The 68672-nt window shown below is 36.6% G+C and overlaps 11 protein-coding genes across 12 annotated transcripts in view; 5 read left to right on the top strand and 6 right to left on the bottom strand.

Moving 5' to 3' along the window:
* The window catches only part of LOC111006229 (uncharacterized), a 13364-nt gene extending 6349 nt beyond the window's left edge, over nt 1–7015 (top strand). The window contains exons 6-14 of the mRNA XM_022278019.2: nt 36–130; nt 1810–1872; nt 2039–2127; nt 3469–4134; nt 4234–4308; nt 4475–4545; nt 4655–4712; nt 5528–5720; nt 6047–7015. Coding sequence (XP_022133711.1) covers nt 36–130; nt 1810–1872; nt 2039–2127; nt 3469–4134; nt 4234–4308; nt 4475–4545; nt 4655–4712; nt 5528–5720; nt 6047–6747 — 2011 coding nt within the window. The 3' untranslated portion in view covers nt 6748–7015. The remainder of the gene's footprint in view (nt 1–35; nt 131–1809; nt 1873–2038; nt 2128–3468; nt 4135–4233; nt 4309–4474; nt 4546–4654; nt 4713–5527; nt 5721–6046) is intronic.
* Nucleotides 7016–7191: 176 nt separating this feature from the next.
* On the top strand, nt 7192–9662 carry LOC148212059 (uncharacterized). The gene is made up of 4 exons (XM_088122707.1): nt 7192–7829; nt 7947–8057; nt 8828–8977; nt 9259–9662. Exons 2-4 carry the CDS (start codon nt 8052–8054, stop codon nt 9496–9498), a joined length of 396 nt encoding a protein of 131 aa, XP_087978833.1. The 5' UTR covers nt 7192–7829; nt 7947–8051; the 3' UTR covers nt 9499–9662.
* A 750-nt stretch (nt 9663–10412) lies between these two features.
* Nucleotides 10413–13507, top strand: LOC111006659 (uncharacterized). The gene is made up of 2 exons (XM_022278695.2): nt 10413–11182; nt 12978–13507. Exons 1-2 carry the CDS (start codon nt 10639–10641, stop codon nt 13196–13198), a joined length of 765 nt encoding a protein of 254 aa, XP_022134387.1. The 5' UTR covers nt 10413–10638; the 3' UTR covers nt 13199–13507.
* A 1145-nt stretch (nt 13508–14652) lies between these two features.
* On the top strand, nt 14653–16461 carry LOC111006691 (ferredoxin, root R-B2). Its single transcript, XM_022278755.2, has 2 exons — nt 14653–14814; nt 15789–16461. Exon 2 carries the CDS (start codon nt 15811–15813, stop codon nt 16258–16260), a length of 450 nt encoding a protein of 149 aa, XP_022134447.1. The 5' UTR covers nt 14653–14814; nt 15789–15810; the 3' UTR covers nt 16261–16461.
* A 757-nt stretch (nt 16462–17218) lies between these two features.
* On the bottom strand, nt 17219–18858 carry LOC111006746 (small ribosomal subunit protein eS25y). The gene is made up of 4 exons (XM_022278833.2): nt 18707–18858; nt 18494–18568; nt 17809–17943; nt 17219–17521 (listed from the first exon to the last, which is right to left on the bottom strand). Exons 1-4 carry the CDS (start codon nt 18707–18709, stop codon nt 17408–17410), a joined length of 327 nt encoding a protein of 108 aa, XP_022134525.1. The 5' UTR covers nt 18710–18858; the 3' UTR covers nt 17219–17407.
* A 1015-nt stretch (nt 18859–19873) lies between these two features.
* On the bottom strand, nt 19874–23858 carry LOC111006103 (hemerythrin HHE cation-binding domain protein). The gene is made up of 3 exons (XM_022277852.2): nt 22855–23858; nt 21461–21615; nt 19874–20390 (listed from the first exon to the last, which is right to left on the bottom strand). Exons 1-3 carry the CDS (start codon nt 23450–23452, stop codon nt 20130–20132), a joined length of 1014 nt encoding a protein of 337 aa, XP_022133544.2. The 5' UTR covers nt 23453–23858; the 3' UTR covers nt 19874–20129.
* A 1681-nt stretch (nt 23859–25539) lies between these two features.
* VAMP727 (vesicle-associated membrane protein 727) lies at nt 25540–29293 on the bottom strand. Its single transcript, XM_022278581.2, has 6 exons — nt 29135–29293; nt 28075–28321; nt 27793–27991; nt 27585–27705; nt 25931–25993; nt 25540–25838 (listed from the first exon to the last, which is right to left on the bottom strand). The coding sequence occupies exons 2-6, from the start codon at nt 28262–28264 to the stop codon at nt 25695–25697; spliced, it is 717 nt and encodes a 238-aa protein (XP_022134273.1). The 5' UTR covers nt 28265–28321; nt 29135–29293; the 3' UTR covers nt 25540–25694.
* An 11830-nt stretch (nt 29294–41123) lies between these two features.
* Nucleotides 41124–45639, bottom strand: LOC111006378 (AMMECR1 family). The gene is made up of 5 exons (XM_022278279.2): nt 45270–45639; nt 43801–43920; nt 42465–42579; nt 41834–41927; nt 41124–41714 (listed from the first exon to the last, which is right to left on the bottom strand). Exons 1-5 carry the CDS (start codon nt 45371–45373, stop codon nt 41518–41520), a joined length of 630 nt encoding a protein of 209 aa, XP_022133971.1. The 5' UTR covers nt 45374–45639; the 3' UTR covers nt 41124–41517.
* A 1284-nt stretch (nt 45640–46923) lies between these two features.
* On the bottom strand, nt 46924–50072 carry LOC111006747 (leukocyte immunoglobulin-like receptor family A protein). The gene is made up of 4 exons (XM_022278834.2): nt 49914–50072; nt 48739–48828; nt 47856–48123; nt 46924–47379 (listed from the first exon to the last, which is right to left on the bottom strand). Exons 1-4 carry the CDS (start codon nt 49954–49956, stop codon nt 47046–47048), a joined length of 735 nt encoding a protein of 244 aa, XP_022134526.1. The 5' UTR covers nt 49957–50072; the 3' UTR covers nt 46924–47045.
* A 1624-nt stretch (nt 50073–51696) lies between these two features.
* LOC111006346 (F1F0-ATPase inhibitor protein) lies at nt 51697–55329 on the top strand. Of its 2 annotated transcripts, XR_015790297.1 has the most exons (4): nt 51697–51911; nt 52258–52341; nt 53609–53692; nt 55029–55329. XR_015790297.1 is itself a non-coding variant. In XM_022278226.2 (3 exons), the coding sequence occupies exons 1-3, from the start codon at nt 51765–51767 to the stop codon at nt 53627–53629; spliced, it is 252 nt and encodes an 83-aa protein (XP_022133918.1). In that variant the 5' UTR covers nt 51697–51764; the 3' UTR covers nt 53630–53845. The 2 variants fall into 2 exon arrangements, 1 of the variants encoding a protein (XP_022133918.1); XM_022278226.2 differs by lacking the exon at nt 55029–55329 and having other exon boundaries at nt 53609–53845.
* LOC111006345 (Duplicated homeodomain-like superfamily protein) lies at nt 55175–57495 on the bottom strand. Its single transcript, XM_022278224.2, has 2 exons — nt 56948–57495; nt 55175–55933 (listed from the first exon to the last, which is right to left on the bottom strand). Exons 1-2 carry the CDS (start codon nt 57436–57438, stop codon nt 55612–55614), a joined length of 813 nt encoding a protein of 270 aa, XP_022133916.1. The 5' UTR covers nt 57439–57495; the 3' UTR covers nt 55175–55611.
* Between the last annotated feature and the right edge of the window lie 11177 nt (nt 57496–68672).

Genomic DNA, 68672 nt, shown 5'->3' with positions numbered 1-68672 from the left:
ACCTGGCTTTATCTTATGATATATAATTTATTCAGCAAGTCAGGACGTCCCCCACTAAAAAAGTTATCTGATCGAAAGGCCTTCAGCCGAGTTTCACAAACATCAGCTGGTGGTTCTCCTGATTGTACAGGTATGTTATGTTTGATTCATATCGTCTTAAATGAGGCGTTTCTCCTAGAAACAGCACATAAAGATTGGGACACATTTCTTATATATGTATATAAAATTGTGACAAATGGTTATGTCACATAAAAAAGCTATCATGGGGAAATAGTTTATGCTGCTGAGTTGATACTGCATTTTTGTATCTTTTCTTTTCTCATTGATATAAAGTAAAGATACAAAAATGTTCAAAGGAAACAAACCCTGGATAAGTGAAAAAAAAACAATAATAAAAATAAATAACAGCAAGCTAGTGGTGCTGAATAAAGGTCTTCCAATTCAAACAAATATGACTAGGAGAATAAGGAGAAAACAAATTGGACAGAGAACACCATTATGAAGCTTTAAAGATGGCTAAATCATAACGTTCCACCCAAAATCTGCTCATCCCAAAAAATTCTCTGGTTCCTTTGAAACTAGACCTCTTCTGTTATGGATTTAATAGCATCGATCCATAAAAAGTTGGCACAAGGAGAAAAGATCGAACCTGCTAACAACTGAGTAATATTCTTACTTGCTTCTCTGTAAAATACCCACTAAAAATTTAAAATCTTGCATAGGGAGAGCCAAACAATTAAATGAATATTGGCATGAGAAGAAAAGATGATTTTGACATTCGCATCCCCAACGCATAATAGACAAACTGAAGGCAGCAATGTTGAATATGATAGCTTTCTTTGGAGAATATTTACTGTATTTAAACTTGAATGAAGCAAAATCCAGATTAGAATATTAACATTTTTAGGACTGTTCCAGATGGCTGAAAGTATTTCCTTTGATAAAGGAGTTGAGGCCGATATGTGATATGTGCTTAGAGGAGCCAACAGAAAATTCCTCAGAAGAGTAAAAAATCCAGTATTTGGAATAATATTTTTCCCAAAAACAAACTGTATTTAGCCTTGCAGGCACTAAACTCTTCAATTGCAAAAAAACAGCACTGCTCTTCATCATGCTGTTTTATTTTCTTTAAAAAATGGATTAAAGTTAATTTAGAGAATTGAAATAACTTGTTTTCTAGTAATAGTTTTAACAATATAGAGATGAAAATGGTAGTAGTTTTATCAAATAAAGTTCTTACTGTTAGCCTTAACGCTAGTGAGTGATTGAAAGTTATGAGTTTAGTGTTTTATATGTCATGTCTTACTCCAATCCACTTTTTTCAGCTATCAAATTGATAGTTTAAAGCTTTTTACATGGCTCAACATTTGTTTTGCTAGAAAAAAAGGAATATATTTCTGAGTAAGGAAAAAGTGTAACGGTGGTGGTAGGACTAGTATTCCTTCTTAATAACTTTATGAAAACATTCTTTCAAAGCGACATTTTGTTAAATGATTCAGTAGTTGTTTGGGGTTTTGATGTATGCTTTAGTTATTGAGTGGACTTTTGTTTCCTGTTAAAAGAAAATATCTTGAGTTGAAATAATAATTTTCAAAATGTACCATTCTACTCTTTCTGAAAAGGAAGATTTTAGTTTAACCCACACATGAATACGAGCTTTATGAGTGGGAACAGAAAATCATTGTAAGAAAGTAGTCGATTCTTGTTCAGTTTCCCAATTTCCAATGAGATGACAAATGGATGTATAACTGAATTGGTTCACTTCCTAGATGTTACATTTGCCTCAGTATTCTTATACATGGTTTATAGGTGAATCGGATGATGACCGGGAAGAACTCTTGGAAGCTGCAAATTATGCTTGTAATCCGAGCTGTATGTATCCCACTTCAAATTTCAAATTTCTTCTTTGGACAGGATGTCTAGTGTTAGCGTGTGTATCTGTATGTATGCATGTATAGTTGCTTATTTCTTCTTTTGATCAGAAGTATAGTTGCTTATTTTTTTAAACATGAATCATGATCATGTAATGCTTTTGCAGATGTTTGCTGTTCTAGTACATTCTGGTGGAAAATGGAATTTTTGTTTGCTTCTGTCAGCCAAGAGCATGAATGCTTTTTGAAGCAGCAGGTAAGAACTACAGTATACTATTGTACTGCTAACATCAATAATTCTCAGTGGTACTAAAAGATATTGTTAAATTATAATTTTTCTTTATGGGAAGATATCTCTAGAAAAGAATGATGAAGGCTTCTCTGAAAGATTAGACCATAAGAGCACTATTTCGGTATGTTCTGGATTATCATTTGTCTAGCAGAATAAATTAATTACTTGAGGCTGAAGATTTTGCTATATTGCCCAAAAATTTAGGTGAAGATATTTGGTTTCTCAAAAAATTTAGAGAAAAATTCAGCTAAATCCAAACTTTGGGAAGTATGGAGGGAGATGTGAATAACTTTATTTCTTTGATGCAGTCACAAAATCTTGAAGGATTTACCTGACATAATCGGAGTTTCTGCTTAGGGCTAGTAAATTGTAGGATTTGTGATAGTTTGAGGAAGTGTTTTTTTTTTAAAATTTTTTTTATAAGAAACTGAACTTTTCATTGAGAAAAATGAAAACAAAACAGAAAGACAAGGGCATACAAAAACAACAGTACAGAAGGAAGCTAGCCTAGAGAAAGGGCTTTAAATCCAAAATAATATGACATAACTGATAATTACAAAATAAATTTGAAACAGACCCCATAAGGAGACATTAAACCTTTTGAGGTCCCAAATAGACTCCCGCTCTCTTTCCACCCCCTAAGGATTCTATTGCTTCTTTCCCAGAAAATCCCCCAGAAAATCCCAAAGAACCCAGCCTCCAAAAGGAACCTCCCTTTCTCGTGGAAAGGGGAATACAAAAGCACTTCCTCCACCATCGACCTCCTCTCACTATCACAAGTCCAAGAAATTTCAAACATCTCAAATATTCGGCTCCAAATGTTTTGGGAAAACTTGTTATGTCAGCCCTACTGTTTTAGTGTCAAGTGTGGGAAGTTATTATTTGTTCCATCTTAGCGGCCTCATTTTTTTCCCTCTCTTTTTGGATAAGAGACGATGTAATGAAGAACAAGACAAAGGACAATAACAGCTTTCCAATCATTAATAATCATATTGAGGCCATAATTATAAAATCAGCTTTAAAATCACTTGGTTTTCGTAGAGGTTTCTGTTCACTTTCGGATGAACAATATCATCTAGTTGTATTGATGCTTCAACCTCTCTGAGGTGCTTGTCTAAGTATAGTAAACATCTAGCCTTTCAAAATAGTTATTTTAATCTTTTTTTTTAGTCTTTTTGGGAATCTCAGTACTTTCTTTTGGGGAAGAATTCCAAATGTGGAGTGAAATAGGAACACATGAAAAGAGTCTGTCTATATGATTGTTTTCTGTCCATGTGTACTTCTGAAGAAGTGGTATTTTCTCAGGGTGCTTTTGTGGCAGAGGAGGACGCATCACCTCAAGCATTTGGTTCTGGACGGAAAAGCAAATGCCTACTTAATCAAAGCGAGTCACAAAATATGCCTAGAATTATTGATCAGGTTGATGAAGCTGAGGATTTTGTTACTTCAAGTGGAAAATTAGAATCAGAAAAGAGAAAAATAGTTCCTCCACTGTACCAAAGGGTATTATCAGCTTTAATAGTTGAAGATGAAACGGAGGAATTTCAAGAAAGTAGAGGGGCAAATATGTTTTCACAGTATGGGGGAAATGGCTTTGCTGGTGTTATGCATCCTTCTGTTGATATGGAGCCTGGAAACTCTGTTGAGACTGCATTTGAATCTGAGTTGGATCCTAAAACTCAGCAATTTGCTGGTCGTAGATTTTCTTGCAATGGAAGCACTACCTTCAATATGGGATCAAGGCGTGGCAGGCAGTCATTCAATGATGATGTGCTTCAAGCAGATCATGGATACCAACTGTCAAACAATGGATACTTCCCAGAGCTTCATGAAAATGGTCTTGATGGACCACTAGGCATGCATATGAAAGAGTCTAATGTCTCTGTCTTTAATTGTCAGTATGAGCAGATGTCTGTAGAGGATAGACTCATGCTGGAGCTCCAGAGTATTGGATTGTACCCAGAGACAGTGGTATGCATTTCAGGATTTAGTTTGTACATTTTATATATACTTCTATGTGTGGGTTGCCTTATTCTAATTTCTATTAACTCTCCATGGTATCTTTTTTAGCCTGACCTAGCAGATGGGGAAGACGATACTATAAATCAAGAAATTCTTGAATTAGAGAAGAAACTCAACCAACAGGTTGCAATGCTCTCTGCATAACGCCTTTTATGTTATTTAAATTAGGTTTTCTTAAGATTTGGTTGTGCGATCTTCTTTGACATTTCTAAGCTTTATATTTGGGGCCGATGTAGTAACTTATACTATTTTGCATGGAATGCTTATACACTTTTTGTCTTCTGCTTAGGTTGTTAAAACAAAAATTCAGGGGAACAAAATAATCAAGGCAATTGAGGAAGGCAGAAAAACAGAAGAACGGTGTGGTCTTCAGCACTTTAACTCTTTGCGTCAATCTTTTAACTCATATATAGCAACATTATTATTAACTGTGGAGAATTTTTTATTATTTTTAAATATAACCTTGTAGGTCCCGCGAACAGCTTGCAATGGACCGACTTGTTCAGTTGGCTTGTTTAAAGCAGTTGGTACGTAAAGATATAAAATATATTTATGTTGGGTTTCTTTTGTTATCTCTTTCATTGGTCTATATACATGCAAGTCTATTTACTTTGTCCTTTTCCAGCGTTTCTTCTTGGTCAAGATTGATATAAAATGGTCTCTCTAGTGTTCTAGGATTTTTTTTTCTTACCAATGAAAATGTGTGACATCATGTTGTATGTTTTTGTCATTCATTTTAAAATAATAGCAGTTGTAAACTTACCATATACATGAATGAAACTTACCCAACCCATTAGCGTAAGCTTTTGGGTTGAATGGTGGTTTATTCTGTCTTAACACACACAAATAATCTCTAGATGATCATCCGTTTCATGAGATAATACCATTTAGAAGGTTACCTTGATTGTTTGTACATTTGTGTGTCATGACATTATTAGGGCTTCCTTTAATGGTTACAATTGATTAAGATGTCATATTATTATTTATTATCATCATCATAATGATTTGTAAGATAAGAAACCACTGTAAGGGATGATGAGCTGTACCCCTAAACTCTAAAGCTTTTCTTTGCAAGAGGAACACCTATCCTTTCACGAGATTTCCAATTATTAAAAGTTAGTTTATTATCGTGTATGCTTGGCATGGATTTACTTCTGCATATTCATTTGCCGTGAAGATGCATTTGTAATGTGATGCTTTGAACCAAAACAAAATGCTAGTTTCTTTGATCTGATTGAGCACTCTCTTTGAAGTATTAAATTGAAGTTCCAGTTTATTTTAAATTAGAAATAGCTCACATTCACTTATTAAATCACCATTTATCATATGGTTGATATGATAGGCCACTCGAGGCAGTAGCGCTGCAAAATTGGGGATCCCAAAGGTATCAAAACAAGTTGCTTCAGCTTTTATGAAAAGAACTCTGGCTAGGTGTCGAAGATTTGAAGATACACAAAAAAGTTGCTTCACTGAACCTGCACTTCGAGACATTTTAACTCGATCTTCCAATCGAATGGATGGAGATGTTATGAATGGTAATGGTTCAATCGTTTCCCATTAGTTGACCCATAAAGTTTAAGCTTGATACATTAGGCTTCCTTATTTTGTCTGATATGGCGTTGAACTGAAATATTATATTTTTTCTCTCAAAAAAAAAAAAAGAAAAAAACAGCAGAGAAGTGAACCAAATGGTTATATAAGGTGCTTGAGTAACAAGTAGGGTTCATGATTTGCGCCCAAGCCATTTAATGGTTTTTATTTGCGTCATGTGGAACTCTACTGTAATCTCAAAGTTATTCAATGTTTTCATCTTGTATATACTTGCTCATTTTTTACTTAAACATATTTTCTATCATTGCAGGTTCCTTGCCTGGTGAAGCTTACCACAATGGTCTGCAGAATCGTAAAGGTGGAAGGGGATTACTTCATTCTTCTGACCAGGATTTCATCCGAACTGGACCTATAGCAAATAGAGGGAAGAAGAAAGAAGTATTGCTTGATGATGTAGGAAGTGCTTGCATGAGAGTTGTATCAACCATGGGAAACAATTCATTGGGTGGAGTCAAAGGAAAAAGAAGCGAGAGAGAAAGGGACAAAGATATGTCAGCTAGACTATGTGTTACCAAAGCTGGCCGTTCATCTGCAGGGGACTTTAGGGCTGAGCGTAAAACGAAAACAAAACCCAAGCAGAAGACAGGTCAGCTAACTCCTGCAGGAAATAGATTTGTTGGCAAGTTGACGGATGTAAATTATTCTGACAACCCTGCAACTAGGGTTTCCAGTGAAGTTGCTAATGGTAGCACAAAAAAGGAATTTACCGTAGTATTGCCCCTTAATAATGCTACTGAAGACTCGTCAAAGGAAATTAGTGAATGTACAGATTTCACAAATCTTCAGTTACATGATTTAGATTCAATAGAGTTAGGTGTGGCCAATGAACTTGGTGGCCATCAAGATCTCGATTCTTGGTTGAACATTGATGAGGATGGATTACAAGACCATGATGCAGTGGGCCTTGACATACCCATGGACGACCTCTCTGAGTTGAATATGCTTTTATAGTGATTGTATAGTGTACTTTTTTCCTTTTTCCTTTTTTTTTTTCATTTATTGGGGTTTTAGAATTTATACTTTAGTCAGGGGGAAAGCTGCATGTACAAGTTAAGCTTCTGACAGATTGGCAATCGGTATCATTGTCATTTAATTCTTACACTTCTGTGGTGGGTGGGTTTGGGGGAGTGGAACGGAGAGAGGGTGGGGGTGGTGAGGTCATAATTGTTTATGTAACCAGAAACTTATTTCATATGCAATCAAAACAATTTTCTTGGAAGACTCTGTCGTCTATGATATTTTTACAACTCTGTCTTTAGTTTCTCCTACATGCCTGCAAATTTGTTCAGTGATGGTATTCAGCACTTATCCTGTTACTCTTGATTATTTGCTAGTGATTGCTCTTACTTTGTTGGATTGTTAGCTCTGCAGATTCTTATTTCCCTCACTCTAGGAGTTCAGCGACTTGTCAGGGATCGTCTCTGGCAGAGTTTAATGCAATCAATGATACAATTCTGCTCTTGCTATGAAAGCCTGGAGATTGCCCCTATTGTGATTATTTAGTATCCTTTTTTTTATTTGATAACCGAGTCCCCTCTTTTTTCCTTGGTAGTCTCTTCTTTCTTTCTCTCTTTCTTCCTTTCATTTTTTTTTTAATTTATGAATTGATGCATTTATGTACCTTTCAGCTACTATAGTTTAAATGGTCTTTTGTGCTAATTGGGAGAGGTTCTTGTTATCATCTTGACATGGGGCTTGGCTTGTAGTTTCATATTATCGATAAATATTCTGGTTTCTTATAGGAAAAAGAATTGGAACGGAACTTCCATTGCTACAATAGTGGATTTCAGTCTAACCATGTTACCTTGTTTAGTATTTATGTATCAAGAGTGGATATTCTTGCCATTGTTGCAGTCAGAGAAAAATGATTATCTCATCACCGTACTAGAGTTGATTTGCTTCCTGTTATTTAAAGTTAAAACTTTGAGATCTTCAGGATGCCTATTTTGACAGCCTCTTGCCAGTTGGTAAGAGAAGATGCCTGCCGTTTACCTCTACTGCTTATCATAGTGCAAAGTCCCTTCATATTTGTGGTAAGATGCCTATTATTTTGTTAATGCAATGCATTGTATATAAAATAGATGTATGGTATGATTGTTACACTTGATTCGTATCATTCATTACTTTTGTCTGCCTTCGTGTTTATACAGGATCTTTGATTTTCCGTAAATCTCGAGGTAAGCATTTTCTCTTGCATGGAGTGAAGGAAAAAGGTCATACCGTCGTCCCAACCATAGTTATACGGACAGCTGTTAATGGCTGTACGACCCTACTAACCCTTGCTCATAAGGTTTAGTTTCATTTGCTTCTCTGTTTTCTAACTCTCCTTTGTTATAAAAAGGATCATTGGATTGGTACCTTAACCATAGATCTTTTACGTTTTACCCTATTTTGTTTAGCCTTACCAGTTCTTAGTTTCATATGCACCCCTTTCCTCCTTTCCTCTGGTCTTTTAGCTGTCTTACATATGCTTAAAGGAGCAGGCTGCAGTCCTAGGTTTAGGACAGAAGGGCTTGTGGCTTGCATCGGTTGGACAGGAGACTTCAGGGAAGGGGTTTTTTGACCGGTTTGGTTTTTAGTCGTTGTTTGCTGTACATGGCTTGAGAAATAGTGTTTCTCAACTTCCGAGTACACGATATGGAGTACATTGCTTGAATATTTGATTTCTTAATTCCTTTCTACTAAGTTCATGATGTGCTGCATCTTGAGGTATATTCTTTGTGGAGGGTAAAGTTCATGTTCATGAGCTATTTCTTTTTTCAAATCCATTTTAGTAATGCACCTGCCCAAGCTGTTGAATAATTGGAATTGGAAACATGGGGATAACTTCTGATAGGGGCACCCTTTTCTGTTGTTTTCCATTATTTATTTACTTTGGTAATATCTGGTAAACTGAATGGTGAATAGAACATCCTTGTTTCAGTTATCCTTTAGCCGTAGAATTCTTTGTTTCAATCTCGCAATTTTTCGAATTTTCCTGATGACTCATCTGTGTATTATTGCATAAATTGATATGAACTTCTATTTGTAGGTAATTTTACTTCTGACAAGTTACTTGAGATGTCAATATGCAGCCAATTGGGTTGTGTCACGCCCCACTTCCAAGAGTGAAACAAAGGAAAAGTCTTACTTGACCTTATTATTAGGTTATCCTACTTCGGTGTCTGGTCAGATTTATAGGGTATGTGCCAGAAAATTCGGGGGTCTACTTTTTTCAAGAATTATATGATCATTGGTAAAATAGCGTATAGGTCTGGGTGGGATGATAGGAAATAGATTCACTTATCGGGGTAAGACTGAAACAAAACTAAATGAGTCCTAATCTTCAGTGTTATTCATTCTGAGCTGAAATTATGACACTCTTGTGTCCAAGTTTCTTGTTCTAACTTCAGTTTATTAATCTCTAACATGCATGTCTACTACTTGCTAGAAATACATTCATTTCTTCGAATTCTACCGCAGGGCAAACAAAGTTGCTTTCGAACTGGTGTACACAAAGCTTCACGAGGTCATGTTTCAGCAAGACGGGATTTGGATCCCAGAAACCGCGTCGTGGGAGAAACGCTTGCTGACGTAAAGGCCATAAATGAAGCTTCAGAAAACTATAAGCTTGTGCTGATGTCTTTCAATAAACATCTCCAACAACTGCAGCAGGACATATTTGGTGATGCTGAGAAGGATTATGGAAGCAGAAAACAATGAGACCTTATAATTTCTCAAAATTCTATTTGTTTGTTATTATTATTATTATTATTTTTAAGAAGCACATAAATGATGATGAACTTTGTATTACTCATCTCAGACCAAAAGAAATTGGATAACTGGAGCCTAATTTTAATTATAGCATGGCATAAGATTTATGGATATTCCGAAAATTGTTAGAAAAATATAATAGTGTAAATATTTTCTTAAGCGATATGCTCAAATTAGACATAATATCTACAATGGACAAAAATCTATATGCTTGTCACAATATTTTCTTTAATAGATAGTACCATATTCAATAAAATTTAAAATATCTATATTTAAAAATAAATTTCAAGATAATAATTTTTTACGAAAATATCAGATGTAAACTTAAACGGATCACAAGGCTCAAATTTGATCTTTTATTAAGTTAAATTATAAATTAAGCCTAATTTTTAAGGTTGTGTCCTCCTTGAATAATATGCATTAGTGAAGGTCAAAAACAACATGAGAAAGATGTGGTGGAGTTGAAAGCGTTAGAACGGAGGGTCCCGTCGAGGATTGTCTCGCTCACATTTTGATTTTTCCAATCAATTTTTGGATCAGGCTCACATTTTGATTTTTCCAATCAATTTTTGGATCAGGTCACTAGCCAATATGCACAATCGTCTGAATTTTTAAAATATCAAATGTTTGTTTTGAACTTTCAATTTTATATCTAATATAGACCTCTTGTTTATTAGACATTTAAAGAAATATCGATACAAGATTTAATGGAAAGTTGAGGAGATAAGAATAATAAGTTTGAAATAGTAATATTTTATAAAAAAAACTCGGAAATTTCATCCATTCCTTGCTAGTTTTTTTTTTTTTTCTTTTTTGAAAACAGTGTATTGTTGAGATTTAGAACAAACAAATAATAAAAATATATAATTTTTTCCGTTTAACTTCAGCCGGAGAAATTTCTCAAAGGGGATTGGCGGGTGATTCTCTCGAGACTGCTTCGTCTCTCCTCCTTGGCTTCCATTTCATATGGTCATCATAGAAAGCTCGAATTCCACATCGAGTAGATTCCGAATTGTAAGCACCCATTTGATGGTCTGATCTGATATTCTTCTGGGTTTCGAATTATCCAATTTTTCAGGCTTCAAATCGATGAAACCCGGAATTTCATTTTTGATAGGGTTGAAGGCAGCAGCCTTGTTCTCTCTATTTCTATTTCTCAGATTCTATGGCTTCCGATTGTTATCGTTTCAATTCTTGTACGCGTCTCTAGTTTCTCTCTTGGTTTCAGTCGCTTCTCTCCCATCCATCAATCTTCCGCTGCTTTTGGGGAAGAGAACAGATGGGAGTTTTCCGATTTGGTCGATCGTCATCTTCAGCCCATTTTTGTTTTTCGTCCGATTTCTTCCTTCATTGAGGGGATTGTACCGTAGGGACGATCCTTACTCTGAAATTTGTGAGGGTATATTCGTTGGGGGGTGGCCTAGTTCTCCTGATAGATTGCCTCCTTGCAACCCTGCCATTTTAGATTGTACTTGTGAGTTGCCTCGATGTTTGGAGGTCTCTGGGCCAAGTTATTTGTGTATCCCAACTTGGGACACTCGCTCTCCTCAGCCAGAAAATATTGAATCGGCTGTTCGATGGGTTTGTAGAAAGAGAGAGCAGAAGAGGCCAGTGTTCATCCATTGTGCTTATGGTAAGCTCTCTTGGTTTACAGATTTGTTGAATCACTCTGATTTTCTAATGTTGGTTACAGAAAGAGGGTGCAATTGTCTCCTTAGTTTGTTTTCAATGAAAATAGATTTATAAAAGAGTTTTAAGATTTTAAAGTTCTCATCTAGTTCTCCACCCAAATTTTAGAATTGAAAGATTATATGTATCAAAAGTTGGAATGCAATATACTGTCCCTCATTAGAAAAAATTCTGGCTCCTGTCTCTTGTTGTTTACTGGATCTGAGTGGACAACTATGTTTTTGTGATGATTGTTATTTGATGGTATTGTTTGATTTCTTGTATTCCTTTTCTGTTCAATCTGAACTGATTAGGATTACTTTTCACCTGGTTCTTAGTTTGCATACTCTTCCACGCATTAATTCAGAGTGTGCTGGAATGATGATGCATTGGGCTGACCATTTGATGTCCTATAATCTTGGATTTCGACCTCCTATTCCGCTAATTGTTTCGATGCCCACTGTAGATAGAGATCATGTTGCTTTATTTCTTGATTGTTCGTATTTCCAGTTTTTGTTCTTCCACTAGAGTTGATTGCATTGTTTCTATTTCAGAAATGTCTCGTCCTGCCAATTATAGTAACCCAATCTGACATTTTTAATTGCTATTGAATATTAGTGGAAGTTCTTGGGCTAAGTAGAAAAATGGAAATTCTTTGACCTTCTTTTTATGAAAAAACTCGAGCTTTTTATTGAGAAAGATGAAAAAAGAAAGCATATATGGGGACATACAAAAAAATAGCCCTACGACAGGAAGCCCGCCTAAAGAAAGGGGGCTCCAATCTAACGGGATAACACCTCTAATAATTACAAAAGAACTTTGAAATCGATTCCCAACCAAATCTAACAAGCTCCCAAACATACTCTAATATCCTCAAAAATAACAAAGAAACAAGTCCGCCACATAATTTGGTTAATGTGTTACGTTGGAAAGCTGTGAAATTGGTTTATTTATCTTAGGTTATGAGCTTGCTAGCCCCACAGGGGCTACATAAAGTGACTTGAGCCTTTGAAAACCACCTCTCAAACTACATATTTACTTTTGCAAAGTAAAACTTCATAAACCAAACATATTTATGTAAACCCAAGTCTCTTTGACTTGGTGCTTTATAAATATTTGTACATAGGCTACACAGATCCAACTTCCCAACCCCAAGCCACAAACTTACACCTAGTGAGACTATGACCCAAATATCTTCTAAGTAGTGCAAAGATTAACAAGAATAGCAAGTAATATCTATACATAATTAACTTCAAATTTAGAATATTACGGCCCGAAGCTTTCTTTTCTTCTGGAAACTATTACATCATAAATACATGATGGAGCCTTTTGCCGGTTGACAAGGGCTTGGGGTCCTTGGTCATACTGGCTTAGAGGTCATTAAGTTGAACCTTTTGGTGAGCTTAATACCAAAAACACTTGATATCTCTCGGGTTTGAGCCTTGGGATGGATGCAGATGTTCCTAGGTATAGGAGATCAAAACTCTAACTCCCAATTATAAAAAGAAAATTAATAATACAAAAATTAATAAATACGGGGTAGGAATTCAAACTTATGGGGGACAAAGATGCTTTAATGAAATACTGTAGGACCTTACTGAATATGTGTTCCAATTATGTTTGCACCCTCTGCTCTGTATGTGTCCTCTTTGCAAGTTTCCACAATTTGAGAGGTTGCTGGAGATCTGTTCCTGTTCTGTTTGCTCTGTTGGTAAATTTGCAAAACCATTGTCTGTAGAATAAAGAGCCCTGTTTTCCAGGTCATGGAAGAAGCGTCGCGGTTACATGTGCAGTGTTAGTGGCTCTAGGAGAGGCAGAAGATTGGAAAAATGCTGAGAAGTTGATAAAAGAGAAACGACCTTGCATTCGGATGAATTCGTCTCATCGCAAAGCCTTGGAAGAATGGTCCAAACATCGGCTATCTGCTCCGACGAAGAAGAGAGATAACGATGTCAGTTCTATGCTTCTTTCTGGTGGCTGAGGAGCAAAAGGATGAATCTAAAAGGGGCACATGTAACTATAGTAATCTTGCTTATTGCTTGAGATGGTAATTTGATGTCATGAATGAACTTTGAGTGCTGATACTGAAGCAAGAACCTCCAATTTTTCCATTTTGAATTCAGCCCTTTAATTTGTGTGCCCTCACACCAAAATTGTTAGTTCAGGCTTGAAGGCTAGTAGTTATACTTATATAGACATGAGCATACAAACTGCTCAAACTTATGAAACTGTATCATGAAGTAGCTATTTGAATTTAAACCTATAGGTAGAGGTGTTCAACGGTGGGTCAGCATCAGTTTTGACTCTTCTTTTTTCTTCAAGGTTTGTGTCGACCGACCGGTCGGTTTTGATGCAAAACCGACATAGGAAGAGTAGGGAGAGGCGAGAGACCTAAGAGCATAGTTATTGGTTCCTACAACAATAGTAGCCTTCCAAATGTCTACTAAGATCCCCATTATTTTCAAGTTTTTAATCTTCGCAACCACAGTTATATAATTAAGCTGGTCGGTCGGTTTTTTTGTAGGTCTAGGAGAACCGACCATCGACCATTCTGCCTCCAAAATCAATGGACACACTTCAGTCCAGTCGATCGGCATGGTTTTCTTAAAGCATACCTTCTTTTTTATTTTTAGTGAAAGAAAAGTCATATAATTCTTTAATCTTCTTCTTCTTTGAATTTTCTTCCTTTTCCTAAAAAAGTATTATTCGAATGTGCTATAATATTTTTATGCTGGATATATTTATATCATTATTTTTAGTATTTCTAACAGCATGGACTATATCATAAAGTGATGAAAAGTGAAGTAAGAATAAATGAAATTAAATATATATATATATATGTGTGTGTGTATATATATATATACATGGTAAAGTCTAAATGAAAATCAGATCAATATAGTTATTATAAAAAAACTACTTTGTGTTGTGTTGTGTGTTTTCTTTTTAAAGGAACTATTCTGTGTTCCTACACTCAATGTAAAGACGATGTATAATATACGTTACTCTTAAAATAATGTCAAGGGAACATGTTTAAAATATAAACTTTTCTAATTTAACCTGGAAATGAGTATCTCAATTCCCCACGAAGAAAAATGTACTTTTTTCCTATCACTTTTAAATTGTTAAAATATTACAAAATTTCCTTAATTATAAATATTATTACAATAAAACCCTCCAATCATAATCGTTCTACAATAAAAATTTTGTAAAAGTATATTTTAACAAAAAAAAAATTATATATTTTGCCATGAAGAGAGAGAATTGAATAATTCCAAAGAAGGAAAATGAAAGAAAAGAATTAGTTTTGAAACAAAATCAGAAACTCACTTTTTAAAAATATAGAAAATGAAATATATTACTGGACAGAATTGGAAAGTTTCGAGAATATTCTACTGAGCTCACGCTGAGTTAAGATAGGATGGGCGTAGAGGATCGCAGCCTCAGTGACCAACTGGAGCGTCTTCACTCGGAGTCGGCTCTTAAGGAAAGAAAACAACAGCGAACAAACTCACACGAAGTTGGCTTCTTCTTCTTCAGCGGCATTAGGGCTACTTTCCATTTCTTCATCGCCGTTTTCTTCGCCGTCTCCGATCGCCGGTATCATCTTTTCCGATCTACAGTATTCTGTTTCTCGTTTTCTTACTCTACAACTGTTGTTTTCACCTTTTTTTTTTCTTTTTTTTTTTTCGTATGCGAGCTGCCTTTCTGTAAGTTCTCTTTTTCGCTTTTTGTGTTTGTCGCTGTTTGTTTTGTTGATCGTTGCCGTAGGAGTTTGGTGGTTGTGATTTATGATGTGATTGAAGCGTGGATCAAGCGTTTGGCTGTTACAAACTCTGGATTTCTGAGGATTTCTAATATCTTATTTGTTTCTGATGAACGATTGTAATTATAGAGCGTCGGCTTCCTTTTTTGATTTTAATTCAGAATAGTTTTGGGCTGGTTGTTGCTTCAGATACAGGCGGATTCTATTTTTGCCTGATTTTTCTGTCTGTCTCTGTCGTTATTTGATCGCTTTGCATGCTTGATAAAACTTCTAGTTCTTCTCTCAATTCACACGAAGCGAAGTTATGTTTACCTTGCGCGATCGTGTGGGCAAATTTTAGTATCCAATCGTGCACTTGAGGTTGTGGATGTATTCTTTTCATTTGCTTGCTCTCATTATTTCAAAATATTTGAGGTCATATTTACTCACTTTTCAGGTTACTTAAACTCCTAACGTATTTTTGTTGATTGGTTTAAGTTAAACTATAAAACGAAATGAGTTTTTTAAAACGTAGATTTTTGTTAAGAATGAATTGTTATTACAACTTTCCATGTCCAGTTCATTGTTTGGAACTATTTCGCATCCTCATCGATTGAATTCTTTTTAGAAGGAAGTTTTGTAGTTAAGATCTTGTATGATCCATTTTTTCTAATATGTCTTGTCACTTTCATTTTGTAATAGTGATAGGTATGAACATGTATGGTTTAAAGTGTAGAACTAGTTAAGGTTACTGAGTCTTCTGCAGTGTCTAATGAATGATTTCAATTTTCTCTGTCTAAATACCCTGTTTTTGTTTTCATTGCCTCAGCTATCACTTTTGAACTCTGAACATGTCGACTATCAGTCTCTCGACATCCTGCATGGTCAAAAGTGCTACACCAAGGAGATCCTATGCCCTAGTGCAGAGGCCATCTTCCTTGGGTGCTTTTAGGAATGTATCCCGGGCATTTGGCTTGAAGTCTTCCTCATTCAGAGTGTCAGCAATGGCTTCTTACAAAGTGAAATTAATCGGACCAAACGGTGAAGAGAATGAGTTTGAAGCCCCCGACGATGCTTACATTCTTGACTCGGCTGAGAATGCTGGATTGGATCTACCTTACTCTTGCAGGGCTGGGGCTTGCTCTACATGTGCTGGGCAAATAGTTTCTGGGGAAGTTGACCAGTCGGATGGATCGTTCTTGGACGATAATCAGATGGAGAAGGGGTATCTGCTAACGTGCGTGGCATATCCACAATCCGACTGTGTCATCCACACGCACAAGGAAGGTGATTTGTACTGATGTCTTTGTTCGTTTTTTTTCGTTATATTAGACCAGTCCTGGTTGAACTACATTCATGCTCGACTTTTTATGGCTTAGTTTTGAGGTTGAATGTGTCCATTGCAAGAACTGTGTACTTTCTACTGAGAATTTTAAGTTTGCTGGTGGTAGCATCCATTGGGTTTTCATGAATAATGGATATTCGTGTTAGTTTAAAAAGAATGTTTGGCTTCAAAATCTGCTCCACCACCCACTTCTACTTTTGTTTAAAGGCAACTAATTAGTGCCCATTATGATAAAAGGGGCTTTTCTGATTGTTTAATTAATTGTCTTTTTTTAAAATACACTTTAAACCACTCAAATTGACGTCGTCTATTGTTCATATGAAATATTCTATTATTTGAAATGTTTTTTTCTTCAACTTTTACCATCTAAATTTGCTATATTCCTTTCAGGAAAGAAAAAATAAAATAAACAAATTGCTATCTTCCTCTCATAGTTGAAGCTACTGATTCATTGGAAATTTTAAAAAATAAAATAACATTCGATCGAGGTTATTCTAGGCTCTTCTAAAAAATATTGCATTTGGAAATTTATAAAATTTTCTGCTGGTATAAGTCAAATTGATTTGTTTGTATATACTTCGACGGAAGACCACTAAAATTGTCTTAATCAAAATTTAACGCGACATGCTTTTTATATGAAAGGAATCGAGAATGGGCCAAAATTGTATGGGTCGTATTTACATTTCACCGATAGTCGCTTATTTATTACATTTATAAAAACAAATTATTATTTTTAGAAAAATGTAGACGGTTTAAATAAAAACCATGAATTTAAATCAAAATAAATTAAAATAACTACGCGTCTGTAACAAATACAAACAATTATTATACCCTACAAGAAAATTTTAAGTTAAAATTGAAACTTAAAAGTAACGCTATTCCTGTAGGTTTAATTTTAATCTTGCATATCCTAATTTTAAACCAAAAGTGTCAATCCCATACTAAATTACGGCAAATTAAAAACAAATCACGTTTAAAGATCCATACAGCCATTATAACAAAGCTAAAAACTAATCTCATCACTTGACAAAATTCGAAATTGCAAAACGAAAGGCAACTACATATCTTCTACACCTTTACGGGCACAAGTGAAATGAATTGTCTTAGGTATTGGTTGCTCTGGTGTAGATCTGCTGACTGGAATGAGCCGAGATCATTCTGATGGATCCTCGTGCCATCAAATCCTTAATCGCTCGTCGAGCTAGTGATCCATTGATCTAAATATAGCATATGACACGAGGGATCATTGGTAATTCCTTGAGTAAATTGAATTGCTAAACTACAAATAGCAGCAGCAGAAGGGAATCACAAAGTTCAACCAGAAATGCAATCCTCATAAAATCTTTAAGAATTTGTGAGTTTGGTTCCTTCACTATGAATTCATGTTTAATAGCTAGTCCACTCAGACATGTGAGCAAATCAGTTCAATCAAGCATTAAATTTGAAAACTTATGAAAGACCATTATGATTAGAACCTTAAAATTAAAAGGAAGAAAGTACTTACCCTCAGCCTATCAGACAGGATTGAAGGAGTGACTAGCTTGTACTTGGGAACTTCGGAAAGGAGCTTATCATAAGTTCCTTGATCAAACAAAACCATGTTGTTCACCTTCTCCTTTTGCTTACCCTTGCTCCATTTCTGCACACAAGATGATAACGTAACAAACCCAGATGAACATTTCACCCATGAAATACAACAACAAAAAAGTCTAGGCATTGTCATCAACTCATTATGACTTTCCTATTCAACAAACTTCAACAATTCTCGAATATCTCATTGCATTTTTCAGGCTCACAAGACTTGTAATTTCTGAACGATAATCACAATCCCTTATTCGTAAATGAAGAAATAAGTCATTTCAAGAATGGTAACCCTAGGTAAGTATTGTGAACTCAATTCGGTGTGGAATGATACACTACACTAGCTATCTATAAAGACCAAACTGCGAAGGATGGAGTTCCAAATTAACAATGTCGAAATAAAATACATCAATACTAATTTACCAACTTCAGAAGAACACGAGCTACAAAAGATCCATGCAGTAACAACAGTGGACATTAAAACGATTCTATCTAAGCAATCTTCGGCATACTAGTCACGGATCCGCAAGACTAAAAGGAGATTGATTATAATCGCACGCCCGACAGTAATCTTAACCATAGACAAAGTTTAACTCTAAGAAGCATACCTTCTTCTTCTGCTTTCCTCCGCCGGACTTGGCGGGCTTGGAGGACGGTGGAGGAGCCTTATCCTTCTTCGGCGCCTACGATTCAAACCAAACAAAAACCACAAGAAGTCGAAGAGTTCATCAGAATTCCATAATACGAAATCAGAATAGTGAGGAAGAAAGAATCATTTGAATGGCGATGAATTGGAAAAAAAAAAGCACGCAGTAAATCACCATTAGATCCGATTTCGATGGTTGAGAAGAAGTTGCAGAGGTTTCCGCTGGAAGGAAGCGGATTTTGTTGGAGGGGAAAGCATATATAGGACGACTGAAATTTTCTAGGGTTTCAAATAGACGCACTCACGAATGGGCTTTTAGTTTTGGGCCTAAAACTGAAACTAAGGGCCCATTATTTAATTGGGCCGGAAGATGGACAAATATGGGCTCGTGTATGCCTAAGAGTAGGATCCGCTTTTTCTTTTTCTTTGTTTTTTACCTTTTTTTTTTAAATAATCCTATTTTCCCCGTAGTGGGGGTGTTAAAAAGTCAAAAGTCAAGCTTGTTAAACAAATATTTTTTCTTATATTTATATTTTTAATTCTTAGATAAGTTTTGATAGCGCATGAGCTATCTTTAATGACATTTATATTTAAATTATGTGTTACTTTTCATTCTTTAAGACAGATGCACGTAAGATATATTTTAATAAATAATTATGTGGAAATAGGACATAAATGGATCAAATCGAGAGGAAGACAATAGTCCAAGCGAGTAAATAAGACATTGCGACACTTATTAAAGTCCAAATACCCAAGAGAACGGCACCACGACACCTGCAGTCGAAGAAATAGAAGGTGGAATTTTGGCCCGAGGGGTCAATGCCTAGGCACTACCTCACGACGCTTTGGCTAAGCTGAAAATTTAATGTTTCAATTGTAAATATTTGGGGAAGTTATAAGAAAACTACGAAATACTAACGAGTTGTATATACCTTTTGAATTACGACAAAAAATTAAGTCCTCGCTCCTATATTTAGCTATAAGTCCAATGTTAGATATATATAATTATCTATCTTTTTTTGGTACAACAACATGTGGTGTAGAAATTCAAACACACGTCTTTTTGATCAAAATTACTTGTCTTAACCCGTTGGACTAGAATCACATCAGCTCCTAATTACCTATCATCCATTTGAAATTGATACTTTAGAAAAAAAAAAGTATAAAAATCACAAATTATCCGGTGTACTTCGAATCCAAATCTATCATTTTGGATTATTAACTCGATCATCGAAGTCATAACAAAGCACAAACATCCATATCGAACTAACTCATTGACACTCATTCTTGTTTTAAAATATGATTTTGATGCTAATTACATATGTCAACAAAACAACAATGGTCAATTATAAGTTCCAAAGCCTACAATCACAAACATTAAATTTTCTTCATTTCTGTGGCACATACACTTGAATCAGGACTAATCACTGTGCTAAAAAAATATGCAATAAATGACACTATACTTCATCTCCAAACCAAAACAAAATGCCAAAGAAAGAACAGCCCATTATGACCTATTGACACATGAAGGATGTTGCCAATCCAATCCTAGAAGAGAAAAAAGAAAAGAAAATAGAAATCTATATACATCTTTGATCTTAGGCAACAGTCATCTGGAGCATTAAGCCGAAGCTAGCGCGGTTTTTATCGCAGCTGCTCGTAACCAGATCCAAATACTGCAGAGCTTCCTGAGGGAGAAGACCTTCAAGAAAGAAATTTAGTAAATGTGAATGTGTTTGTTTCATCACATCCAGGAGCTGCTCTAACATGTTCTCCTGCTGCTCTTTGGTCAGTTCTACAGCCTCAAGCAAAGGTAATAGTTTTTTCTCTTCATCCATGAAGTGGTGCTTACAGTGTTCCTGCCCCCCAAGAAGTAAAAAGAAATCAAGTTACACCCACGCACCTCCATAATTGCTATTGATGGATGGATCATGGAGCAGGCATTCTTAGCGTGCAATAAAGAAAATAACTGCTTGGCTATGAAAGATGAGAGAGACTGTGGAGTGTGCGATCATGCATGGTCAACTGTGCATCAAAAACTTGGCAATTAAATGTGATTTGAAAGGTAAACGGTTAGTTCCATGGTGTGGTCAGTGTGTCATGTGGGCACAGAATGATCTTTGATGCTCTGCAGTTCACATGGGTTAGACAGTTATCTGTGTTCCCCACTTTGTCCCTATAAGCTTGAATAGAACTTGTGGTGATGAGTGTTATTTGTGTCATTCTACCTTATATTATGCTTGAGAATGACGTATAAGTGTTTCTATGAAAAGCCTAAAGTACTTAAAAAGTGTTTGTGAGAAAGCACTCGGAGTACTTTGTCCACTCAAAAACACTTTTAATGAGTGTAAAACCAGACCAGACGTTAAAGATATTAGTACTTCTAAATATACTCGACCATAATGACCATCATGGGTGGCTCATTGGTCCAAATGAGCTAAGGTAAATTGAGAACAAATGGGTTCAAACCCATTTATGGCCACCTACTCTTGTAAATTGTGAATTAATTCCTATGTGTTACCCAACACCAAATGTTGTAGAGTCAGACGTCCTGTGAGATTAGTCGAGGTGCACCTAGGATGGCTCGGACATTCACGGATATCAAAAAGACAGAAACTCAACCCTAATGTCTTATGAGTGTTTTGACAAAAAGATGCAAAGTGGGAGTGAGAGGATTTAAATCTAGACAAAAAAAGATCTTACATCAACTAGAATTTGTCAATTGAGTCGTAAAAATAAGAATCAACCATCCAGTATTTTCTTGTTTTGGAGATCCACTGTCTTCTTTCATCTAATTTTTCTCTGTGGTCTCTATACATTTTCCCTGGAATCTTAAGCATAAGGTCCTACGAACCGATCTGGGTCAAGATTTTAATTCCCAAGGATTTTATACAGATGAGGATTATAGAAGGCTTGAGAGTGGAGTTACCTGCAACAACTTGAGCCGTTTGGAAAGGTTGGAGAGTGCTTCTTGGCAAACGAAACTTCCCAAGTCTAAAACGACAGTGGATTTAATGTCTTCTTTGATGCCATTCATGATGGGTAGATCTCTTGCATGCTCCTCATTTGAAGCTTTACATAATCCTGCAGATTATCACATCCAGCAACTAATCCCTTCATCTTTACTCATGAATGTAATATCAAATACGAAAAATTATAAATTTTACAGTCAATTTGGGCACTGTTTGAATAAATCCCACCTCAAAAAATCCATCATGAGATTGTACTTCTCCACCCCAATCTCAATTTCCACATTCACCCATAATGTCTTTTCTACACACACATAAAGTAATTTTTTTCTACGTGTAATTTATATCAAAAAGGTTTTATAGACTTACTCATATGCATATTAAGATTTATACAAATAAATTATGAATTAAATAAAGAAAATAGCCCCAGTGTAGTAATTTATCATCCGACCAAGGTAACAAATTCTCCTAAAATGACAATAAGACACTAAGAAAGAAATGCTCAATTCTAGAGGAGAAGTTTGATGTTTATTCTATTTTGAACGTTAAATTTGCAAACATTTTATTTCATAATTTCTGAATTTTGTATTAGAAAAAATTTTAGATTTTTTTATAAATCATAAATAAACCTCATTAATACTCTTTTTGTTATTAACCTAATAAGTAGATGTTGGACACAGGTTCGATTTAGGATATCATTTCATGGATCTTGAAACAAATCAAACATTTTGTCGGTTTATATTAAATTGACAAGACGATGAAAAAAAATTTCTATATAATTTAGGGGCTACAAGAATAAATATAAAAATTCATAGACTAAAATAAAACTTTACCTTTATTTCTTTAAAATAAAAAATTAGTAGCAATATATTTGATTAATTCTCATCTATGTGTTGAAATTAAATTATTATTTAAAAAAAATATCATCTATGGGTTGTCTTCTAGTTGTTCTCCCCGGTTCCCCCTCATGTGGTTTGTTTTTAAAATAACAGAAACAACTTTTCCTTTAAACATGTGAATAGTTACACCGTTCCATATAATTAGGGTAAAGCTGCCAAACAACCTATTTAATTACACAAAATTTTAAAAAAAAAATCTTGAAACAAGAAAGGCTAGTGAAGTTTATCACTAGTTTTTTTTTTTTAATGGTAATAAGTAATTTATCACTAAATTAGGTCTGAATTCACGAATCATCTCATTTTTCTGGTTCTGGTTTGATAAATCTAAAACAGCCATTTCCTTAATCAGCAACGTTTTTCAAAATATTGTATTGCAAATTTAAATCACAAATACTTAATTTGTCCAAGTCTCTATTCGGTGTAACGCAGAGCAGAATAAGAACAATGGAACTTACCTCGATCAGCCATCTCCAAGATCGGGAAGAGGACTTTCTCCTCCATCTGAGCGTGCTCCAGCATCACTTCCAGCAGCTGAGAGTAACTCCTCCCGAACTTCCTCAGCTCCATCCTCGGCGTCCCCACCGCCGGATCAACGGCCGTTCTCCCTCCACGAGCAGCCAGATCCTTCGCCCATCTCAGTAGCCTCTCCACATGCCACAATACGCTCTTGTGCTGCAGCGCCGCCACACTCACCGCAACCAACGGCGTCGTTTGATCGCCATCGTCACGGCGGCTCGGCAGTACCAGCGGCGGATGAGGAAATCTACTGTCGATGAACCGGAGCAACCTTTCGCGTGAACCGGAAACGGACTCGGACCCGATTCGGATGACCGGCGCGTCGGAGCCGAAATGCGGAGTCTCGGAAGGGACGAAGCTGAGTTTCACGGACTTGTAGAGCAGCGCGAATCGGATATAGCAGGTTAGGGCACTATTCGGAGGGCCGGAAAGCCGTACGATCGGATTCGGAGCCGCAGAATCGCCGCAGCCTCTGATGAACTCCTGAGGCACAATCTCCGCCGTCGATTTCTTCGAACTCGCAATGCAATTTCCCATAGCGAAAAACTCCGTCGGAAATTCCAAAATGGCACAAAAACAGAGTGGAAAACAGAATCAGAAGGAACAAAATACAGAGCGGATGGAAAAAGGCGTAGGCGTCGGTTCAGTTAGGGAAGAATCGGCGTGAGAGAGAGAGAGAAAGCGAATAAGGAATGTGGATGAGTGTATAAAAAGCAGGAAGAAGAATAAATCCAACAACAACAACAACGCGCGAAAGGAAAAAGCAAGATGGAATAATAAACAATGAAGCTAAGAGGAGAAACCAGGCGGTTGTGGAGGTGCGGCGGCGACGGCGGCGGTGGTTGCTTGTAACGAAAGGGAATTCGGTTGAGGGGAAAATGGGAGGGGATTGGGATTGGGATATAATGAGGGCGTTGATATTAAAGGAAGTTTGCTTGGTGAAATGGACAGCCCACGCTCCTTTGTTCTTTTGATTCCATTCTTTCCTTTTTTTTTTTTCTTTTTCTCCTAAATTAATGGATAACGTACTAACTAGTCACCTATCACTATATCCCTTTCAAATACTTCACACTCATCTTTATATATTTATTATTCAATATATGTAGGACCCGCATTTGAGAGCTCGTTTGTTAGACATAGGTGTCAATTAGAGTTAAGTTCATGTTGGCAAGAAATTTAAACATTTGACAATTATTTATGTTTATTGTTTATCATTTTAAAAAGAAAAAAAAAGTCTCAAGATTTTATAGACATCTGGGAGACGACGAATTTCTTGTTTTTTGTTTCGTTTCCAATTTATTCCAAAGCATAAATAAAAATATTGTGTTTATCATTCTTGAATCAATGAGTGTTGGGAGCCACTTTATTTTATTTTATTTTATTAAAAACGAAAAAACAAAAACGAAAAATATGAAGGTTGAAGCTAGCAGGAGACTATGAAAGCAAATTTCCTCATTCTCTAAAGATTGGTTTAAGCTCTCATCTCCATATTTATTGTACTGTGCAAAATCTCAAACATCAATCATTAAAATATCACTTTTATCGATATTTGAGGGAAAAAAATAATATTTTGTCAATCTCAAAAATATAATTGGTATTTATAATTTGATATTGTTTTTTTAATAAGAAATAATCTAGAATCAGCCAATTGTTTGAAATTAAATTCAAATGTGTGACACGACTCACGAAATCAATTTGGCTAAATTAAAAATATATATATCCTTACAAAAGTTTTAATACTACCTTAAACATTTATCAAACATTTCAAAAAACTGGTAAATAATAATAATAAATAAATAATTCATCAAACTCACAAAGCAAAGGGTCATTTCGTTCCCAATGTTTCAAGAATAATATTGAAACATTTAAAACGATAAAAGTATTTCTTTTTTTTTAAGAAAAGATAAAGTTAGAGGTATTTTTTATAATCTAGTCATTCAATTTTCTTAAATAAACGAAATGGTAGTTCCAATATTAAAAAAATATATATTGAAATGTCATTGTCAATTTGATTTAATCCTGTTGCATAGTCGTGGAACAGCTGCTTAGTGAGAGATTCAAATTTTAAATTATTTTTAAATATGAGAAAATAATTTAATAGTTCTAATGATGAAGAAAGTTTTGGAAAAACGTGGACTAGCCGTTAATATGTTAGTTTGCAATTGAGTATAGAGACCGCTCCATGGTTCAAATGATGCAATCTGTCATGTTTTTTAAATCCACTCCATTATATTTCCCTTATAAAACACAAAAACAAAAACAAAAACGACGACAAAAAAACTAGTAAATAGAAAAAAGAAAAAGAAAGAAGAAGGCTACTCATTCTACAGTTTCAACAAATGTCAATTATTACTGAACTAAGTTCAACCTAACAAGTTGAAGAAGATTATGACAGAGTAAATTTAATATTCAAAATATTAATCTCCACATATTTTGCAGGTAAGAATAAGATATAAGGAATGATCCACGACTCATCCATTCTAATACGATTTGGACGATTTTTTCATTAGTAACAGTGGAAACAAATTGAGCATTATCTAAAGAGTGTAAGGTTATTTCACTATTATCTAAAGAGTGTAAGGTTATTTCACTTTTAACACAGATTCTTCGATACACAAGAGACAGAAGAAACCCAACAAATAAATTTTAACTGGTAGGTAATATAGAATGCTAATTACAAGTTAGAACAAGAGGCGTATTATATAGATTTGGTGCCAGTTTCCAAACATAGCCATTACCCAAGTGAAAAAACACTCATCTGCTACTAACTTTACCAAATTCAACATTTGAAACCTCCGCATGCAATAAACCAAATTATGATGATCATGACCAAGATTCCTCCCCCAACCATCAGCTTCATCTGTAAGCTCTGCAGCCACATTTTTCGCCGAAGTTGCCTCCCTTGTCGATGAAAGTTATCGGCCTAAGTTCAAACAGAGATCCCAACGATAAACAGATTAGATAGATCACTTCCCATTCAGAGTTCTCAACAGACAGGCAGATTAAATGAGGTACCTGAAATTGTAGATTTTCTGTCTTGTCTACCAGAAGCTCAATCCGCTCTCCGCGGTCTAGAACCTACACGAGGGACAGGCAATTGCTATCATATCTGTTTAGAATAGCTCAGAAAGATAAGTTATAGAGTTCCGAAGCCCCCAATTTGCCTGTCCTTGGTACTCAGAACTTAGCGGCTAGGGCAGAACTAACTGGAAGAAAATTCTTCTAATTTTCAGTTTCTTTCCAAAAGGAATTTCTTAGCATCTCTCTCTCTCTCTTCTTATTTATAGGAAAAAAATACAAATACATAGAGTAGTTATTACTCAAAGTGTACAAAAAGGATGGTCTACTTTTTTTCTTGCTAAACCCAAGCAAGATCTCAATTCGGTGGTGACTTTAATGGTGTCACTCAACAATTGCCTTTACTTTTCTCAAAAATTTAAAAAAAATGACAACTGAAGTTTAATATTATGAGAATGTGGAAGACCAAAGTACTGATTCACCAATTCCAGACCATTTAAAATGTGGAATAGTATGCAAGGACTGATGAGGCATTACCCAACCCAAAACCACAAGGATTTTAAGAAATTCCAATCATAGTGAGAGGCTAGTAACAAAATAACCTATTACCAAGAGAGCTCCTTAAAGAAATATAAAAAGTGAATTGTCAATAGTCTCGTCTTAAAAAGGTCTAGCATCCCTTAGCCGCCAAGGTCTGAAAAGGATTCTCTATTACATACATGTAACTTACTCGGCAGGTCAGCACACACAGGATTTTTTGTATGTATTCAAAAACTTGCAAGCTCAAAGTAGGAAAGCAATAACAATAAAATGTAAAATCCTATCAAATTGACACTTTATGGTGTCTTCGACAAGGCCAGTTATGCTTCATTGCGCAAAATCATCACAATGCATTCCAATTTCATTCTTCCATTACTTTGAGTTACTTATTGGTTATGAACACAAAATAAACAAGATGAAGCAAAAAAGAGACCTCTAGGGCTTGTGCCTTATGTAATATTCAGGTTTTCACAACTGATTTTGTACATGGAGTCACAGACCATTGGGCCTAGCCAAAGACTTCATATATATGTACGTGCATGTGTGTGAGAAAAACATATGATGGTGTTTAATTTACAAATAAAATATTTGACTAATGAAATTCCGCTTCTTTCCAAAATAACTAGACTACTATCAAATTATTTTCAAACAATTATTCAACTGGTCCAGCAGAAAGTCTGGTTCTTCATAAACAAGCAAGCAACACACTAATGTAATTTTTTTTTATTCATTTCCTCGCAAGTCGCAACATAATTACTACTCCTAACTGCGGTACTTAAAGAGATAAAATAATTTGTTCAGTACTCATGGCTAGCATATTATTACTTGGCTGTCTACCAACAATGAAGCCACATGTGACAAGAATATGCCCAGACACAATGTTAATGTGATTTTATACAATTTGCCAAGATGACATGGAAAAGGAGGAAGAATTAGAGTGCATAAAGTGAGATTTTCTAAAATGCTTTAATCTCTGTCTCCGTATCTTTTCATTATGCACAACTGTGAAAAAAAACAAATAGATGAAAAACATATATATTATATACAGACAAAATCTCGATACAAAATCTTTAGCAGGAATTGTGTGATTTTATAAAACAAGAGGTCTAACCTTTTCGATGTTGTCCATCATAATGCCTTTCACTTCTGTTATTTGAGCCTTCAGCTTGGAAAGTTTACTCATTTCTTCTGGATGGCTCATGCAATATTGCATGTGCTCCTTAAGCCTTGGCCTATCATGAAAATTAAATTAGAAGTTGTTAGGTCAAATGTATGACATAGAACTCTAACATTGTTCATAAACATGGCCATGGGCATACCCAAATTCTCGGTCAAGAGTGTATGCAACACTGAATCGATCCAGAAATAAATCATCGTCATCTTCATCATCTGCAAGTGGGTGAGGGTTCTCATCCTTGATACTTGAACCATAACGCTGCTTAAAGTCATCTTTCACACGGTCAAGAAATACAAATGGCACATTCCTTCCAACTGATTCATCCGCAACAGCCAGAAAAACTGCAAATCCATCAAACACCTTCAGCCACAAGTGTTGATGAAGTCTAAGAAAGTATATTATCAAAGTTGAGAAAACACAATACCAAATCCACTATCAAGAAGGAAGTTGAATGTGTGCCCATCACATGAGTATGTGCATTTGCTGCTATTAGAAGGCAATTTCTGCAAGCATTGAACGGCTATGGTACTAAAATTCCCTGAGAATGATGTGTGTTCCGCTAAAACAACAGTTCCTTTAGCAACAAAGCTATATATCAGGCCTTTCTGACTCATCTCCCACTGTTTTCCGTGAAGAATCAAATTAGTAGCACACCGAACTGCAGGAGTAACCTACAAACATTTTAAATGGATAGTGTCAATTGAATTTTTTCTCAACCCGGAGGAAGGAAACATAGGAAAACTCACTAATATCTTAGTTAACAACACAATATGAGGCTACCCTTTTTATTGCCTTTATTCAATTCTCATCCAATTTGTTACTGGGCTCATTGGGACTTTTATGTTTGTTATTCAAAATTCCTAGGTCTTAGTCGAATGATGTCCAGCTAAGTTAATTCCTATTTTTCGGGAAGTTATCGTACTACCGGTCCATAAAAATTGAGCCAAAACTAATAAAGGAGGGAACGGTAAGTAAATTTCTTGCTTGTAAGATTGGTCTATCGAAGAACTAGGAGCTTTTTTTTTTTTTTATCACTAGCAGTAAGGTTCGAATCCAACACAATAACTAATTTATACAAATGGCAACACCCAATACGTAATTGCATCAAACATCAAACTGTAGACGATAAACCCCAAGTACCTTCAGGCAATTAATGAACCCTTGACAAAGGTGTAGAGAAGTAAACTCCGAATCCCAACGAAACCACAAATTTCAAATCAGCCCGATTGCACAAAACGACTTCAAGCTTACGCAAAGAAGAAAACGAAAACGAAGAAGATCAAACAAATGCAAATTCACAGCGTTTCTTACAACTCATGCAACGATTCTCGCTCTGAACCCGAATTAGAAGTTCTTAAGGAACAGTTCGCGAAACAAATCAAACCCTTAAACAGAATCATCCAGAAATCGACGAAGAAAACACAATTAAATTCCACGATCCAATCAGAAAGTACGAAACAGAGGACAACGGAGAAATTGCGAACCTTAAACTTGAAATCTCTAGTCAACTTCACGCACGATGCAAGCTAAAAGATCGATCAGTTTGAAGAACACATAAAATTGGCAAACAGACGGGTAATTTATAGGGAACCCAAACCTCAATCAGTTAACCTTCCGTCTCCTTCCAGGAACAAGTCTCTGAGATGTGTTTAAATACTCACAGTTTCCAGCTTATATTTTTATTTTTATAAATTTAAATATTATATTTTGATTTATAAAATTTTATTAGTTTAGTTTTTTGTAATTTAATTTAATTTTAATTAAAAAATCTGATATATCTAACTCTAAACCATTAATTAGTGCTAGTTAATAATTAGTTAAATATTTAACATATTTTAATCATTAAAAAAACTACAATATTTTAACTTCTAAACTTTCAAAAATTATAACTTTTCGAATTTTCAATAAAAAAAATCATTTTGATGATTGCTAATAGGAATAGTATAGTTTAATTAGACATCAAAATTAAATATTTTGAATTGATTTTCACTGCAAGATTTGATCAATTTTAATTGTGTGTTAGTACTCCAAAAAAAAAATTGGTGTGTGTTAAATTTAGTTAGAAAAATACTATTAAGTAAATGGCTAAATTATGTAGAAAATGTCAATTTGTTTATAATTTTACAAAAATGATATATTTGGAATTTTACATTTTTTTTCCTCATAATTACATTCATATGTTTTTTTGGAATTTCAAGTATTTAACCATCCAACAACTTGCTCAAGTCCGAATTCTCATATCCTTTCCCTCGGCAACAACCAACTGAACGACCAATTTATATCTCTATCTGTTTGGGGAAGAGAATACCTTGGACGGTCCCGAGATTACCGGGTGTAACCGTTGCGAGATTAGCAGGACTACCACCCATAAGTAGAGGACCTCACTCCACGATCAGGTACGATGATTTCTGACCTCGAACTAAACTGGGAATCCGACCTATACTGACTTGATCGTCGGAGTGCTCACCTTTTTGTGCAGGTCCGCCCAAGTATTCAGATCGGTCCGGAGGCCGAGTTCGAGCTGCAATCTGAAATACACTGTTGTGCATATCCTTGCATAAACATTTTGCGCCGTCTGTGGGGACGACAATCTAAGTCATCCCAATTCTTTTAAACCAACACGCAAGCGAAAATGGTTCAATCCGCAAACTCGACCAATACGGCAGATCGAAGAACCCTAGCTGCCAGCGATGCCCACCAGAGGGAGGTCGGAGCAGCAGTGGTAGAGGGGCAAGATCACGACGGCCTAGCAACAGAACCCCTCCGCAGGTCGGCACGAATCACCGCGCCTGTTCTACCACCTGCGCACCCCCAAGGACATCCAAGGCCACCCGTGGCCGAGGTGGAACCTCTAAGAAGGGCGTCCGGGGTCCAGCCCCGGCCCCGACAAGTGAGAACTTGGACGCACTCCAGAGAGAAATGGAGGCAATGCGCACAAAAATGCGGTCCATGGAGGAAATGTATAACGAAATGATATTAGCTGCAGGCGTAGGGTCCCGATCTGAGAACCGAGTGACGCGCACTGGCATACGCGAGCAAAGGGGTTCCCACCTCGGCCCAGTCGAGGAGGAACATCCCGAAGACAACGAGAGTGAGGGACACTCGCCAGAGAGGAGACCTCCGTGAACACCTCAACAGAAAGAGAGGCTCATCTCTCCGAAAAGGACAGTCACCATCCCGCTCACACAGGAGCTCCAACCAGCAGGCTGAATCCTCTCGCAACCCAGCAACTCCTGCAGGAGTGATTACAAGGGAGGAGTTCGACCATCTGAGGGGTCAGCTCGACGCTCAGGTGGAGGCCTTAAAGGCCAAATGTGAGCAGAAAGAAGGTCCACTGAACGATGGCGACTTGGGAGAATCGTCCTTCACCTCGGACGTTTTGGAAGCACCGATCCCTCCGAAGTTCAAAGCTCCTACCGTGAAACCTTATGATGGGTCGAATGACCCCAAGGATTATGTTGAGGTCTTTGAAGGCCTCATGGATTTCCAAGCGGCATCAGACGCAATCAAATGTCGCGCCTTTCGGATCGCGCTTACTGGCAGCGCGCGATTGTGGTATCGGAGACTGCCAGCCAAGTCGATCTCGACCTACTCTCAGCTGAGAAGGGAGTTCCTCGCCCCGTTCTCTTCTCGGCATTATGACAAAAAGACAGCAACCCATCTCGCCACCATCAGACAGAAGGAGGGTGAGACGCTACGAGAATATGTCACCAGATTCCAGGAGGAGCAATTGAAGGTCGCACACTGCTCCGATGACTCGGCCATGTGCTATTTTCTCACCGGTCTAGCCGACGAAGCCCTCACGGTGAAACTTGGAGAGGAGGCCCCGGCCACCTTCGCCGAGGTGCTTCAGAAGGCGAAGAAAGTCATCGATGGACAGGAGCTCCTCCGAACCAAAACCGGCCGACCAAAACGAAAGATCGGCCGGGGCAGAAGTGGAAAAGATATAGAAAAGGCAGATCCCAAGTCCAAGGACAAGGGATCCTTTTCCAGCGGCCGAGCTAAGTATCGAAGGGCGGAAAACGTACCTATCAGGAGCCGACCTTACGAACGCTTCACCCCGACCACGATTCCAATTTCCGAGATCCTAACGAACATCGAGGAGTCTGGAATGGAAAAACTACTCAAACGTTCTGAGAAGCTTCGGGGAGCCCTGGAGAGGCGCAGCAAGGACAAGTATTGCCGCATCCATCGGGAGCACGGCCATAACACGTCGGACTGCTGGGAGTTGAAGCGCCAAATTGAGGATCTAATTCAAGATGGCTACTTCAAGAAATTTGTGGGAAAGCCCAAGACCAGCTCGACAGAGAAAAAGGAAGAGCGGAAGCGTTCGAGGACGCCGCCCCGGCGCACTGACCGACCTACGGTCATCAATACTATTTTCGGAGGGCCAAGCGGGGGTCAGTCCGGACATAAAAGAAAGGAGTTAGCTCGTGCAGCCAGGCGCGAGATGTGCATCATTAGGGAGTAGAGGCCGACCTGCCCAATCACCTTCGACGGTGCAAACTTGGAGGAGGTCCACCTGCCCCACAATGATGCACTTGTGATCGCTCCTTTGATTGATCATGTGGTGGTCAGGAGGGTGCTGGTAGACGGAGGCGCATCTGCTAATATCCTGTCCTTACCGACCTACCTCGCCCTGGGATGGACGAGGTCGCAATTGAAGAAAAGTCTGACACCGCTGGTTGGGTTCTCTGGAGAATCGGTCATCCCAGAGGGTTGCATCGACTTGCCGGTCACGCTTGGGCAGGACCAAACTCAGGTCACCCAAATGGCCGAGTTCGTGGTAATTGACGGTAGATCGGCTTATAACGCCATCTTTGGGAGACCCATCATCCACTCATTTCGGGCCATTCCCTCAACACTTCATCAAGTTTTGAAGTATTCCACCCCCTATGGCGAGGGCACGATCCGAGGAGAACAGACCGCTTCGAGGGAGTGCTATGCCTCCGCGCTCAAAGGCTCATCGGTCTGCACCATCGAAACTCTCGCCAGTGGGGATGGGACGCTCGAGTTCGAGGCCGACCTGTCGATGAGGGAGTTTGCCGCACCCACTGAGAAGCTCGAGCTTGTTCCTCTGCTTAGTCCCGAGAAACAAGTAAGCATAGGAACCAAGCTGGGGGCCACCGACAGAGAGAAGCTGATCCACTTCCTCATATCCAACTCGGACGTCTTTGCGTGGTCTTACGAGGACATGTCTGGCATTGACCCAAAGATTATGACGCATCGCCTCAGCATAGATCCATCATTCCGACCTGTAAAGCAAAAAAGAAGACCTATAAACAAGGAGAGGAGTGATGTAATTGTTGAGGAAGTTAGCAAACTTTTGAAGGCTGAATACATAAGAGAAATTTCGTATCCCGAGTGGCTCTCCAATGTTGTATTAGTTAAAAAAATCTAATGGAAAGTGGAGAATGTGCGTAGATTTTACGAACTTAAATAAGGCATGCCCGAAAGATTGCTTCCCACTGCCGAGGATTGATCAGCTCGTAGACGCCACAGTCGGGCACGAACTGCTCACCTTCATGGACGCCTACTCTGGGTACAACCAAATCAAGATGCATGTCCCAGATCAAGATCATACCGCATTCATAACAGACCAATGTCTGTACTGTTACAAGGTCATGCCCTTCGGTTTAAAGAACGCAGGAGCGACCTACCAGAGAATGGTGAACAAAATGTTCGCCAAGCAGATCGGCCGGAATATGGAAGTGTATGTGGACGACATGCTCGTCAAGAGCAAGCGGTCTAAGTCGCATCTTTCCGATCTGACTGAAGCCTTCGAGGTTCTAAGGACATATCAAATGAAGCTCAACCCAGCTAAATGTGCCTTTGGAGTCTCTTCGGGAAAATTCCTTGGCTTCATGGTGAACCACCGGGGGATCGAGGCCAACCCCGAAAAGATTAAAGCCGTGCTTGAGATGAAGGCACCCAAAACGCTGAAACAGCTTTAGTGCCTCAATGGCAGGATTGCAGCCCTGAACCGGTTTGTTTCAAGATCGACAGATAAGTGCCTCCCTTTCTTCAAAGTCCTACGAAAGAAAGGGTCGTTTGAATGGACAGCAGAGTGCGAATAAGCATTTCAGCAATTGAAGAGCTACCTCTGTTCGGCACCTTTGCTCGCCAAGCCCCTGCTAGGGGACAAGCTCCAATTGTACTTAGCAGTGTCTGACAGTGCCGTCAGCTCGGCCCTAATCAGGCAAGAGGAAGCGCGGCAAAACCCGGTCTACTACACAAGCAAGGCTATGACCGAAGCCGAGACTAGATACCCTCAGATGGAAAAGTTGGCTCTCGCTTTAGTCACCTCGGCCCGACGGCTTAGACCATACTTCCAAGCCCTTACTGTGGTGGTGCTCACTAACTTGCCCCTAAAAAACATCTTCCATAGGCCAGAAGCTTCTGGACGCCTGATGAAGTGGGCAATGGAGCTAAGTGAGTACGACATCCAGTTCGAATCTAGAGCTGCGTTGAAAGGGCAAGCAATGGCAGACTTCATAGTCGAGCTCACACCACCTTCCGAGCCTGGCGAGTCCGACCTACCGTGGATAATCTATGTCGACGGATCCTCCAATGAGAAGGGGTGCGGGGCCGGGGTCCTCTTGCTCGGACCAGAAGGCGAGCGATTTGAGTATGCCTTGAGGTTCGGCTTCCGGACTTCCAATAACGAGGCTGAGTATGAAGCATTTATTGCCGGTCTACGAATCGCCAGAGCATTGGGGGCCTCTTGTGTTAAGATCTTCAGCGACTCCCAGCTGGTTGTGCGCCAGATCACGGAAGAGTACCAAGCCAGGGACTCCCGAATGGAGAAGTATTTGGGCAAGGTCAGATCGTACCTCGTCCAATTCCGAACTTACGAAGTAAGCCGGGTTCCCCGAGCAGAAAATTCTAATGTCGACGCCTTGGCCAAATTAGCATCAGCGTACGAGACCGACCTGGTCAGGTCGGTCCCCGTCGAGATCTTAGATAATCCCTCGATCTCAGAGCCAGATCTGATGGAGATCGACGCTCCATAGTCCTCATGGATGGACTCGATTGTGGACATTATTAAGGGCAATTCACCACAAGACCCCAAGGAGCGCAGAAGGTTGGCAAGGCAAGCAGCTCGGTTCGTGGTCCGAGGTGGAGCGTTGTACCGACGCGGCTTTTCCCTGCCTCTATTGAAATGCCTAACCCCTGAAGAGGGCCTATACGTCCTCAGAGAAATCCACGAAGGAGTGTGCGGCAATCACTCAGACGCCCGGTCGCTGTCAGCCAAAGTGATCCGACAAGGATACTATTGGCCGACCCTCAGCCAGGACGCCAAGAAGTTCGTTAGAACTTGCGACAATTGCCAACGCTACGGAAACATAATCCACCAACCTCCCGAGCTGCTCACCCTCATCTCGGCCCCGTGGCCATTCGCGCAGTGGGGGGTAGATATCATTGGTCCTTTCCCTTTGGGCAAAGGCCAGACCAAGTTCGCTGTGGTTGCTATGGACTACTTCACAAAGTGGGCCGAGGCCGAGGCACTCTCCCACATAACGGAATCCAGAGTCACGTCCTTTGTATGGACAAATATCGTATGTCGCTTTGGTATACCGAAGGCCATTGTGACAGATAATGGGAAGCAGTTTGACAACGCGAAGTTCAAAAACTTTTGCAGCAAGCTTGGCATAAGTCACCTTAGCTCGTCCCCCGCACATCCGCAAGCAAATGGGCAGGTGGAGGCAGTCAACAAGATCATCAAGCGAGGCATCAAACTTAGACTGGGCTCCAAGAAAGGCAGGTGGGCCGAGGAGCTACCAGAGGTTCTATGGTCGTACCGGACCACCCAAAGAGAATCTACGGGTGAGACCCCATTCTCCCTGGCCTTCGGCTCCGAAGCTGTAGTCCCGGTTGAGATCGGCATGCCATCTGACATAGTAGAGCGTTACGAGCCTACAGCAAATGAGGAAGAGCTGCTCCTCAACCTCGACTTGCTTGAAGAAAGAAGAGCAATGGCCCAGCTACGCCTGACGGAATATCAGGGCAGAATGGCCCGACACTACAACGCCCGCATTCGACCTCGGACCTTCCAAATCGGACATCTGGTCTTAAGGAAGGTCCAAACCCATGTGAGTGCCCTTGACCCGACCTGGGAGGGGTCGTTTGAGGTCAAGGGAATAGTCTGACCTGGGACGTACATATTGGCCGATCTGAAAGGAAACGTCCTCGCGCACCCGTGGAACGCGGAGGACCTGAAGCGTTATTATCCTTGAAATGCCAAAATGGTTTTCAATGGATTTGTAAAAACTGTTTCAAAAGAATTATGATCGGAATAAATGTGATGATTTAATTTCATGATTCCGAGTTCGACCAGAAATTAAATGGGGGCCACGGACTCCCACACGATCACATTCCAGCAGTCGGTTAAATTTCAATCCTCCAAAACCTAAGGGTACGAGGTGCGATGCCAAAACTGTTGGTGAACTTAAAATTCAAACCTTCAAGGCAAGGGGGCGATGTGAAAAGTTCAGAAATGATCAAGCCTTTGAACCTGAGGGTACGAGATGCGATATGAAGAACAGTTATGGACTTAGGATTTTAGCCTTTTAACGTTTTTAAGTTAAAGGTGTGATGTTAAAAAGTCCAGAGTTGGCGCAATGCATTGAATACTAGACAACGATCCGAGTTCAAAATTTCAAGTATTTTAGTTAATGGCGCGACCTCAAGGGTACGAGGCGCGAGGTGACATTGGCTTCAACTTGAAGAAAAAAATGAAGAAAGAAGGCAACAAAGTAAAAACAAATGAGAAGCCTCTTTATTGAATGAAACGCAGAGCCAAGGCTTATAGACCTTGCAGCTCTGCCTTAACACTTACAAAAGAAGAGAAGAAAGACAGAGAAAGACCTCATGAAAGGTGATCGCCTAAGAGCCTGCTTGAGGAGCGCCCTCCTAAGTGGTGCCGACCTGATCCTCTTCGAGGTCGGAGTAGTCAGAGTCCAGATCTCTGACGTACTTATCCACCAACGCTTGGGGGCCAGGGGTGCCGTTAGGCCCAGACGCCCACTGCTCAGCATACCTCTTCTTCAGACCACCGAGATCGATCTGAAGGTCAGGCATGTCGGAACCAATGCCCTTCATGAGAAACTTGAAGCCCGCGTCAGAGAAGTCTTTGGCAAATCCAACGAAGTCGGGATGTTGCCTGAACGATTCCTCCAATAGGACTCCATTGCTGAGACGCTCCTTCACCATCTCCAGCTCAGCAGTCGCGTGCTTCAGCTCCTCCTCCTTCGCTTCAAGCGCCTGGAGCATGTCGTCCTTCTCCTTGAGGAGTTGGAACTTCTCCTTCTCCAAGCCCTTAGTGATAGCATGGGCAGCTCGGAGTTGGGCCTTGCGTCTGTCCTCTTCTTTCTTCACCAGCTCGGCCTTGGCCTCCACCTCAGCCTTCAAAATTTCCACCTCAGAGTGAGCTTTCAGCAGCTCATCTTTCATGGTGGAAGAGGCAGCCTCCAAGGCAGCAGAGAACTCCTCTTTCTCCCTCGCTGCCAGAGCTTCCCTCCCATCCAGCTCGGCCTTCACGGCCAGAGCCGATTGAATGGAAGCAACAAACGCCTGAGAAAAGGTACAAAGAAGAAAGTTAGACCGAGCTACCTGTTAGGTAAATTGAGCAAAAATGAAGACACCAATCTTACCTCAGCGGCGTAGTCGATGGTCCTCTGCAGGACGGACCCCGGGTCACTTACAAATTTGGACGCTCTTCTGAGGCAGTGGTCCAAACTTGCAGCCGAGATGCGGGACACCTGGTCCTTCACCCCAGAACTTGACGGCTCGACTCTGAACCGTGCTGTCACGTCGGACGTCCCGCCCATCCTGGCCTCAGGATCGTCCACCCGATCTGCGAAGCTCGCAGGCAGGGCCCCACGAGCTCCGACCTCCAAGGGGGAGGTGGTCTTCTTCTTCTTCCTCCTTCGCTTCAAAGGGGCCTCCTCTCTCACCTCCTCGCCCAAGGACGAGACGTCCGCCGCCTCAGTCTGACCCCTGGGGCGCTTCTCCCTCGAAGGACCCCCAGAAGACTCCAGCTCGATCACTGGGGCTAGATCTTCCGAGACTGGCCCTGCCACGGCAGGAGTGGCAGGTTCCGAACTCTTGGCGGCCTCAAGAACATGAGCTCGGCCCTTGGACTTGCGTTTCACGTTGCTTGCAAATCCTCAAACCATGGCTGCAAAACAAAAACAGGAGTCAACACAAAGTTAGAGGAAAAAGGGGGGAGCAAGCTCGGCATACCAAGTTCGAAGTTCGGCCTTGAGGATTCAATGGGACGAACTGCGGGGTTGTAATATAGCAGCCCGAACTCAAGCAGCAGCTTGTCGGTCACCAAGGTTCCGACCTTCCTACCCCTCGGAAAATGCTCCTTGTAATATTTCAGCGTGTCGAAGGAGGCTTGCGTAAGCTCGGGGACTGGTTGGATTGAAACTGCACAAAGACAAAATCTGAGTCAGACCTGAATAATAAGAAAGAAAGTTATCACAAAAAGTAAAAGCTACTCCGTACCTAGGTTCCCAAACCTAATGGGAACGTCAAAGAAGGAACGACCCGACTCGTCCTTTGCAAGCCATTCCCCGGAAGCGTAGAACCACTTCCTCACCCATCCTTTGATGGAGGTCGGCCCCTTAACTATACCGCCTGCGCCTTTCCTTGCGCACATATAGAACCGACCAGGCTTCTTAGCTATCCTTTTCGCTTCGAAGCACGCGAGGAGCTGGTCTACGTCCAACAGCTCCGCCTCTTCACTATCCCGAGCTCGTAGCCAAAAAAGGATGGCCAAAGCGAAAATGACACCCCACCCATTGGGGGCCACTTGAGCCAGAGCCAACCCAGTTCGGAAGAGAAATTCTTGGACAAAAGGGTGAAGGGGAAGCCTGAGGCCGTATTCAAACATTTTGAAGTAGAGAGTGACCCATCCCTCTGGAGGATTGTCAGCTCTCTCCCCTCCTCCGGAATCCTAAGGAGGATGTTCTCAGGGATAGCGAACCCCCTACGAAGGGATCCGAGGTAGTGCTCAGGTATCCTAGAAGGGTATTCCAAACCCTGACCCGAGGTGGAGGCATCACTATCTTCCCTGTCATCGGAGAACCTAAAGTTTTCTATCTCCTCGAGCTCGGACTCTAACCTACGAGCTAAATCCTCATCGGACCCTAAGTCACTGTTAAAAGAGGACGACATGGCAACTACGTTCGAAAGAGAAAGTGAGGGAAGAGACCGACCTACCAAGGGTTCGAGCTGCCTTCAGATCGAACTCCAAGAATTCAGGAAACGTAAGGTATGACCTGAAGGATTGGGGGTATTTATAGCTCGTCGGAAAAATTTCCCCACCGTACACGTGTAATCAACGAGCGGCTAGGATCCTCCCGAAGATCAGAAGCGTCGGAATATTTGAATATTCCGACGATAAATCCACCGCAACGATTATATTTTCTCACGAATAGGAAGTCGCCACGCGTCCAAAGCAAGTCGACTGAACTTCTCTACCAGGTCGAGATCGAACCAGACAGAGAGGGGGCCAATGTTTGGGGAAGAGAATACCCTGGACACGTGGAGGACCCCTATTGGTGCTCCAAGATGACTCATGAGTCATGTCCAGCTCGGCCCGCCGAGATCACCACCACTAGCGTTGACAGATGCTAAGTATAAGGGTCGAGGTGAACCTGGCCGAGGTCCGATCTACCGGGAAGCTCGGTGGGGGCCGAGGTGAGCTACTGTCAGCGGCGAGATTACCGGGTGTAACCGACGGTCCCGAGATTACCGGGTGTAACCGTCGCGAGATTAGCGGGACTACCACCCATAAGTAGAGGACCTCACTCCACGATCAGGTACGATGATTTCTGACCTCGAACTAAACTGGGAATCCGACCTATACTGACTTGATCGTCGGAGTGCTCACCTTTTTGTGCAGGTCCGTCCAAGTATTCAGATCGGTCTGGAGGCCGAGTTTGAGCTGCAATCTGAAATACACTGTTGTGCATATCCTTGCATAAACACTATCTATTATATTTGTGATGTTATATAATTAATTAATTATTAATTAATTGGCCATACGAATATAGTTCAATTAGGTAAGGCATGCATTTTTAGTTTAGAAGTCCGAATTTCCCAATTTCTCATGTTGAATTAGGAAAATAATGTCATGTTTAATCGTACATTGCATACAATTAATTGGATCATAATTTTCATCCCGGAGAATTTGGTGAGTGAAATGTGTCCTATCCCAATAACACTCCTAAGGGATTATTTGTTTGCAAATGTGTAGAAAAGGTTTACAAACAATGGTTTATTGTTTTTCAAAAGAGAGATACTTATTATAGTACATTATGCTCGAATTAATCTTATACATTATTTCAAATTTTTTTAGTACAACATAGGGGTAGGAGATCGAACTCACAACCGAGATATATGTGCTGAGTTATGCTCTCTAATTAAGTTAATAAATTATTGTAAATAATATATTTATTCTGATCGTGAGTCACAGGTTCACATGAAATTTCCTAAATAAAAACATGCTGGAAGATGATCCATTTTAAGTCTAAAAAAATTGTTTTTCCTATAAATTTACAATTTACTCTACTTGGTTATTATTTAATTTCTATACTTCCAAATGGATAATTATTTAATATAAACATATACCATATAATTTAAATTTTGTTACAGTTTAATTTCTACCGTAAAAAATCTCACAAAATTAATTTAGGTAACAAAATAACCGATCAGAATAGTACTCGAATTCATTTACTCATTTACGAACTCTTCTTAAATTTGGAGAATGATAGTTAGGGGCCCAAGACTCAGGAGTTTTGTGAATTAAGGAGGACCCATAGGATTCTCCTTCCTCAACTTTAATTATGACATACTACTAAGCACGTTGAGACTCTCTTTTGTGACTATTATTTTTCGACTATAAACGATGGAGGAAAGCATCTCTCCTCAGTATCTATTATCTAACTTTACCTTTTGGGCCAACAGAACCTTTAAAATGTCGGATCGATTATTTGAAATTACAAAAATTACAAAAATGGTGACTTCAATAACGACCGACTGGTTCGAGACCGACCAAGCAACCCCGAGGGCTTCATCCCATCCATTCAATTACCTCTAGTGTGTATCATACTTCTTTTTTGGATATCATACTTCTTTTTTGGATATAAGCCGTTAAAAAAAATTATTTAATTTCTATACTTTCAAATGAATAATAATTTAATATTAAATATATACCATTTGTAACAATTTAATTTTAAATATATACCATTTGTAACAATTTAATTTCTACCGTAAAAAATCTCATCAAAATTAATTTACGTAACTAAATCGTTCAATACTTCAATGAAAGTAATTACAGCGAACAAAAGTGTTTTTAAACCTTTATTAAATAAATATATACATCAATATATCATCCACAAATATTTCCTAACTCACCCCAGGGAAAAGAAAATAAAAACATGTCAAAACAAATAGAAACCATTGAGAAGGAACAATATGCATAAAATGGTAAGATCTATACAAGTGATAATTCGATTTCGATCAAGATAACCGTCTCGAGTTCGAGTTCGAACCTCAATAGAAGAATACGTAGCTAAATTGCAGATAGATAAATAGCAATGATAGTTATAGTATTAAGGAAGTATATGAAAGTATTACAGAGCAGCCAACCACAGAGAAAGCTGCAGAGCTTGAATGATAGTTCCCAAACCACTTCACATTACTACTGGATTCTTTGAGTTTTATTTTTTTTCCTTGTTGAATGGCATTGACAAAAGACATCATTCAGGCCTCCAATTTTGTTTTAGTTCAGTACCCAAACTTAGGCTTTGCAGGTTGTTTTAGCAAAAGCCGTTTGGAAGAATCAATGATTGTGTTAGGCTTTAGCCCCGACGACGCAGGGGACCATGCCCCGGGTGGTTTTAACGTAGGAGACATACTCACCGTAGTGCATGGTGAATAGGGTGCTTTGGTATCGGGTCAGTCTAATGCGCTTCCGCAGTGACTCGGTGATTGCACCGTTATATCCTGCTTTCCGCATCAATGAATCAATGGCCTCGATTTTGGTCCAACCTGAAAAATTAGATGCAGCCGAAACCAGGAACTAGAATCAGAGTTGTGTTCAAAGCATTTCAATCACTTGATTTCATAGTAGAAGGAATCCACCATAAGTAATGGTACAGTAGGCGGACCTTCATGGGCAGCGACCTCAGGCAGATACGTAGCGCTTCGTCTTGCATTATAGTCAGGATCATTAAACTCAATAATAATACCATGTTTACCTACCTGCAATAAGACATCATTATCCCTGATTACGGTAAAGCCTGCCCGCCCGACTGGCAATTCCCTGGGACCAGCCAAAAACACTAGCAGGCAGACAGGACAGGACCAAGCCCAAAAGTTCAGACTGTATCTCATCACCAAAAGGATGTAAGGTATGAAATAATATGTATTTAGTAGGTAACTATTTGAAAAATTTTCATTTTCCTCAGAAGAGCATTAATTTAGTTAGAAACAAAGCTAACTGCTAATACAATGAGAAGGGTTAAACTAGTTACTTTATCTAGATTCTAATAGAGGTATGTGCCTCTAAGCAATGAATTGTTCAAATGTTTGCATTCCTCTAAAGTAATGTTACTTTAAGAATATTCCTCTAACAATATAGCTCAAGCCTGGCATACAGACATTATAATCGCTAATAATGAAAATAAATCATTTCAGATAGTTTAACTGAAAAGGAAAATGACACTCAGATCTTGTGAGACGGCAAAGAATCAGAGCCAACTACTATACTTACTGTAAAATCTTGGATTGAAAACTCACCTCCCAATCAAGATGATTGTTAGCTGTTTCATAATCAACTAGAATGGAAACTGTGCATTCCAGAAATGGTAATTCTTTAGGCTGTATAGGGGGGAACCTGCGGTCCCTCAATGCACTGCAACATATTCAAGAAAAAGGAATCACCAACTAAATCTTTAGATGGATAATCAATTGGGCCAGGTTAAAGTGATAGAAAAATAAGATTTGCATTTAGTTATGCCAATGAGGAACAGAAAGCATGCTAAACCATGAGTCGAGATAGAGCAAGAGAACCAAGGTTGTTTCCTTTGTCCAAAGAAATATTAAGTCAAAAGAATATGTATCCGGGGGGTTTGCTCATTACTGATTTAAGTCTCTCTCCCTCTTTTCCACTAAACTTAACCAAATCAGATCTGTATGAATCAAACTTTCAACTTTGTTGCCTTAACGCATGCATACGAATAATTTACATAGGAATCGGTTAGGTCGCTCTTGAACTTCATTTACCAAATCAGTTTCCTAGAAATAATTTACATAGGAATCAGCTGAAATTTCATCATTTTTCATTATCTGACCCCAAAAACATCTTAATGTGAGAAGTTCATAGAAAATTAATACCCTTGATAGATAACCACCAAAACTTAAAACCTATTGATTTTACAAAAACTTTGAGTTCACAACTTGCCCATGTAACCACTATCCATACAAAAAAAACATTTTACTAGAATTTAGAAACCGCAAGATTTCATTGAAAACGTAAAAACACACAAACCCAAACCAAAGGATTGCAGAAAGGCTTTCCAAATTGGCTATAGAAGAAATAGAATGGTTACAAAAACTTTGCGAAAGCCTTGGCCACAATAGGAACCTGAGCTCTTTCCCTATCATAAAAAGCCTAAGGTTTTGCTCAAGTCCAGCTTATAAAATTGAAAAATCCCATTCAGAAAAATTGTTTTTGTTTAATTTGACAGCACTCAATCCATGTTACACTTTCATTTTGAAGGTATGCTTACCTTTCTTTTCATGTATGTGCAAAGACAATCATAATTAATAATAAGCAGTGAAGTACAAATTCTTGGTACAGACACCATACTTGTGAACCATGTAGGTATGACACCACTGGCAGACTTCTGGACTTTTCATTACATAACTTGCAATAAAAAACTTCAATCTTCATGCATTTATAGATCAATATTAACAGAAATGGACAGTAGAACTATATATAAATATCATCACAGATTCCCAAGTGCTTTGATATACTTTATCCAAATAATTAGAGTGGACCAACTGTTTTGGGCCAAGATTATAGACTGAAAACCATGAGTGAACGGTAGAAGTAAGCATTATGTAGTATTACCTATTTAAAGCATAGTCCTTGAAGCCATTTATCAAGCAGCGAGCTTCTAGAGTTCCTATGCATCCACGCAATCGCGGTTCACCACCATTGACCACTTTTTTCCAGGTAACGAACAAAGGGCTGCAGAAAAGGATTATTTGTGTAAACTGAAAATAAACACAGTCTACAATAATAGGACCTAGGTACAAAGCACTAGGCTTTTCGACAGTGGTTTGCATGATATAAGCATCTACCAAAATTATGCCCAGCCACATGATGGTGCACATAACATGTGAACAATCAACAAATTGATAGCTGGATATCTCCCAGGTAACACGGACAACGTATGATCAGAAATAAGAAACTTAGCTTCGGAAAGTAGTTGGTCAAGTATTTGTTCTAAGACCAATGACAACTTGTTTCTGGTTACTTAATAACAATAAATGTATAAAACCGTTACTCATAAGGTCAAACCAACAAAACAAGGATCGATGACAGTTTGAAACAAAACGATGAGCACACAGGAAAAAGATATCATAAATAATTTGCATTGCATTACAGAGAACAAAGAGAACTCAAGGCAAGCAATGTCGAGCAGAAACACATCTCAGCATGATGAGTACTGCACGTATGCCACATCAAAATGGCCTCTTTGTACATAGGACTTAACGTCAATATCCCTACACTTGAGGAAGCACTTTCAACTACGGTTAACAACTTAATATAATTCATCAACATCACCGTGGATGATTCCTCGGCTCTCTGGGAAAACTAGAAACAAAGAAGATGTACACAGCAACGAAGTGGATCCTCAGCATTTTACAAATGGCACTAGAGTCGACATACAATGACTTCTTACCATGAAGATGGAACCTATACAGCTCCATTAAGATATTGTGAAGATTTGGCAGACCTAGTCTTAAGCAGACATCAAATTAGATGCTCATTCAATTTGTTAAGCTTGATCCTGTGATGCTAATAAAAAAAGGAACTTGGTCGGTAGGTACTAGCAACTAGTAGCTAATTGGTTTTCCTGGCAGCCACATAAAAACTGTTCTTCCCTTTACCACTGGTCACCACTCACCACCATCCGAATACTTATTTCTATTATTTAGAAAGTATTCAACATGTTTCCTTCCCAGTGTTTCTTCTGAGAAACATTTGAATTAATCCAATCTAAAAAGTCATTACTTCAGTCACCAGTAAATGGCAAAATTGAACAATTCGATAAAATGTTCAAAAAATAAATTAAACCCAGCAAGGATACACTAAAACCAAATTCCAAAAGCTAAAATCCAAAAACGACTATCACGATCATCCAAACACCACAATTGCCACCCACCGACCTTGAAATTAGTAAACCACAGATTCCCGATCACACACTAAAACCCACACATGCAAACACTTCCCTTCCCTTCCCTTTACCTTCCCTTCACACAAACACAATCACTGATCGCACATAAAAACAGGGAGATAGAGAGAGGGATTACTGTTGACCGCCGTCGAAAGCCGGGGGAGGGGCGTCCTCGCCGTTGTAGTGAGCGAGAAGGGTATCGAAACAGTACACCACCATCTCTCTGTTCGCGGACACCATGGCCGTCGTTTGAAGTAATCAGTGAAGTGTATGGCTGGAGAATCGAGCAGAAGAAGTTGAGAAGGGCGATTGTGCTTCGGCCCGAAATTACTGAGAAATGGGGGAGGGGGGTTCTGTAATAATTGAGGGGCCGGAAGAAAAGGGAGAAGAAGGAACAAGAACAAACGCGCCTTTTCTCTCTCCTCTCTCTCTCTCTCTCTCTCTCTCTCTCTCTCTCTCTCTCTCTCTCTCTCGCCTTTCTTCGTCGCCCTCTTTTGCGCCTTTATTCTGGTCTCGCCATTTATATATTTATATATTCATCATCAGTAGACCCATTTTCGTAATTCCAACTCGTAGCGTTTATTCCTCTGGCTTGTTTCGTCAAATATTGTTTTCATATAATTAAAAAAAAAATTTGAGTACATATAATTAAAAAATTAAACTATAACGTTGGTCTTCAAAAGAAATATATATCTTTTAAATTTTAAATTCGATTTCATATACATTTACCTAATTTTTGGAGTTTTTTAAGTCATAAATTTATGTTCTAAAAAAAGGAACAGGTTTGATAATTATTTTATTTTTATTTTCTATTTTTTAAAATTACATTTAAATCCGTAGCTAAATTTCAAAAATTAAAAAAATAAATTTATGATTTTAGTTAAATTTTGACAATATTTTTTAAATAGAGATAATAAAACAAAATAAATACATAAATTTAGTTAAATTTTTTAAAGTGAAAAGTTAGTGATAATTAAAATTGTTAGCAAACACCGCAATTAAAAAGTAAATAAATAAAACTTTTAGTTTTAGGAACAACTTCCAAGTACTTATTGATTCTTCTTTTTAATTAATTTTTAAAGAAAATTTTGAACGGACAGCATTTTAAAACTTTAATGTTACAATATTTTAATGTTAAAATAAACTAATAGTTAAAGTAACTTCAAAAACCAAATAGATAAAAAGTATAGACTATGCCTCGAGATTATATTCATAATATTTTTAGGGGGAAAATTACAGAAAGGAAGGTTGATATTCTTACTACAGTAGGAGTTGGCATCTTGAAAAGATTACAGGAATGAACAATGATTAAATATTACAATGTTATAAAGAAAAAAGAAACCAACAATTACAGGTTTGCACTCTTGCAACACGATATATTCGAACTCGTTTGATAACGTTTCGTTTTTTGTCCCTGTTTCCTCATTTTTAATAAAGAAAAATAGAATTACTATGACTCCAATAGATTCAAGAATCATAAAATAATATTTTTATTAATATTTTACAACAAATTGAAAATGAGAACAAAAAAAATAAAAAGTTTCATGGTATACAATTTTGAAGATGTTTCTAAAAAAAGAGAAAACAACCGACATAAACAATTGTAAAAAGATTAAAAACGAGAAACAAGAAACGAATACATTACCGAGCACCATTCATTGTCAATAATATGCAAGCACCAAGCAACGGTAACCTGAAAATTGAAGAGCCCAACCAACCTGAAGATTGAAGAACCGTACCTACAACTTGACAAAAGAGGAAAAAACAATTATATAATTAGACATCGAAGATTGACCTTATGGAACTACCATTAATAATCAGTTGGCACACAGATTAAATTTTTCTAGTAAAGGATGAGGTCCATCCAAGACAAATTACAGGGCATTTGCATAGTGAACCATGTTTCTCGTGTTCAATCAGAGTCATGTCTTCCCTCTCTGTCTCTACTACGTTTCTTCCTATCATTGGAATCTCGGGAGTGTCTCTTCTCGTATTTTTCATGTTTCTCGCGCCTCTCACGTCTCTCTTCGCGCCTCTCACGCCTCTCTTCATGCCTCTCACGTCTCTCTTCATGCCTCTCCCGCCTCTCTTCGCGCCTCCTTTTCTTACTATTCTTTTCATCCTCCACTGGCTCTTTTTCTGCATTCCTCGCAGGCAGGTCAGTCACAGCCATTTTCTCCATGTCGTCAGAGGTGCTTGTTTGAGCAGGCTGAAGAGAACTAGATTCTTCCCAGGCACGTGGTGCTCTGCAACCGGTTCAAGGACAGATATAACAGCAACAATTAGACCAATAAGTGGGCAGAAAAAAATGCAAATAACATCGATGCTAACAAAATAACAACTGTTTACTTAAAACTCAAATAAAATCTCGTGGCATATTTATGCATTGGCAATGTCACTGAAATAGTTCATTGTTGGGCAAATTTTTCAAACATCCCTACCTTATCCCAAATCATGCTAGACTTAAGGATAACAGTTTCTAATTCTTCCTTACACACAACCATCAAACCGTATCATGAAACCTGACCACAACTTTCAACCAAATTAAGCACTACCTCCAAAACTTGTGCTTACGGTTCGGTTCTTACACAATAGATGTTGCTAGATCCATCCCCCCTCCCCCCCATGTGGGGTGGGTGGTTGCGGGGGAATAGAAATTGTATTGAAAGGATGAGACAACAATTGATAATCACTTCCTTATATAATTGATATAACTCCTTACCTCAAAAAACCAAGACCCTGAACCTGTGCAGCTTCAGCATGGCCTGCACCCAAGTCTTCTGCAGTACTGCCTCGCTTCACAAGTTCTGAGAACTCATGCTTGTCGAGGCGATTACCTTGAGATCTTCCAGCAGTCTTAGGAGCTAAACCAAGTGCCTCCCTCATCGCCTGTTCCTCCTGTTCCTTGATTAATTTTATTTCCTCCTTTGCAGCATCCACATTTGAACCTGAAGACTTTTTATCTCGTGCATACCAGTGTAGATCTTTTCCTGTTCAGTTAAGGCAAAGGTATAGTTAAACACTATTTATCAAGCAAAAAAGTCTATGGGTAAGGAAACAAGATGGATTATCCACAACCAACAAATAAAAAGCAGCATGAGTAATTTCCTCGTAGTTCAGGGCAAAAATAGGGGTCTATTTAAAAATAGGAACAAAAAGTTTGCCAAATAGTTTGCAAATAAATTAATGAAAACAAGAACAATACCGTGCTTCCCAAATAATCACTTCAGAAAATCCCCAAGGAGAGGGAGAACAGTATAGTGCCAAAAATAGGGGCCTATTTAATGTATATAAAAATAGGAAGGTAAAGTTGGCTAACAAAATTTGCAAATAAATTAATGAAAACAAGAATGATAACGTGCTTCCCAAATAATCACTTCAGAAAATCCCAAGAGGGAGAAACAGTACAATGCCAAGGTTGGAACAGTGATAATGAGAACAGAATATAACTACATTCAAGAAGAAGGGTCACTGTACAATTAAACAAAACAAATGGTTTTTCCATTGAGAAATCAATGCCTCGTAATGAAGAAAATCAATAAGTTGATTCAAATTCTCAACTTTATACTTCACATAACACTAGGAGCTTCATAATGATATCTTACCTTTTTGCCATCTTCCAACAGGAGCTTTGAGGCTGTGGCCAATGAAGTTTTCCCTGTGTTTATCAACTTTCACATCCTCCCAACTAAATTCTGCACATCAAGATATCAGGAAAAATAAATCAGCAGTGTTGAGAGTAAAATCCCAAATGTTAAAGAGTCGCTTGCTTTAATTCAGGAAAGGTACTTCCGCAGGTGCACTGATTGTTTACCATTCACCAAATCCAAGAGGTTGGACCGGAGATCAATCGGTTCAAAGACAGGATTATACTCATCAGCACGTAAATTTAAATCAAATGAGAATAAAAAAGAAACAGAGAAAGGAGAGCAATAAACATATGATAGAACCACCACACGTCTACGTGTTGAAGAATAGGAACACGTCATACATATTCAAGGCTCTACTTATCCAGTCGTATTATATTCTGCATGCAAACTATAACATTTTCCTTAATATCAAACTCCAGCTTTTAAATCCACTCGTTAGAAGAGAGATGGGAGGAGACTGACAGAACATAAGCCTAACGATATTTTAAACTGGAAAGGAAAGAAAAACAAAACACTCCGCCTTTTGATGGCTATTAATAACATCGTTCGCCTGAAAAAGAAAAACCCAAGAGCTAGAATGAAACTTCCAATAATGTGAGTAACATTCTTGTAGAGCACATAACTCAAGTATTAGTCAGGAACACGAAAAAATAACAGAAACCCAATACAGCCACTGAAAAACTAATATGCCCCAAAATCCTTATGACCCATCATTTGACTACATTCACCGCAGTGGAAGGACATGACCGCATAAACTACCGCCAAACTATCACGCGTTGAACTCTTCATTCGGCACCCAAACTCCGTGTCCTTTCATAACGAATCTCAAAACTAAAATGGATGGGCGATTCCAGAACCATACCGAGGAATATTTATAATTATCATGTACCAACCAAAAAACCCTAGTAAAATTTCCCGAAACAATACCAATCGTACAACAAATAAACTCGAACCCGATCAGCGGGAGGGGAAAAAACCCTAAATACGCGAATTCAGATCCGTCCTTGAAATTCACAGCCGCTAATCTAAACCCATAAATAGCGATAACCTACTCCAGCGACAATGAAAAAAAGAGGGAGACCCTGGACAAAGTGGGAATCATAGATCATGAAATATAAGAAGTAGCTTACGATCTCGGCCACCACGAACGCCGCCTCTAGTAGGGTGATACATGCTCGGAGTCTATGGCCGCGACCGGAACTTCGCGTCTGTCTCCTCTCCTTGGCCACTGGGTTTCGCGCGGCCTATCTCAGGCGCCAAGTTGAGAAATGAGAACATTGCTAATTGTGATCTCAAACTTTATTTATAACCCATGCGAAATAATAGAAGAAACTGTAAAAAATATTAACACGTCGTTTTATTTTATTAATTTGAACTATGTTTTATGGTCCTGTTTTTTTTTTTTTTTTAAGCAACGATTAACTCCTTAAGTTTAGTTTGTAGACATAGTTTGTAGCGACATGTAGTTCCAAATTAATAACAATTTAGTTAATATGTAACAATTTAGTATTATGATAATTTTTATATATATATTGACAATAATTTAGTTAATATGTAACAATTTAGTATTATGATAATTTTTATATATATATTGACAATAAACCAAATGTATTGGTTAATTATAATAACTTGTATCAATAAATCAATCAATCAATGAAAACCAAATGTATTTATAAATTACAATGACTAAATCGTTATTGATAAAAATTGACACTTAATTTTGATATTTTTCACGATATAAACTAAACTTCGATTCGGTATTGCAAAGACGAGCAAAGTTAATGCAAGAAAAAAACAATGAAATACGAATGAATTGCATTCGAAAATCAATATACCACAACAATTATAAAGAAAGCCTTAACTCGAAAGTTGTCTCGAGAGAGTCATTTACAGCCTTTTCATACGTAGTCATCTCTTCCTTGTTTTTTTTAGAATGACGGTATTCGTTATGTACTTATGAAGGGAAGAGACTCACGATGTAGCTATCGACAAATGCACCCCTCAACAATAGACGCTGAGCAATTTATTTGGTGCTCGAGTTTTTGGCATTAAGTGAGACACGTTTTTATTTATTTCATTATGTGGTTATAATATTGTAATTTGAGAATATTTTAGCATGTCTATGTGTTGATTGAATCTTCAAGTAATCCGTAAACAACACCTAAAAAAAATTATAAACTTAGTTTCGGACAAAATTTAGCATTTTTTTAACGTTTTAGTAATTAATATAAGATAAATGGCCTCTTTCCTCTCAGATTTATTTTTTGAATAGTAATTATTTTATTTGGACTCTAAGTTAAGTAGATGAAATGTAGCCATTGTACTAAAGTGAGTACGTTATTTAAAATTGGTAGGAGTCATATCTTAAAAAAAAAAAACCAAGGTGTCTACATATCGTCTATTAGGAAAAAAAAAGGGTTATTATTTTTAAAATTAGTTTCGCAAATCGTTATATCTTAATAATTGGTTATTATTTCTATAATTTTTAAAAAGAAGTCCCAATTTGACCGGACTTAGCTTGTTTGTAAAAAGAAAAAAAAAAAGAAAAAGAAAATTTTGTTTTGTAGGACCGCATCGATTTTATGTTATCACGTATTTTGATTTTGATTTTAATTTAATAAAATGAAAATATAAGAGTTAAGATTTGTTTTTCTTATTTATAAAATAAAAAAGAGATGACATACTTAACATAATTCGGTAATTGACATAAATCACGGAATTATGAGTTCTATATTTTAACGTACTAAAAAAATTTAGAAAAAAATATAGTAAATGGAACTATAAATTTTAAGGGAAAAAAAAACCCAAAATCATGAAAATATGCGATTTGCTGCTTGCATCAAATAAACCCGGTCGGAACCGGTCGAGTGCCGTTTGGGGTTATCCGGTCGGCTATAAATACAGAAAGGATCTATTAGGGCACTAAAAACCTGAACCGAAAAACCACGCTGTCACTTTCGCGAACATTTCACAGAGCGCAAATGGCCATGCGATCGGTGCTCAGTCGTTCCTCGCTGACTATGTCGACGGTGCGAACCGCCGGCGCCGGCGGTGTCCGGGTCTTCTCCGACGACAAAGGTCGGGTTCTCAGTGAGGAGGAGCGTGCTGCCGAGAACATCTACATCCAGGTTGAATTATTAGTTTCAGCAGAACGTTCGAAAAGTATGAGTAGAAATTAGTAGGAGTCCGATAATCGATCTGTTTTTATCGAATTTTAACTTGTTTTAAACTCAAATTGAAATGGACTACACCGAGAAGCGAAGTTGCTATTTATTTCGGAGGGAATTCCGCACTCTCTTTTTGTGCGAGGAGTTCGTGTTCTTCGATTTATAGTAGCAGGAGATCATATATCTGTTTTATCGAATTTTTGCTTGTTCGAAACTCAAATAGAAGTAGACTGGAGTGAGAATGAAGTTACTATTTACATTAGGCGGTACTTTAATTTATAGTTGATTTTCCGATGTTCGCGTGCAGAAAATGGAGAGAGAAAAGCTGGAGAAGCAGAGGCTGAAGGCAGAGAAGGAAAAGGCAGAGAAGGAGAAAGAACAGTCGGATAAGGTAGTCACTATTGTCATTATTTTAAATTTGGGATCGTGCCATTATTTCGATCGAGTTCGGATACCTGTTTCCTCGTTGACCGTTCTTTGCTAGTTGATTTGTTGTAAGTGAGACTATGACTAACCGTAATTTGTGATCGACGCGATATTTCTGTGTATAATGCTATATGGCCTTATGGGACTTGAGAAGATCCATCATCCATTAGTGTTAATTCACGGTACTTTGCTTAAGTAGCTTTCATTGGCCATATATTCGATGTTCGAACTTAATTTCTTATACCTACATGGAAAGTGAAACCGAATCCAAGCGTCTGAGCTAGATTTGATTGCAACCTATAGTTGAGTTGAGATTATTACTCATTGTGATTCAATGGGAACAACGTAAGTTCATAGCTTCTGATATTTAGTTATCGTATCTTCTTTTCTTATACTTTTGCTTGTTATCCATAGAAATTTAAGCACCATTCAAGTTCCAGATCAGTATTACTTTTGTAGATGGGAGGTGCATCTAGAATGCTGTTTTGGCCGTTTGGAGTGTTTATATCTGGATGATCCTTGTGGTAAATTAAATCTAAAAAAACTATTTTATTGTTCAACTTCAATGAAATCAGCATTTAAGTGAAATTTAACTGGATTGAAATATATATATATATATATATGTATGTAATTTTTTTTTATTGATTTCTGTCAAATAAAAAACAAAAGACTATCTGGTAGGATTTTTGTAATGAATTTGTTTTGATGTTATTTCGAACTATGCAATTCCTTTGTTTGTGGGATCATTTTCTCATGGGAGGTAATTAAAATAAATTATAAAATGCGGTTGTTACCGATGCCTAAATCTAGGATAAATGGAAATCTTATTGGTAAGACCTTATCAACTGTAGCCAACATATTATTCGTAAGTTGTGACTACTTTCTATTTTGGGGGTATGGGGTGCATTATTTAGAATTCCTTTCATTTTCTGAGTGTTTCTATCTATTACTTTATACTTCTAAAATGTGACTAACTTTCTCATACTTTTTTTTTGTAACTATTAAGATTCATCAAACAAATGTGTAAGTTAAGGTTCTTCCCTGCGGGATAATTGATGACATGCCCATTTCAATATATCCAATAATGAAAAAGTAATATTGTTGTCGATCAACTGTTTTGATGCCAGTTTAGTTGCTATGTTCCTTCTTGAATAGTAAAGTAATTATCTTACTCTCCTTTCTTGTTCTTGAAATTGCGTTTATCCTCTTTTATCATTGTTTCTTCTCTGCAGAAACGTGAAGGGACCCAGTAGATGATGGTAGTTCATCTTCAAGCTGTAACATCTGCTTTTGAGTTTGCTCGCAAGGAATAAAATGTGAGACACCCCCCTCCTCCCCCCACCACCCACCCACTCACTCACTTTTCTGTAAACTGTTATAGCTGGATTTGATCTTTGTATAGATTATCGATGTTACTTGTCTTTGATTGTCTTTCCACTCTGAAAGTGGCATCATCTTCTTTGTTTTAACTTTTGAGACACAATTATCTGCACTTGGTTGAACTAGATAACTTCGTTTCGTGTTTGGAGCATACCCTCTTCACCATTCTCTCAAAAAAAAGCCATCGGCAATGGTTCCCATCTGGACCTGCTCGCCCCTCCATTTGTTAATCGAATGACAATTTCCTTCTCTGCCAATTTTTCTTAGCTCCAAGTTCTTTCCCTGCTTTAAGGAGAAACCATAAACAGGTAGATTCTTTAGTTCAGTTCTTAATAAGACTGGCTAGATTCTAGAAGCTTGCTTTGCTGTTCTTTTAGAAATCGGGTGGCTGTTATGATCAACAAAGTAAGCGAAGCACGAAAGATTTCATAGTGCAGAACATCGGTAGGATACTGTACATAGAGGAGACAGTTACGAAAGGAAGTATGATACGCTCATAATATTAGACTTTTTCCAGTGGTTATTCACTGGGTACAGTACTACGACACAGTGGAAATGGAAGAGAGAGAGAGAGGGGAATGATGCAATTGGGCCGGGCTAGTTTCTCCATTGCATCTCATTGGGCCCATGTTTCCAAAATATGTTGGCTAATGGCCATTGTGTTAGTGGCAGAAGATCCCCTCTTCAATCATTGGTCTAAAACGCTTTAGGTGGTTGCGAAGGGACAAACTTGTGAATTGATGCTTTAGTACAGTTTTGTTTTAATGACAGATTATAACCGAGTCCAAATGCTTTACGGCTGCTTGATATGATGGCCGTTTTGGAAAAATAATGCATTTTTCTTTCTAGAATAAATTTTAAATAAAACTCTTTTTAAAACTTTGGCTTTTTAAACAATAGAACCTGTTTTAAGAGTGGTTTGGGGGTGCTTTTGTGAAAATAATTGAGTTAAATTTCAAGTTTTGTCTCTGACCCATTCTCTGTTTGTAATCGTTTTTCATTCTAAAAACTATCCTTGAAGGAAAAATTTAATAATAATAAAACATGAAATAAAGTGCATTAAAATGGTTTAAAAAATAAATTTCACACACTGCGATTTTCATCGTTCTTGTTTTAAATAACGTCTTCAAAAGTTATCTTCCTTTGTTTTTTCACATTATAAAACTATTTTAAAAATGTTTTAAACTTAATTTCCAAATTTCAATATCACACCCTTGAATTTCAAACAAAAAGATTCCCATGCATGTGAATGTGACTTTATTTTCTTTCTAGGTACTCAAAATCTGGCGGCCAAGCCCCTCTCCTCCAATAATTTGATAGACGTGGGATGAGATAGAAACTCCAAACCGGCGGCGCAATTCAAGGCTCTCTCTTTTTTCTCTGACCACATAATTAACTCTCACAAAGTCAAGCACAAATTCAATAAAGAAGAAGAGTCTGAATTCTTCTTTTCAGCCCAAAATAGACTGCCAGCCATTGGATTTTCTGTATTTCTATAGTAATAATAAACAAAAAAACAAACAGTCGATCTAAATGCAGTCCTTGGCTAAATCTATCAAAGAATTTCCATTCATCTCCTGTGTTTCTCCTACTTTCTTTAACTGCTGTTTCTAACATCATCTCTGATTCACTACTCAGTTTTTGCTTTCTTCTATTTACTTACAAACAGATCCCTACTACTGTTCAAATTCCATATCATCAGCTTTCCCCTGTGCTGGGGGAACGAACCAGAAGAACGAAACCCGGGTACGTACATACTTGCTGTCTTTACAGATTTTTTTTTTGTTTGGTGTATTTACATTGTTGTATTAATGTAGTAGTTTAGCTTCTAAGGGGATCCTGTAGGTATCGATCCCTACATTGGGAACCCAAAATTTTGATACCCGAGTGAGCCTCCTTGATCTTGCGAATGACCTGTGGAACTCAACTGCTGCATGCTTGAATTGGGGGCTGGGGATATCCAATTCGGGTCGACAGGGATTGGGATGGAGCTGTTGTCTACTGTTGTGATGTCGTGAATGCTTGACCGTTTCCTTTCTTTCTTCCCGGAGTTTTGTCGGAGAAAGTACTTCTGAGCATGGCTGGCTACCTGGGTTGGGGTTCTTGTTATCACCACATTCCTTGAGATGCTCCTCCAATCGCCCTTGCCGAATTTTTTCAGTCCAAGGAGAAATAACCTGTCATAATACCAAACAGAACTTAACATCACAAAAACTAAAATTTAGGTAGTTTCTGCTATGTTTTCCCTCCAAAATTCAAGCTTTTGACATTACAGTTCTCAAAATCTACTGTTATATGAAACCTTAGACAGTAAGGAACCCCATTTTTGGTATATTATGAAGTCAAAAACTTCATATGGACGCTACAATCAACTATAAGTTAATAACAGAGCAATTTACAAGAAGACAGTGATAGAATTTTCAATCGTTAGCCCCTACATAACCAACAAGTCAGCTTATTAGTTAAAAGGGTAGATCACGAACCCGGATGTTCTTAAGCTCATAGACATAAGTCATGATAGCTACCGAACTAAGATATTAAATATAGTTAAATTCTTGAATGCCAATGTCGTAAGGTTATATGGTTGTCGCACAAGCTAGCCTAGACACGGTTAAGATTAATCAAAGAAGCTCAGCTATAGGGCAGATTTAAATCTTTATAGTTTTTTACATTCACGATAGATATTCTCCTGTGCCAGCCATCTGATTCTTGTGCATGGGAAGATAAGATCATGTTCTTCCAATTCCAATACAGTCCAAAGTGGCTCATAACTTGGGAAGATTTTGCATGTCCATAAAGCCATAACAGATAAAGCAAACTCCACCAAAACTTGACCTCTTTATTCCAAAAGAGATTCCTTTCCAGACCTATATTTAGGGACCCCAAAACGACAGGAACTTCAATTTTCTTGGAATCATCGTAAGATGGGAGTTCAAAAGCACTTCTAAAACTGAGAAATCGAGGTGAAAAACATGCAAGAAAAAGCACCTCTAATTCTAAATCAGAGACTAGAGTTTCTTCCTCTGAAACTCCCAATTTGGAAGTTGGAACTGGAAACATGGCATACAAAACCCAAGAGTTCAAATTCTCTCCCGAGTGGATTCCTCCCCTTTTCCCACCATTTTTCTCAGCAGCCAAACAGAAATATAAAACAGAGAAAAAAAATTGGGGGAAAGTAGAGAAAAAAATACCTGTGTTCTTCCTCAGTCCAGGGCGTGCCTTTCTTCCTCTCGTTGTCACCGCCGTGCTTGGCCTTGGATCCGAAAGAGATCTGGCCGGAGGAGTCCCATTCCGGCAAACCCACCGCCGATTCATCGGCATAGCTGGGCAACTCAACTCGGCCAGAGTCAATCTCAAGGACGTCGTGAACCAGAGCCTCGTAGTGGTCTCTGACCTCCGTCGGCGACTTTCCGGGGACATGGTCGGCGACCCTCTGCCAGCGATCAGGCAAGTCCGCCGGAACCACCACCAAGGCCTCCTCGAAAAGCTTGTCGTCGGAGCGAGTCCAGTGAGTCAAAGACTGAGTCATATTCGGCCACCGACTATCCTGAAACATAACAAGAACCAGCAAAAACAGAGAGAGAGAGATTGAAGAAGATGGGTTTGTTTGGAGATTTCGCATATGGTGTTTGGTTGGAGGGTGGAGGAATTGGAAAATTCTGGGTTGTGGTATATATAGCATTTCACAGGCAGGGAAAGAGTCGATTGGATATAGGGGGAAATTTGGGAATTGGGGTTTAAAGGAGAAGAGAGAGAAAGAGGAGAGAGAGGGAATTCGAAATCAACACGTTTTTAGTATAATTGGGTTGGTTTTAAAAATGGATTTTACTCTGTCGGCTTCATTCTTAGCTGTACTTTTACACTTGTTTGGTTGCTCCAAGCCCCAAATACAAGACGGCCATCGCTGCCAAAAAAAAAAAAAAAAAACCTTTTTTTTTCTTTTCTTTTGATTATTTTACTTTTAACTTCTTTTGGTTTATACATTTTTCTACCTAAAACGTCTATTTTTTTCTTATACTTTCGTAATGTTCATTTCGATGTTACTATTTAGTAAATGCTTGTCCTTGTTTGAAAATTTTAACGGTAAAAGTACATGGAGGATTATTTGTTACTTTTTTTCTTGTCTTTAGATTTCATTAAATTTCAGCGGTCAATAGAAATAGGTAGTGATCATACTGAATATTTGAATTAGTGTTTTTTTACCTGTGATAAGAAATAACTCAACTCCTTATGAATAAAGTACCAGATCCAAAATATACACAAAGGATTTATTTATTATTATTCGTGATTGCAAAAAAGTACCCGATCCAAAATATACACAGAGGATTTATTTACTATTACTCGTGATTGCAAAAATGAGGGTAGAAGTAAAAGAGATAAAGGATAATATATTCACTTTTTAAATAAAAGAATTAAAACAGAGGTTAGAAAGTAATTTATTGAAATAGACAAAAGTAATAAATGTTTTGAAAATTAAAAAAAAAATTGAAATAGTATTTAAAATTGTTTTCTTTCGCCTTCCCTTTCTTTTGGGTCGTTTCTGAGATTTGGAAGGATGTGAAACTTGAAAGAGAAATGGTTTTTTTTATATATATTTTAAATATTATTTTTCGAGTTTCGATGCAAATACTTTGAATATTGATGGAACTTCTGATCTCACAACTCGTTTGTTATTAATTTATTTATTTTTTATTGTTTTATGTTTACTTTAGCTATGGTGTGTAAGAATTTAATTGGCTTCTGTTTTGGTTTGACCAAACAGCATTTTTGTGGTCATAAAAATGAAATAAATTGATGAATTGCATTTTGAGTCGTAATGTATACAATTTAAATAAGGTAATGCTATAATTTCTTCAACTGCCACCATCTTTCCCATTAAAAAAAGAAAAAAAAAAGCAAACAAATTTTATGGATCGATTTTTTAATAAAAAATAATAATCACATCGCTTCTCGTCATCAGTTGCCTCGTAGTAGCCCGAACTTTATAGCATGGTTTAGGTAAGACTAAATAATTATGTAGTCTACATGAGTTCAAGTCTTTGAAGCTTAGTCCAAGTTAGAACATAAAGTTATTTAATCTGGGAACTCACGACACCACATAAAGTTTGATGAGGCTAAATAAGACATTAGATATAATCAATATAGGAAATACACACGGTGGTGATGTTGCTTATTACTGGTTAATCTAACACATTAGATCCTGTTGTATCGACCAAAATTAGTTCAACCACCTCTGAAATAAACGTCATAACGAGCTCTAGTGCGTCATTTTACCGGACATCCTACGATTCGTAGTAATTGTAACCTATTCACTCTATCATATATATATACACGTTGATGAACTATTTATGCCATGTCAATAACATAATACAATGTGCACCTAAGTTTACCATCCAACCAAAAGACTCAACATCAACAATGAATTATTATTGAACTTGGTTTTGTTTCTTATGTTGATTTAATATGTCAACTAAATATATAAAATGGTTAATTATATGAATACTTTTTAATGTTAATAGTTATGTCAATTATTAAATTGATGTAGCATATTAATAATGTGATGCTTTTTTTTTGTCCAATGATTACAAAGATTAATTTAATTAGTTGTAGCGTAGACAACATATAAATTATTTCTCATTTTTTTATAACTATATAGAAGACAATATTTATAGATACCAGTAGATCCATTAGTGCTTACAAAATAAAAAATTAAAGGTGGTTTAGAAGTCATTCAATTTATAATTTTTAAAACTTTATTACAATTATAATTTTTTTTTTAAAAAAACATAGATGGAAAGAATATATGTATATATATTTTCGTTTAAGAAGTGTTAAGAGATAAGTTTAATTAATTGAATGAATATATATGATATATTTATTAAAATGAAAAATTATTTTCAAAGTGATTAGGAAATTTATTCATATCTTGCAAAATATTCAATAAATTTGAAGTTAATGAAACTAGGCGGAATTGCCTTTAAGTAGCAGGCTCGTGTTTACCGGCTACCGGTGGCGGCCACGAACATTAAAGAAAGAAAAATAAATAAAATCACATAAATGAGGGAAGGGGAGGGAACGGGATCAATGTGACGGCGACGTTTTGTGTGGATTATTTTGTACTTTAATTTAAATGTCGGCAACCGCCTGTACCCGGTCGACGTGTCCGTACAGCGTGGTGACACAAGTATCCAATCATTTTATTTTATGACCTGTGATTTCCTTTTTCTTAATTTTTTTTTCTTTTTTCTTCTCAATCAATTTTAGCATGGGCGTTATTTCTTTTTTCACTCCCTATATTTTGGGAAAAATCTACGGCCAAAATTACATTTCAAATATTTTTATGGTTTAATACTATTTTGGTTGTTGCGGTTCATTTGGTATTTCTATATATTTTTAAAAATGGATCAATTTGGTTTATGTTTATAAGATTTTAATATAAGTTTTCTATCCTAAAGAACCATTTAATACAAATTTCTGGATTTATTTCAATAAATTTAATGAGTGAAGTGTTGTGTTAAAATTATGATGGAAAAAAATAAGATAAAAATAAAAATGAAAGAATCAGAATGGTCGATTTTTAAAAGTATAGGAACCAAAATAGATTTTTTAAAAGTACATGGATTAAAACAAATAAAAGTTTAGATAAAATAACTAAAATAGTCATGTTGGAGGACAGAAACCCAATTAAATGTAGTCTACTGACCCCCCGAAATTAGAAAACATTTTGGTATAGAGGAGAAATGAGTTGGCTGCTCTGGATGCACTGATAACTACCTCCACTTATGCATCTCTCGCTTTTTCGCTTGAGATTCCAGTTGCACAAGCAACAACACCTCCACCAGTTCAGGCACGTCCATCTACTTCCACCCAGTTTTTCACTAAGGAATAATTTTGTTGAAAAACTCAGTTTTAAAAAACATACTAGGAGGTCTGCCCTTAATGCTCATTTTCCCACATGAATAACTTTCAACACTTAGCCTGATATTGGAGAGCAAGACGTGGTCTACCTGTCCAGATCGTGCGTGTTCGACATGCTCAAATGCCTATCGAATTCCCTGTCAAATATCCAAACTTACGAATAAGGCGATTCACTCTTTAGTAAGGTATATCACATTTAGCTCGATCCCCATACTAATGTCGAACTAAAATTGATTTGAGCATCGAAGCATTTATTCCTTTATGCTAATCCTTCCTTGGCAAGAGGCTTTCCGACTCTTTTTAGACACCCAAACTTTCTCATCTAGCATATCTTGACTAAAATGAATTAAGGTAAAAAAGGTATATACACGAACCAAATAATATTCAAACCAATCTTTTATAAATATTGAATAGTTGGGATTACATAGAAATAGAAAAGAAATCAAAAGTTAAAGTATTAATTAATAGCCTCTATCAACACGAGTACATATCCGAATTTCTACTTTTTCTTTTTTGTTCTTAAGAGGTAATAAGTTTACTGCCGCACTTATATTAAAGTGACATCAGGTTCAATTGTTGACCTCAAGTTCGATAATCCGGAATCACTTGTTGTCCATAAAAGGACCACCACTCCACTCTATTTATTAAAGTACATAATTATACTATACTCCAATAATCCTGTCTCGTAGAAGCTGGCACCTCTTTAATTTGTCTAGTTACTCAACAGAATCTTGCCTCAATAAAGAAAAACTATATCTTAAAAAAAAAAAATAATTTGAAGTTAAAATATAATTTTAATAATATACTTTGATTCTCAAATAAATTCCAATCTCTTCGACTCACCACTTCTCATTACAAAACAAATGCATAAAATCATATTAAAAGCACAACGTGGTAAAATTCTTATGTACCTAGAAGTTTGTTATATCTACTAGGTAGTATCGAGAAAAAATAAAATAAAATAATATATATATATATATATATATAATATAAAACAATACAACGAAAGAATATTGTTAATTATATGTACATTAATAAAATTTATTATAAAACTACTTTTTATTTTTTAAATTCAAAGATTCATATCAGATTTTTATTATTTATATATATCTTAACTATTTAAATTTGTAGGGTTGTATTCCCGAGTCATATGATATATATGTCTTATACTTATTTTTATTTTAAATATTTGACCATTAAATATAAGTTAAATAGAAATTCGAATATATTAATAAAATTTATTACAAAACTCATTTTTATTTTTAAATTCAAAATTCAGATCCACCACTTTATTGTTTATATATATCTTAACTAATTAAATTTATATAGATGTTTATGTCTGATATATTTTTTTATTTTAAATATTTGCCCATTAAATAAGTTAAATAGAAATTGGAAATTCGATTCTATGGGTAATTTAGGTTAAAAGTATCTAAAAAAAAAGGATAAAAGATAAAAACTGACACATCCTGCATGCACAGCACGTCATTTAACAATATCCAAAAATGGGGAAACACATATTATATTTTTTAATTTAATTTTCTATCCATACTACAAAAATATATGACATCATCCGTGTTTAAAAATGACGATAGTTTGATTTAATTTGACAGGTTCGATTATTACGTAATAAGATGAAATAATACTTACAATATTGGGTTAATTTTGGCTCTAAAATTTTAATTTTAAATCAATTGTAAAATTAACACCCAAATTCAAATCATGGCAGATAATTTACCAACAAATTTATGACAAAAATATTGCCAATTCGAATAAGACAAAATGGCCATTAAATCTTGTAATTAAAAGTTGGGAATTAAATTTAGTTAGTTATTTGAATTTAATAAAAGTTAAAAGTTTAAAATTGACTTCTAAATTTGGAGGTTGTGTTTATCCAATCTCAATATTTAAAAATAAAAATAAAAATAAAAATAAAAATCCACCACCTTGTCAAGATTCTAATAATTATTAAACTCTAACAATTGTGTTTAATAGATCATTTTAGTTAACTTTGTTTAACGTTTGGATTGCCTCGAAATAAACGAGTTAGATAACTTCTAAATAACACAATTAATAAATTTACAAAATTAATATTAGAAATCCATTAGACACCAAATGAAATTGTCTACAAATTTTGAACCTATAGAGTATAAACAACACAACATTTACATTAAAAGTTTGGCTTAAATACTATTTTGGTCTATTTATTTTTACATTTTTGTTCATTTTAACACACGTACTTATAAAAGAGCTAGAGCTATTTTGGTCATTGTAATTTTAAAAATGACAATTTTACTTTATTTATTTTTATTTTTATCTTACTTATTTCGACCATGATTTTAACATTGAATTTCTTAAAATATTAGAGTTAGTCTATACAAAATTTTTCTAAATTTTTACAAATAGATATCAAAACAGTCACTTTTTAAATATACAAAGATTAAAATAAATGTTTCGAAAGTACGTAAATTAAAATGAATAAAAGTAAAAAATACAATAACTAAAATAATATAGGGTCTCTTTGATAACCATTTTAGTTTTTGGTTTTTGGTTTTTCTTGTTTTTAGTTTTTGGTTTTTTGTTTTTAAAAAACAAAAACCACAATGGTGTGGATAAGAGTGAGGATGTTCTCCCCTATTCTCGTGCTCATGAAAATTTTTTGTTCGTCTCCATCTCGTTCTTGGGTCCGAGAGATGTTCTCGAGAAAAATTATCGGTTTTATAATTGTTTATAATTATTTTTAGAATTTAAGTATAAAAAAATGTAATAAATATATATTAATTATTTAAAAAATAGAATCGGGGACAGGGTCGAGACATGCATTTCCTATTTTTGGGACACGACCTTGCGGAAATTTTTGTCTTCCCTGATGTATAGAGATGAAAATAAAGTTTAGAGAGATGTAAATAAACTTTTGGAAGATAAATTTTAGTGAGATAAATAAAAAATTTAGAAAAAAAATAGTTAAAGAAAAGTTAAAGACAAAAAGAGAAAAAATGTAGAGAAAAAAATGAAGTCTAAGAGGAAAAATTATGTAAAAAAAATTATAAAGAAAAATAAAAATTATAGTGGAAACAAATTTAGAGGATAAAAATAAGATTCAAAATATATTTTTTAGAGAAAAATAAATAAATACAAAAATAAATAAAAGTTACAGTGAAAAAAAATTGAACGGTAAAATAAAATATAATTTTCAGAGGAAAAATTATTAGATGGAGAAATTAAAAGATGAAATTTTAGAGAGAAAAAAGTTAGGAAAAATATTAAATTTTTAGATATAGAAATAAAACTCGTCTATTAAGAAAAAAAACAAAAATACAGCAACTTTTGGAGAGAGATAAATAATAATAAATATTCAAAATATGAACCTTTATAGAGAGAAAAATAAAGTTTGTAGAAAGAAATTTAGAAATAAAAAAAGTTTAGAGTTAGAAATAAATTTTTTAGACATGAAAACGAGAAAGGAAAAAAAGTTGAGTATTAAAAAAAAATCAGATTTTGAAAAACAAAAACATGTTACTGGAATTCTTTTTAAATTTACGTAGAATTTCAAAATGGTCTTTGAAAAACAAAAAACAGAAACGAAAGGGTTATCAAAGACCAAAAGAATCAATATAATATTTTAACCCCAAAACTTTTTAAACTTATTTTTGGATCATTAAAGTTGTAATTTTTTGTAAAAGTTGTAATTTAACCTTTATTAAAAACGTTATAAAAAATATATGTCCAACCTTATATGTCAAAAAAGAAAGATGTCTAAATAATCATAATTCCATGTGTCGAAATTTTCCATTTGTTTAGTATCACCCTGTCAAATTGAACCATATCCAAGTAACTAATTCTCAATATCTCACCTATCTATTTTCTACCTATTATTAGTGTCCAATTGTAACAATTCATGATTGTACAAATTGTCTTTAAATAGCGTGATAATTCATGGTTCGTTTAATAGGTGAATTTTTTTGTGGAAAATTTTGGTGGAAATATATGTTGAATTTCTAAAGATATTTTTTGTTTTATTTTCAAATTTCAATTTTATATTTTAATTTTACATTTTGTTGAATCTTGCATTCTCTCGTTGTTTGTAATTTTACAAGAACATTTATTTTTTGGGAGAGTCTACTTTAGAGGCCGTTTTTTTTTTTATTAAATATTTTACTGATAGTTGACGTGATGGTTTTTTTTTTTAAATAGTGATATTGTGATTGTTAAGTTGGAACTTGGAAGTGGTGACAAACAAAGGTGGGGCCCACGGGCGTCGCCGTCCTAGATGACACGCGGCAGCCAAATTCTCGTCTGGCATTTCTACATGTCACGTGGCGATTGGTGGATCGGACACGTGTAATCCACTTGGCCGCTCCATCGCAGCCGCCCTTTAGTACTAAATCCGGTTTTGGATAAGGTTCTTACTGCCACCTCACCACTCTTCTTCCCACCCGCTCCTTCTTTTATTTATTTAATTCTTTTTTTTTCTCAATATTATTTTTTTTGTCTCCTTTTTTTCCTCGTGATTTTTTCAGCATATTAACAAACATCGGATCTTTTTTCTTCATAAACAATTTTTTTGGTCCACCCATCTCACTATCAATTATTTTTAGATTAAATATCATGAATATTAATATGCATCTGGTAAAAAATTTGAATACATAAACATACAACTCAAATTAAATGCATTTTGTTAATAGACAAATAGATTTTACCGACAATTACGTTGAGTTTTGTAGGTCAAATAATATCTTAATTAGTATTTGATACAAGAGTAATTTAAACATTAACTTTACATTAGTAAATTTTAACCATTTTAAATGAAAATTTTAATGAAGATTCAAATTTTAAATTTTTAAAAATTAGGGATGAAACTGAGTTTTTTCCTTAATTTGGGTCCATACGTCACAAATTCTTCCAATCAGTTTAATAACAAGTGGTCAACCTTGACTATAAAGTTTTTTAAAACTAAGTTTATAATATTAACATGTCAGAACGTGACGTTGAGAAGTAATTTTACATATTTATTATATTGACATGACAAAAACAACACTTTTCAAATGACCAAACCGAATTAGCTCAGCAGTAATTTACATATATCTCAATTCTCTGTCCTACCTGTTATACTAAAAAAATAATAATAACATTTGCCAAAAAAGATTTAGATTTTAGCCTCGTATTTGTAATGTAATTGAAAATTAATTTAAAATTAATTTTGGTAATTTTCATCCTTATACTTTTTAAACCTATACTTTAGTCCGTTAATATTTAAAAGAATAAATAATTTTATGCTTTTGACTTTTAACATGTTGATTTAATCTGGGAACTTAGAAAAATAATAATTTACTAAAAGTAAAATAATGATAAAAGTAAAAATTATATTTTTGGCATTTCATTTAATCACAAAAATTAAATTAATACCAACCTTCAAAGATTAAAATTAGGCATTTTAAAAGCTCACGAATCAAAATATAATAATTTTAAAAGTTCACCACATAACTAATTAAGGTGTATACTCCAAAAATTCAAATGACAATGAATTTTTTTTAATAATACAACAGGTAGGAGTAGAGATTTAAATTATTGATCTTTTGGTAAGAAATAAGAAATTTAATTGTTATAATTTGAGGAACTGCAAATGTAGGCATAACATCATATATATTAAATTTTAGCAAAAAATTATATTTATCCGACGTGTGAAGAATCTGAAAATGAAAAAAAAGAAAAAGAAAAAAGTAGAAGTGATTTTGTAGGTATGATTTTACATAATTTTTTTTTTAACTTTTTCAATTTTTAATTATTAAATTGGAAGCATCATCCTAATCCAAAAAGGTAACGCATATTTCGACCTTGAACCATCGGCTGATGATTGAATACACTTGTTGAAAAGTAAATCACTTTATAGGATTGATTTCAAATTTTAATTAATTACTTTTTTAATAATAGTTTATTATTTTTATTATTATCACCAGATCTTACAAATTTGGATTTATTTGAACGAAATACAACTCAACAGTCTTAAATTCATTATAAAATTGGATATGAAAAAAATCATTACAAATTTGGGTTTAAAAAGTTTCTTATAAAATATTTTCACTCCTATCTATATATAAACATAGTTATATTTGTTCATGCTGATTATGTGGAATTGGATAGATCGATTGTTGAACCCAATCGAACTACGGAGAAGTAAGTTGCACAATTAGTGACCTACGAAGATAGAACAAATAATTTGACGCTTGAATTAGTGAGTATGAAGAGCGATGTTCTTTTTGTATGCAACAGGAGGACATGTCCATTGGAACCACTCCAGCAAATGGTTAAGGTGGTTATGGGTTGTTGGGCTTGGACATGTCCATTGGAACCGCTCCAGCAAATGGTTAAGGTGGTTATGGGTTGTTGCGCTTGAGGTCAGTATCTTCATGTCAGTCAAAAAGAACACATGCAATTATCCAGTTGTTCTGGTATTCAGCTCGAACTCCAGAGTAAGATCATTGGATTGGTCCAACAAATTTGGTCTAACTAAATTGAGTTGATTGGTCCACGTGTCATGTTGAATTTTAGCCTCCAATAATATTTGTCGACGGAGATACAGTTTTAAGCTATGAAACAAAAATTAAACGATGGTCGATTATCACCTCAAGTTTCAAAATTTTTTTTTTTTAAATTTTAATAAAAGTTGACACCGAAACTTTATTTGAAAAAAACCATAGAAAGGATAAAATTTATATACATCTGATATGTTGATTTATAAGTCTTACGTTCTTTAATATTATGAGAAAGTTTCGTGAATACCCTTTTATATTAATATTCCATATTCATCTTTAACTGTCTCTTCGAATTTCAAAATTTATAATATTTGAATTAAAGGAAAAAGTCAAACCAAAACTTGGAAAGAAAACATAAAAGGAATAAAATTTAAATACTCGAATAATATTAAAAATTTCACATAATCCAATTAATTAATACGGCCTTTCAAAAAAAAAAACTAATTAATATGACATTAATAATAATAATATTGTACACCATGGGTTGGAAAGGAGTATTAAAAATCAAATTTAAAACTCATTTCAGCTCCATCTTAAACGAATCGAAGCCCATTAAAGATGGCAAAGGCCCACAATAATGTGGACTTTGGTCCGGCGTTATCTGGCTGGGCCTGGGCCTAAGGGTCTTTATTGAAATTTTCACAAATATCGGGCTCAAAAAGGAATATATACTTTTTTTGGGGTAAAGTTATCGATTTGGAAATAAATATGGACGAGAGAGCAATATCCAAACAAATTCCTTTCTTCGCAAGTGGCAGACCAAGGATCTAAAGTAATGGTTAGATTTAATTAATTCGAATACAAAAAATATACATTATCCTTATCTAAGCTTGTATAAATTTGATTATTTTAATTTAGACATTGATAAAATTTATCTAATTTTATGTTAGAATATAAGGTAGTTATATTTTCACAATAAAAATCTTGTTTTTACTATGAATTTTTTTTTTTTTTCAAAATAGGCCTGCATCGTCCCTAATGATTGAAATGAACAAGAGGTGCATTAAGCCTCATCTCAAATAGTTATCCATCCGTCTACGTTTGGACATGTCGAGAGTTGGTTCTTATCGCGATGCATTCATCTTCTTTAGAGCACAACATCATCTGATTTGATAAAGTTCAAGAACATCGATTATCAAAAAAAATTTACTTCGACATCACACAGGCATCGTAAATTAAAAAGAAATGCATCTATTCAAGTCACAAAGATCTAAGGTCATTTCTTCCATTTGCTATCCCTCGGCCTCCACACCCTTGATCCAATGTTACCCCAATAGCTTTTTTCACGATTTATGTTACATCTTTCGTTTGTTTCAAAAAATATATTGATCAATTCTGATTCTTTACATGTATAAGCCGTTTATAATATTGTAGTGTGAGGATGGTTGTCACAAAGGAGAATGGATTCCACTTGGGGTTTGGTGTGGTCAAATATGGTATAAATTATTTTAAGTTAGATATGAAG

Source organism: Momordica charantia (assembly GCF_013281855.1).
Source record: "Momordica charantia cultivar OHB3-1 chromosome 4 unlocalized genomic scaffold, Mcharantia_2.0 BLBB01000004.1, whole genome shotgun sequence".
Taxonomy (NCBI): domain Eukaryota; kingdom Viridiplantae; phylum Streptophyta; class Magnoliopsida; order Cucurbitales; family Cucurbitaceae; genus Momordica; species Momordica charantia.
This window is presented reverse-complemented; position numbering and strand designations above follow the sequence as displayed.

Bases quoted from the DNA above. Each gene is read 5' to 3' on its own strand.
- LOC148212059 (XM_088122707.1), top strand. The intron at 8,978-9,258 runs GTATGTGCCAGA...ATTCTACCGCAG, and splicing joins TGTCTGGTCAGATTTATAGG to GGCAAACAAAGTTGCTTTCG.
- LOC111006659 (XM_022278695.2), top strand. From the start codon at position 10,639: ATGAAACCCGGAATTTCATTTTTGATAGGGTTGAAGGCAGCAGCCTTG. The intron at 11,183-12,977 runs GTAAGCTCTCTT...CCTGTTTTCCAG, and splicing joins GTTCATCCATTGTGCTTATG to GTCATGGAAGAAGCGTCGCG.
- LOC111006691 (XM_022278755.2), top strand. From the start codon at position 15,811: ATGTCGACTATCAGTCTCTCGACATCCTGCATGGTCAAAAGTGCTACA.
- LOC111006746 (XM_022278833.2), bottom strand. The intron at 17,944-18,493 runs GTATGCTTCTTA...TCTTGTGTGCAG, and splicing joins GAGGAAAGCAGAAGAAGAAG to AAATGGAGCAAGGGTAAGCA. The intron at 17,522-17,808 runs GTAAGTACTTTC...TGCTATATTTAG, and splicing joins TCCTGTCTGATAGGCTGAGG to ATCAATGGATCACTAGCTCG.
- LOC111006103 (XM_022277852.2), bottom strand. From the start codon at position 23,452: ATGGGAAATTGCATTGCGAGTTCGAAGAAATCGACGGCGGAGATTGTG. The intron at 21,616-22,854 runs GTAAGTTCCATT...GATAATCTGCAG, and splicing joins CTTGGAGATGGCTGATCGAG to GATTATGTAAAGCTTCAAAT. The intron at 20,391-21,460 runs GTAACTCCACTC...CTTGGGGGGCAG, and splicing joins AACGGCTCAAGTTGTTGCAG to GAACACTGTAAGCACCACTT.
- VAMP727 (XM_022278581.2), bottom strand. From the start codon at position 28,264: ATGAGTCAGAAAGGCCTGATATATAGCTTTGTTGCTAAAGGAACTGTT. The intron at 27,706-27,792 runs GTATGCCCATGG...TTTTCATGATAG, and splicing joins ACTCTTGACCGAGAATTTGG to GCCAAGGCTTAAGGAGCACA. The intron at 25,994-27,584 runs GTTAGACCTCTT...TCCCTCGTGTAG, and splicing joins TGATGGACAACATCGAAAAG to GTTCTAGACCGCGGAGAGCG.
- LOC111006378 (XM_022278279.2), bottom strand. From the start codon at position 45,373: ATGGTGTCCGCGAACAGAGAGATGGTGGTGTACTGTTTCGATACCCTT. The intron at 43,921-45,269 runs GTAATCCCTCTC...CCTTTTCTGCAG, and splicing joins GCTTTCGACGGCGGTCAACA to CCCTTTGTTCGTTACCTGGA. The intron at 41,928-42,464 runs GTGAGTTTTCAA...GTCTTATTGCAG, and splicing joins ACAATCATCTTGATTGGGAG to GTAGGTAAACATGGTATTAT.
- LOC111006747 (XM_022278834.2), bottom strand. From the start codon at position 49,956: ATGTATCACCCTACTAGAGGCGGCGTTCGTGGTGGCCGAGATC. The intron at 48,124-48,738 runs GTAAGATATCAT...TTAACTGAACAG, and splicing joins TGTTGGAAGATGGCAAAAAG to GAAAAGATCTACACTGGTAT. The intron at 47,380-47,855 runs GTAAGGAGTTAT...AACCGGTTGCAG, and splicing joins CAGGGTCTTGGTTTTTTGAG to AGCACCACGTGCCTGGGAAG.
- LOC111006346 (XM_022278226.2), top strand. From the start codon at position 51,765: ATGGCCATGCGATCGGTGCTCAGTCGTTCCTCGCTGACTATGTCGACG. The intron at 51,912-52,257 runs GTTGAATTATTA...GTTCGCGTGCAG, and splicing joins CCGAGAACATCTACATCCAG to AAAATGGAGAGAGAAAAGCT. The intron at 52,342-53,608 runs GTAGTCACTATT...TCTTCTCTGCAG, and splicing joins AGAAAGAACAGTCGGATAAG to AAACGTGAAGGGACCCAGTA.
- LOC111006345 (XM_022278224.2), bottom strand. From the start codon at position 57,438: ATGCTATATATACCACAACCCAGAATTTTCCAATTCCTCCACCCTCCA. The intron at 55,934-56,947 runs GTATTTTTTTCT...GTATTATGACAG, and splicing joins TGGACTGAGGAAGAACACAG to GTTATTTCTCCTTGGACTGA.